This window comes from Schistocerca gregaria, chromosome X (genome assembly GCF_023897955.1).
Source record: "Schistocerca gregaria isolate iqSchGreg1 chromosome X, iqSchGreg1.2, whole genome shotgun sequence".
Taxonomy (NCBI): domain Eukaryota; kingdom Metazoa; phylum Arthropoda; class Insecta; order Orthoptera; family Acrididae; genus Schistocerca; species Schistocerca gregaria.
Genome location: NC_064931.1, coordinates 249,294,584 through 249,366,672, shown reverse-complemented (window position 1 = coordinate 249,366,672; position 72,089 = coordinate 249,294,584). Strand labels below are relative to the sequence as shown.

The window sequence follows — 72,089 nt, the reverse complement described above, 5'->3', positions numbered from 1 at the left end:
CGGATGATGCGCGCTGGTTGGGCCAGGATGTGTGTGACCTCCTGGTCGGTCGCAAGTGTGAATGCTGGGTCTGAGGGATCCAGGTTAGGTGTGAATGACGCTGCGAGTGTGAGGGCCATCAGTTCTGCTTTTTCTTCCGCAGAATATGCTGGTCCGTCAGGCCCTTGTAGCATAGGTGTGTACAGTTTCTCCCTGGTGAAGTATTGGGCCATCTGCCACACGCCAGGTCGTGTGGTGTCCAGCCCTTCGAGTTTCTGGTCCCACTGTTGGGTTTTAAATGTTTGTATTTTGTCCCGGATTATTCTCTGTAGCCTGTTCATGTGCTGTTTGAAGTGCTGGCACCTGGTACGCTGCCAATGTCTCCTGAGGCGGTTTCTCATTGAGATAAGGCCTAGGATCTCCTGGGGTAGGGCAGCACTGTGTTGTTGTTGTGTGCGGATCGGTATGGTGTCGGTTATTGTGTCTTTGACAGCACTGGTGAGGGTTTCAACTGCCTCATCAATTTGAGCTGTCTCGTTAATCGCTTGGGTCGGCGGGATGCGACTGTCAACCATTTCCTTGAACAGCGTCCAATTCGCGCGCCTGTAGTCTAACATCCTGTGTTGTTCAATATGCTGCAGTGTTTCTTCAATGTACCGTATAACGGGTTAGTGATTTGAGGGCAGATCGTTTTCAATGGCAATGTTATGCCCTTGATGATTGCCATGTCTAACACGCCTGGCCTGTGTTCCCTCCGGTAGGGAATGTGCGTCGTTTCGGTCGGCGCTAGTGTGATGTAGTTTCGTCCTAGTGCGTGTTCGTATAGTTTTTTGCCATTGGAGTTTCATATACGTGAGTTCCAGTCAGGGTGTTTTGTGTTAAGATCTCCAGCGGCGATTACGCGCATTGATGTGTTGTGTATTGTGCTGATGTCGCGTGTTTTGACGTTTTTAGGGCTGTTGTACACTGACACCAGTGTAGTGTAGGCTCTGTTGAACATGACCCTGATGGCGGTTGCCTCTAGTTTTCCAAGTTCAGGGAGCACAATGTTTGTGTTTTCTATGTCTTTGTGTATGATGATGGCTGTTCCGCCATGACCAGAGCCATCAGGTCAGTCGGTACGATAGACGCAGTAGCCGGTGAAGTTTAGTTGGCTGTGTGGTTTGAGCTTAGTTTCGCTCAGCAGTGCGATAAGGATACCCTTACACTCCATGAGCGCGGCAAATTCCGCCCTTTTGTTTTTTGTTGTTGATCCTGTCTGCATTCCAGAACAGGATATGTGTCAGTGTCTGGTTGATTGCGATGGGGGCCGGGGGTGTTGTGTTATCCATGTAGGGGTGTGATCAGTGTGGTGAGAGCTGTTTCTATGGCGGCCCAGTGCTGCCCAGGTTGAGCAGCTATGAGCCGTGTGATGACTGTAGTGACGACCGCCGCAATCTTGCTAAAGATCTGAGCGGTCATGTGCTGGGGGAATATTGCTGCCATTAAACCCTCAAGTGTTATGTTGGTGTTGTGTGTGTCGGCCTGTGGCTCGGTTGTAGTGCTGGCGGCCGCTGGTGCGGGTGTTGGCGTTATGTGTGGGCTGGCGCTTGTGTTGCTGCTGTGTGGTGCATTTTGTAGTGCCAGTGTTTCAGTTGTAGTGAGGGGTGGTGTGTGTGTGTGTGTGTGTGTGTGTGTGTGTGTGTGTGTGTGTGTGTGTGTGTGTGTGTGTGCATGCGCTGGTATCACTGGCTTGCTGACTGTGTGCCTGCGTTTCAATGTTCTGTTGTTGCTGGGTAGTTTGTTGTGGTGTAGGTGTGTTCCCACTCCTGTTACCTCGTGGTCGCCTACACTTTCTCTGGGTTCTTGGTTCTGGGGCTCCTTGTGTAGGTGCGTCGTGCTGTGTGTGGTTTCACAGGCTGTGGTCTCAGGGGGTGGGGTCGTGTTGTTTTGGGGAACTGGTGTTGGTACCAGTGTGGTTGTGGTATTGCATGTTGGCTGAGACGGTTGTGTTGTTGTTGCAGAGGTTGTCTTAAATGTGTGTGCTGGACGCGGAGGTTCCACGGCCTGCTCTGCTCCTCCAGCGCGTGTGGCCATGGCGAACGATACTCTGTTCCTGAGTTTGGTGTGGGCCTTGGACGTGGTATGGCGCTGGGTGGCCTCAATTTTTGAGTTTTGCGCCTCTGTGCCTCTTTGTATATGTCGAAGCCCCTGTAGTTGGCCACTTGGCCTTGACCACAGTTGGCGCAACGATGTATGTTTTGATGGATAAGTGTACAGACGTTGATGCGTGTTTGCCAGTGCGCCCGCGGAACTGGGGTGCCTGGTCGCAGCGAAGGCCTGAATGATCGAATCACTGGCAGTTGTTGAATTGGTGGGGGACTTGCGGTGGTTCATATAGCTCACCCTTACGTCCATCTGCAGAAGGCTCTTTATCTGCAGAAGGCCGCGGGAGGTGGCCGTGTCAGCCATCTCGACGAGGTAGTGTGGTAGACGATTGTGGGAGTGGAAGCCCATCATCTGGGAAGCGTTTTTGCAGTCGAATACTGGGAAGTTGAGTGCCACTTGTACTGTTGTCCACTGGGGTCCACTCCCTTGACCACATACTGCTGTGTTCCTTCTTCAGCTGTTCTGTACATGTGGTGCTTGATCCCCTTTCCTTTGAGGAAGATAAGGAGATCTTTGTATTCATTGTTTGTTGATATGTACAGTGAGGCCCTATCCCCAGACTACTTTGTGTGAAGCGTACAATGTGTGTGCCTTTCCACGAATGTTGCGTTGAGGACACTAAGGTCCCCGTAGTTTTGTATTACAACTGGGGGAAACCTGTCTTTTGTTGTGTGGGTGTAGCTGTGGTTGGTGTTTCTGTGGTGATGCTGACCGCAGGTTGGGTCGTGTTGGTTGTTGTGGCAGTGTCCCTAACCAGAAGTGTGGGTTTCGGTGTATGCAGCAGCACCTTTCGGCTGCCTAGCCAGTGTGGTTTCTCGCTTGTTTGTGTAGTGTTTCTGAGTTTGCGTTGTGGGCTCTCCACCCGCCACGGCCCAGAATAGTGGTGTTCTGGGTCCACATCTGCAGCCGCTGATCCTGCCGCTGGAGTCAGCTGCCACAGTGGGACGGTTGTACAGGAGTCACCAGTTGCAGATGAATGTAGCGTAATGTGAAGAGTGGTTGTCCGCGTAGGGGAATCACTTGGGCTGCAGAGGTCGATGATTAATCGACACTGGTTGAGCAGTTCCTGCGCTTGCGCAGCGATCTGCCGATCGTTGTTGGCTAATACCTCCTCAACGGCAGCAAGCGGGACGTTGACGTCGACGGGAACAGTCGACTCAGGTGTCTCTTTCACTGCAGCCTTGCTGCAGGTTAGGGCTGGTAAAACACCGGTGGAATCTGCCAACTTGGTGTTGTAAGGAACTTTATTAGGTGTGGGTGAGGCATCTGGATACAGACGTTGAGTGGGCTGCACTGGAATGTGTACAAACCCTTGGAATATAATGTGCACCACTTGCATTTGTGGAATAGCGAGCTATTGGCTACTGTACCATGTACTGTTGGTGGGGCTCAATTGCACCATTGCAATAATGTCTTCCCTTTTCTCAACTGACTGGATGACCTCATATTCTGATGTTACATGTCCAGTGGCTAGCATTCTGGATACACATAACATTTGAAAAACCTGGGAAATAACCCGGCACAAGAGGTTCGTCCATCAGGGAAACATCTCTGGTATCACAGCCACACAGGTACTGCCATTACAGTACCCGCACACAAACAGCTTATCTGTGTATTCAATATGGCTGAATGTATACGACATGTTGGTATTTACAGACAGAATGGACTTGACAATTAAACAACACTTCAGCACAACATGCACATTACAACTGTTCACTGATCCATCCCACGCTTCAGCTGTTGCCTCGATGTGATGTCACAGTGCTGCCATCTGTTGGAAAACCTCACACACCTCTTGTACAATGGATCAGTCATCTGTCTCACCATTATTCTATCCACAACAGTGACTACACAGCATTTTGGTGAGTAATATTCACACTTTTCTTAATATTCGTTAATGGATGTGTGTAGTCTTCAACTTGCTCATCCCACAATGATCGAAAATCGGACATGTGTTCATAAACTTTTTCAGTCTAATTTTACATGTAGAATCACCTCACAAATAATGTGACATTTCTGCTGAATCACCCTGTATATATTCCTCTATATTGTAAATTTATTTTTACACTAAGTAATTCATAATGCATTGTTGGAACACCTTCTTAGTCATACTGTCCTACAGATTCTTAGGTGGACACAACCATTTGTACACATGAGTATCGGCGACCTTTTCCAACAACTGTGTGTGGTATACTTCTCAGATACTCTTTATTTCTTGACTGATACGAATAAACATCTGCATTTTTTCTGGTAATGTATTTTTTTAAAATAAATGTTTCACTTTGTTTTTATTCAGAATAGTCCTAATATTATATTTCTAGAATTAAAAATTGTGAGTGAGGGTAGTGTTCCTTGCAGTTCTAGCAATAAAATGCTGGAAACATGATTGTACCGTACTGAGTCAGATGAACTGTGTTGAGGAGGCGATTTGATAGTGAAAGGAAATTCATTTGATGTACTGTGACATCATTCTTTAAGAGCAGGTTCAATTCCTGCCTGTGTTGGGGATTTTTCTCAGACCGGGGACTGGATGTTTCTGTTGTCATCATTTCATCATCATCAATCATGACAGTGACTAGATTAGATTGTGTACAAATTGAACTGTGTAAAAACTGGGACTTCGTATGGGGGTTGATGACCGTGCAGTTGTGCGCCCCACAAACCAAACATCATCATCATTCTTTAGTGTTCACGAAGGATCCTGGGACAATCAAAGATCTTTCATATTGCTTCGAAGTTAAATAACACAAAAAGCTTTCTGTCAAGAGCTATCTCATACCATTGATTTACAAAGTGAGAGCTGAGGCTGAGAATGGGGAATCATTGCAGCAAGGTATCATGGAGCCTACTGTCAGTTCCTATGATAGTTTTCTATTGGTAGTTAAAAAGAGAGGAGATAATATTAGATTTCTGTTGCATTCAAGAAAGATAAATACAATTATTGCAGAAATTTTATGGTAGTAGATTCCTGTCTTCCACAGATTTATGGCATTTTTGTGTTATGACACTTGTTATTAATTTCAAAAGTTGCCCAATGGGCTGAATGTTAGTTCAATTGTATATATTTATTAGAGGTTTTAACAGTATCATTCCAGCTGATTTAAAAAGATTGCCTACTTATGCTGACAATGTGTTTATTACTGCGAAGTGTTGGACAAAACCTAATGAGGTATTGGACAGATTGTTGAGTGTACTCAAAGAGTGTGGTGTAACTGTTAAGTCGGAGTTTGGGAGTAGTAGTTGTGACTGCATCAGATTCAACATGATCCAAATAAGATTGGGGCCACTTGGGATTATCCTTTTCCCACAATAAGGAAGCATATTCATGCATTTCTTGGATTTAAAAAATTATGAAAGATTGATAAACTCAGACATTCATTATGCCACCACTGTGTGCACTGATGGGTAAACATACTCAGTGGAATTTGGGTGCTCAAGCACAAGCTGAGTTTGAGGGTGTGAAAGAGGCTTTTCTGGAGGCTCCTGTCTTGTCACATCCTGATCTGAGTAAAGATTATTGTTTAGAACTGGACAGTTCTAAGACTGGTCCTAGTGCTAAGGGTTTTCAAGCATTTGAGGCAGATGGAGTTATGACACATCATACTATTATTTTTGCTTGTCATGTGCTCATTAAGTGTAAACATAGCTGTTTGGTTACTGAGTTAGAGGCTTTTGGTGTTGCACTGGGAATTGTTTTGTTTCGTTGCAGTTTGTTTGATCAGGACTACAAGGTCTAAACAGATCACTTGAGTGTTGTAGTTTTTGACGAGTGCTCAAGCTGAGGAAATTATTAATGACCTCAAATGATTCAAATTCTTTACCACCAATTCTGCTTCTGAAAAATCAGCTTCCAGTGAATAAAATATAAGAAACTGCTTCCACTAGGTTGAGACATAGTGATGCCATGATGCCATGAGGTTAGCTTTGGAAAATGTCAGGAAGGCTGCTGAGGAGTGTCAAAAATTGTAAATGCGGGACGTTAGCTAAGTCATTCATGGTAGGACAGAAAGTGCTAACAAAAGTCTTGCAAGTCATCCAGCTGGCAGCATTTATTGACAAATTTTTCCGGTCTACGTGGAAGTATATAGAGAAAACGGTATTATTTAAGCATATAAAGGCTTATGCCTTGTCAGTGCAACTACTTCTCTTCATCAGTTTCCCTCAAGATTTCCAAGTTGGATTATCTTTCCATCCAGCTTGTTCTCGTCATTTTCTGCAATACTGACACTTCAGCAGCTTGAAGTCAACTCTCTTCCAATTTACCAAGAGTCCAACTTTCACTTTTGTAGAGTAGTGTACGGCATGCAAATGATTTTCTGTTACCTACATTCATGTACTTCCTGATTAACATGTATTTCTTAGTCATAAATGACTGTTCTAAAATGCTATCCTTTTCTTAACTTCCAGGCTTGCGTGCCTCAACGATACAAATAGCCGTACCGTTGGTGCAACCACAACGGAGGAGTATATGTTGAGAGGCCAGACAAATGTGTGGTTCCTGAAGAGGGACAGCAGCCTTTTCAGTAGTTGCAAGGGCAACAGTCTGGATGATTGATTGATTTGGCCTTGTAACAATAACCAAAACGGCCTTGCTGTGCTGGTGCTGCGAACGGCTGAAAGCAAGGGGAAACTATGGCCGTAATTTTTCCCGAGGGCATGCAGCTTTACTGTATGATTAAACGATGATGGCGTCCTCTTGGGTAAAATATTCCGGAGGTAAAATAGTCCCCTATTCGGATCTCCGGGCGGGGACTACTCAAGAGGATGTCGTTATCAGGAGAAAGAAAACTGGCGTTCTACGAATCAGAGCGTGGAATGTCAGATCCCTTAATCGGGCAGGTAGGTTAAAGTTAGATATATTGGGAATTAGTGAAGTTCGGTGGCAGCAGGAACAAGACTTTTGGTCAAGTGACTACAGGGTTATAAACACAAAATCAAACAGGGGTAATGCAGGAGTAGGTTTAATAATGAATAGGAAAATAGGAATGTGGGTAAGCTACTACAAACAGCATAGTGAACGCATTATTGTGGCCAAGATAGATACAAAGCCCACACCTACTACAGTAGTAAAAGTTTATATGCCAACTAGCTCTGCAGATGACGAAGAAATTGAAGAAATGTATGATGAAATAAAAGAAATTATTCAGATAGTGAAGGGTGACGAATAAAAATTTAAAAAATGCCTAGCATTCGAAACCTTTTGTTTAACCCATCCAGTGCCTCAGAGACAAAAGAGAATATAGCATTTTCAGTTGTTAAACGACTTCCAAAGCCGAACTGTACATTTGATAGCAAATTGTGTGATATAAAATCATCATTTATCCTTAGATATACAGCCGTTTCAATAACTTTAGCAAACACTGATGGCACAGAAATAGGTCTAAAATTATCCCTTTCTCCCTTTTTATAAAGGGGCTTAACTACCGAGTACTTCAATCGTTCAGGAAACTAACATGTGCAGCACAGTACTTTAATATTCTGCTAGGCACTCCATCATAATGATGAAAGTCCTTAGTCTTCAGTGATTTAATTATTGACTCAGTCTCTCCCTTGTCTGTATCACAGAGGAGTATTTCAGACATCACTCTCAGAAAGGCATTTGCCAAGGAGGTTATATGATTCCGTGTAGAAACTAACTTTTTGTTTAATTCACCAGCAATGCTCAGAAAACAATTGATAAATACTGTACATATATCTGATTTATCAGTAAGAGAAATATTTTTGCTCCAAACTGACTTTATAGTAAAAGTATTTCCTTGACAACATTACTGATTTGGAATCAGGAGAAACTTTCTTGGTTATGGATGAAAATATGAATTACTATTGTCATTGTAAATATTAAAATAACAATATAAGAATAAAAGTAAATACATAATCAACAAAATGCATCACATCCCAGCAATAACTGTGACAAAACACAAAATGCAGTGCTTCAGAAAAATTTTCTTAAATAATTATACAACACTAATAGTGAAATAGTATACACTGCTTTTAAATTCCAGTTAAGTATGTAAGGACAGTATTATGATGTATAGAGTAGTAATATTTTAATTATACCCATATTATGTGATAAACTCAAAACTGCCATCTTTCAACATATGTCACTTTCATTCCTGGTTATGTGCTATAGCTCAGTGATAGTAACATAAATGAATCATCTTTACATATTCTGTTAATCATTCAACAAAAGCTTACAAACTGCAGGAAATATTTAAGGTTCGGCCTGCTTTGAAATATGGAATAAAAATGCAAGGCTTTGATAGAAATCTCCTGTTGCGAGAAAACAAAGAGTAACTGAAAGTCTTTGCTTCACGGGGATTGCTTGTCTGAAATTTGTGTTTCTCTTTGAAACAACTGGCACTATAATATTTACAATAATTTCAAAATCTGACCGTGAAGTGGCAGTGAAGTTACAAAAGCCAGAACAGTCCTCCAAATTCATCTTACTTAGCATGTCATTCCCGCCACGTCGTCTTAGAGTATGTTTTGGCGCACTGACGATAACTACTTCATTTTCTTTGTCGAATTAATTCATCGAGTATCAGTAATGCAGCACCAAATGTCATAGCATAGCTCTTCATGCAAATAGTTGTTATGGTCTTCAGCCCAGAGACTGGTTTGATGCAGCTCTCCATGATACCCTATCCTGAGCAAGGTTCTTCATCTCTGAATAACTACTGCAACCTACATCCTTCTGAAACTGCTTAGTATATTCATCCCTTGGACTCCCTGTATGATTTTTACCCTCCACACTTCCCTCCAATACTGAATTGGTGATCCCTTGATGCCTCAGAAGGTGTCCTACCAACCGATCCCTTCTTCTAGTCAAGTTGTGCCACAAATTCCTCTTCTCCCCAGTTCTCTTCAGTACTTCCTCATTAGTTACACAATCTACCCGTCTAATCTTCAGCATTCTTCTGTAGCTCCACATTTCGAAAGCTTCTATTCTCTTGTTGTCTAAACTATTGTCCATGTTTCACTTCCATACATGGCTACACTCCATACAAATACTTTCAGAAAGGACTTCCCGACACTTAAATCTATACTCGATCTTAAAAAATTTCTATTCTTTAGAAACACTTTCCTTGCCATTGCCAGTCTACATTTTATATCCTCTCTACTTTGACCGCCATCAGTTATTTTGCTCCCCAAATAGCAAAACTCATTTACTACTTTAAGTGTCTCATTTCCTAATCTAATTCCCTCAGCATCACCTAATTTAATATGACTACATTTCATTGTCCTCGTTTTGTTTCTGTTGATGTTCATCTTATGTCCTCCTTTCAAGACACTGTATATTCTGTTCAACTGCTCTTCCAGGCCCTTTGCAGTCTGACAGAATTAAAATGTCATCTGCAAACCTCAAAGTTTTTATTTCTTCCCCATGGATTTTAATTCCTACTCCCAATTTTTCTTTTGTTTCCTTCACTGCTTGCTCAATATACAGATTGAATAACATTGGGGACAGGCTACAACGCTGTCTCATTCCCTTCCCAACCACTGCTTCCCTTTCATGCCCCGTGACGCTTACAACTACCATCTGTTTTCTGTACGAATTGTAAATAGCCTTGTGCTCCCTGTATTTGACACTTGCCACTTTCAGAATTTCAAATAGAGCATCCCAGGCAACATTGTCAAAAGCTTTCTCTAAGTCTACAAATGCTAGAAACATAGGTTTGCCTTTCCTTAATCTATCTTGTAAGATAAGTCGTAGGGTCCGTATTGCCTCGCTTGTTCCAACATTTCAACAAAATCCAAACTGATCTTCCCCAAGATTGGCTACTACAAGTTTTTCCATTCATCTCCACAGAATTCATGTTAGTATTTTGCAGCCGTGACTCATTAAACTGATAGTTTGGTGTAATTTTCACACCTGTCAACATCTGCTTTCTTCAGGACTAGAATTATTATATTCTTCTTGAAGTCTGAGAGTATTTCACCTATCTCATACATCTTGTTCACCAAATGGTAGAGTTTGGTCATGGTTGGCTCTCCCAAGACTATCATTAGTTCTAATGGAATGTTGTCTACTCCCATGGCCTTATTTCAACTTTTGTCAATTAAATTCAATATCTCTACTGTTACCTAATGATTTCTACTAGCCCTCATCTTTTTACCTACATGATCCTCTGCTGCTTTCACTATTTCATCTCTCAAAGCTACCCATTCTTCTTCTACTGTATTTCTTTCCTCCGTTCCCTAACGCTGTCTCTGAAATTCTCTACAACCTCTGGTTCTTTCAGTTTAACCACGTCCTATCTCCTTAAAGTACCATGTTTTTGTAGTTTCTTAAGTTTTAATCTACAGTTCATAACCAATAAATTGTGGCCAGAGCCCACATCTGTCTCTGGATATGTCTTAAAATTTAAAACCTGGTTCCTAAATCTCTGTCTAACCATTGTACAATCTATCTGAAATCTTCTGTCTCTCCAGGCCTCTTCCACATGTACAACCTTCTGTCATCATTCTTAAACCAAGTTTTAGCTATGATTAAGTTATGGTCTGTGCAAAATTCTACCAGGTGGCTTCCTCTTTCATTCCTTACCCCCATTCCATATTCACCTAATACTTTTCCTTCTCTTCCTTTTCCTACCATCAAATTCCAGTCCCCCATGGCTATTAAATTTTCAGTATCCTTCACTATCTGAATAATTTCTTTTATCGCATCATGGATTTCTTCAATCTCTTCGTCATCTGCGGAGCCCGTTCGCATATAAACTTGAACTACTGTGGTAGGTGTGGGCTTTGTATCTATCTTGGCTACAATAATGTGTTTGTAGTAGCTTTCCTACGCTCCTAGTTTTTATTCATTATTAAACTTACTCCTCCATTACCCCTATTTGATTTTGTATTTATAACCCTTTATTCACCTGACCAGAAGTCTTGCTCCTCCTGCCACTGAACTTCACTAATTCCCACTATATCTAGCTTTAATCTATTCATTTCCCTTTATAAATTTTCTAACCTATGTGCCCAGTTAAGGGATCTGACATTCCACACTCCAATACGTAGGATGCCAGTTTTCTTTCTCCTGATAACGACATCCTCCTGAGTACTCCCTGTCCGGACATCTGAATGGGAGACTATTTTACCTCCAGAATATTTCACCCAAAAGGGTCCCATCATCATTTAACCATACAGTAAAGCTGCTTGCCCTTGGGAAAAATTATGGCTGTAGTCTTCCCTTGCTTTCAGCCGTTCGCAGTACCAGCACAGCAAGGCCGTTTTGGTTCCTCTTAAAAAGCCCGAACAGTCAATCATCCAGACTGTTGCCCTTGCAACTAGTGAAGAGGCTGCTGCCCCTCTTCAGGAACCACAAGTTTGTGTGGCCTCTCAACAGATACCCCTCCATTGTGGTTGCACTTACGGTACAACTATCTGTATCGCTGAGGCATGCAAGCCTCCTAACCAATGGCAAGGTCCATGGTTCATGAAATGTTGCACTAGCTCACCACAGCAGATGATGTGAATACACTTGTTTGTCACTAGCGTTGAGGCAGACACAAACAATGAACAAGGTTGTCAACATTTGGTTGAACATGTTGCAAATAGAAACATGTTTTCTACTTCATTGTAAACATGCCTTAATATAACCACCATATCTGATTAGCGGGAGTAATAACAATGTGACCTTAGATATTACTCACTGTCTCTTTGCAATTTATAAAGAAACAATTGCTGCAAATTCCAGAGGTCTTCACTCATTATCTGCAGTACAGGTAAGGCACTCGAAAAGTTAACAGCCAAATACAAAGAATAAAGAAAGCATGAAGGGAAGTGAATATGTCCACAACACTGTCATACATGTCATTCAGTAGGCCCACATCTTTGCACTGTATGAGTAGTAGTTATTGAGAGTGCCAGAGATTGAGTTTACAAGCCTGGCTGGCTCGCAGCTTGTGTTGAGGAGGCTGACATGGCACTCACGTGAAACTTGGTGAGCTTGGCCAGAGCAGGGTGCTGAGTACAGAGGCAGGCTACTGCAGGTAACAGGCTGAGACATTCCTGAAAGGGTGTTGCTCATCAAGCTGGTGACAGGCACAAGGTTGGCTGACTAAGTCCAGCAACAAAGTATTACAAATACAGGATGATCCAGAAAGAAACCCCACCTCTACAGTTTAAAAAAACTTTATAACCACAGGTCTTCATGATCTCCATATGCAGACATATTTGTAAATCTTCAGAGTTACATGTGGTATACACCATTTACTCCTTAAGGGTCACATCATTCGTATGAGCAGCGCCTTATCAGAGCACTCATGTAGATGAGCTATGAAGCTGCTACACAGTGTCCTCCAGTAAAGTGTTACAAAAGGTTTACAGTAGTTCTAAGCCTCATGTAGAATATCCATACATATCATATATAAACATCATAAATAACAAGCCATGAATCCCAATACTGCCTTTGGACAGCTTTACAAGCTCTGTTTTGTTACCAAAGTGTCATATACATAAGCGTAAAAAATATACAAATACACTACCCCCCCCCCACTCTCTCTCTCTCTCTCTCTCTCTCTCTCTCTCTCTCTCTCTCTTCCCCCCCCCCCCCCCCCCCCCATCTAAACAAAGTCGAATAAATAATACTGCTTGTTTATGAATACATTTTATATGAAACAGACAGAGCATTATTACAAAATGAAATGCAAGTGTATGTATTTACACACTTCTGCATATCACAACAATTCTTCTCTCTCACAAGCCCAATCTGAAAAGTAAGTCATTCAGATAAATAATTACCTCCTTTTACATGTCCTTTCCAAAATGTTGTTGTTGTTGTGGTCTTCAGTCCTGAGACTGGCTTGATGCAGCTCTCCATACTAACCTATCCTGTGCAAGTTTCTTCATCTCCCAGAACCCACTGCAACCCACATCCTTCTGAATCTGCTTAGTGTAGTTATCTCTTGGTCTCCCTCTATGATTTTTACCCTCTACGCTGCCCTCCAATACTAAATTGGTGATCCCTTGATGCCTCAGAACATGTCCTACCAACCGATCCCTTCTTCTGGTCAAGCTGTGCCACAAACTTCTCTTCTCCCCAATCCTATTCAATACTTCCTCATTAGTTATGTGATCTACCCATCTAATCATCAGCATTCTTCTGTAGCACCACATTTCGAAAGCTTCTATTCTCTTCTTGTCCAAACTATTAATCGTCCATGTTTCACTTCCATACATGGCTACACTCCATACAAATACTTCCAGGAATGACTTCCTGACACTTAAATCTATACTCGATGTTAACAAATTTCTCTTCTTCAGAAACGCTTTCCTTGCCATTGCCAGTCTACATTTTATATCCTCTCTACTTCGACCATCATCAGTTATTTTGCTCCCCAAATAGCAAAACTCCTTTACTACTTTAAGTGTCTCATTTCCTAATCTAATTCCCTCAGCATCACCCGACTTAATTCGACTACATTCCATTATTATCGTTTTGCTTTTGTTGATGTTCATCTTATATCCTCCTTTCAAGACACTATCCATTCCATTCAACTGCTCTTCCAAGTCCTTTGCTGTCTCTGACAGAATTACGATGTCATCGGCCAACCTCAACATTTTTATTTCTTTTCCATGGATTTTAATACCTACTGCGAATTTTTTTTGTTTCCTTCACTGCTTGCTCAATATACAGATTGAATAACATCGGGGAGAGGCTACAACCCTGTTTCACTCCCTTCCCAACCACTGCTTCCCTTTCATGTCCCTTGAGTCTTATAACTGCCATCTAGTTTCTGTACAAAATGTAAATAGCCTTTTGCTCCCTGTATTTTACCCCTGCTACCTTCAGAATTTGAAAGAGAGTATTCCAATCAACATTGTCAGAAGTTTTCTCTAAGTCTACAAATGCTAGAAACGTAGGTTTGCCCTTCCTTAATCTAGCCTCTAAGGTAAGTCGTGGGGAAAGTATTGCCTCACGTGTTCCAACATTTCTACGGAATCCAAACTGATCTTCCCCGAGGTCGGCTTCTACTAGGTTTTCCACTCGTCCGTAAAGAATTCGCGTTAGTATTTTGCAGCTGTGACTTATTAAACTGATAGTTCGGTAATTTTCACATCTGTCAACACCTGCTTTCTTTGGGATTGGAATTATTATATTCTTCTTGAAGTCTGAGGGTATTTCGCCTGTCTCATACATCTTCCTCACCAGATGGTAGAGTTTTGTCAGGACTGGCTCTCCCCAGGCCGTCAGTAGTTCCAATGAAATGTTGTCTACTCCGGGGGCCTTGTTTCGACTCAGGTCTTTCAGTGCTCTGTCAAACTCTTCACGCAGTATCGTATCTCCCATTTCATCTTCGTCTACATCCTCTTCCATTTCCATAATATTGTCCTCAAGTACATCGCCCTTGTATAGACCCTCTATATACTCCTTCCACCTTTCTGCTTTCCCTTCTTTGCTTAGAACTGAGCTCTTGATGTTCATACAAGTGGTTCTCTTATCTCCAAAGGTCTTTTTAATTTTCCTGTAGGCAGTATCTACCTTACCCCTAGTGAGATAAGCCTCCACATCCTTACATTTGTCCTCTAGCCATCCCTGCTTAGCCATTTCGCACTTCCTGTCGATCTCATTTTTGAGACGTCTGTATTCCTTTTTGCCTGCTTCATTTACTGCATTTATATATTTTCTCCTTTCATCAATTAAATTTAATATTTCTTCTTTTACCCAAGGATTTCTACTAGCCCTCGTCTTTTTACCTACTTGATCCTCTGCTGCCTTCACTACTTCATCCCTAAAAGCTACCCATTCTTCTTCTACTGTATTTCTTTCCCCCATTCCTGTCAATTGCTCCCTTATGCTCTCCCTGAAACTCTGTACAACCTCTGGCTCTTTTAGTTTATCCAGGTCCCATCTCCTTAAATACCCACCTTTTTGCAGTTTCTTTAGTTTTAATCTACAGGTCATAACCAATAGATTGTGGTCAGAGTCCACATCTGCCCCTGGAAATGTCTTACAATTTAAAACCTGGTTCCTAAATCTCTGTCTTACAATCATATAATCTATCTGAAACCTGTCAGTATCTCCAGGCTTCCATGTATACAGCCTTCTTTTATGATTCTAGAACCAAGTGTTAGCTATGATTAAGTTGTGCTCTGTGCAAAATTCTACCAGGCAGCTTCCTCTTTCATTTCTTTGCCCCAGTCCATATTCACCTACCACGTTTTCTTCTCTCCCTTTTCCTACTACCGAATTCCAGGCACCCATGAGACTCACATTCCCAACTGTCCACAATTCTACATATGTAATGTACCTTATAGACATTTGCCCATTTACTCATAACTCATGCACGCTTTGGCGATTCCCATAAGCGTGCAAGGGATAAGTCCCTGCAGTCACGCTATTCATCTGTGTCCTCGGTGGCTCAGATGGATACAGCGTCTACCATGTAAGCAGGAGATCCCGGGTTCAAGTCCCGATCAGGGCACACATTTTCAGCTGTCCACATTGAGGTATATCAACAACACCTGTCGGCAGCTGAGGGTTTCAGTCAGTCATCATTTATTCTAGGGAAAAGCTGCACAGTCATCAACAGTATTCTGTTCTTTCGAGAACAGTTACTGTCTTCATATATCTTGTTGTATTGTTGATTGCATTTAGTTAAACTTATGGATTGACTTTTTTCGGGTTCATAAACGTTTTATTTTTATTTGTAATTACTTTTATGTTGTAATTTCATGTACTGACATGTTCCATGACCTTGGAGATTTGCTCCTCAATTTGGTCCGATGGAACTTGATGAGTAAGTAAAGAAATAAAATTAATGTGACATGTGAATCTTAAGTTGAAAGTGATGCTGATGATCCCTTTGCCATATCCTTGTTTACTGTTGCACATTGCTGTCTCCACAGTGCATTCAGTTCTTCCTCTTAATTATCACCATTCATGCATTTTGTGGCCACCGCCCTTTCATGACGCAGAAGCACTTTCAGTTTACTATTTTTTAGAACATAATCAAGAATGAGTAGTGTGTATATGCTAACAATTAAAATGGCTAACTGTTGCCTGCTTTTGACTAAAAGTATAACCAGTGAATTATACTTACAATCAAAGGAAAATCTTTTGGTTACTGCCTTGACAACACTGTTTGTTTAGCATTCCCTTAAAGTTTCATGCAGAGCCTCAGTTTTATAAGTTATCCTACCCTGTCTACCATTCATTCAGCCAAGGTAGCAGAGTCTGCAAAAAATATTGGGATGCTATACCTAAAGAGCCATTGTTGTCTGTTTGTTTCCACTTTCTGCATTAACTATTCATGTTTGTAAATTTATTCGTGAGTCGGATATGATTATGAAATGTACATAGTACTAAATTTCCCCTTTCACAAAAATGCACACAAATTTCTCAACATGAAAGCTGCACTAGGCAATATGTACCATATCAACAGTGGTTTATCCTAGAGCACTAGGGTACTAGCAAATGTGACAGCCATACTTTGATGGTGTGGCTACTGTTGGCGATATTGGTTTAGTATGATTTATTTGTATACCCCTGACATTTCTGATTAAAAGCAACCATACTGCCAAAAGTAAGTACATTATCTGGTAACAATGTTATACTGTGTCGCACATGTGTGGCTGCTCCATAAAGGGGCTTACACATGCTAAGTATTTATTGAAAATACTGGTTTGCCAAACCTTCACTATATCAAAGTGATACACACTATCAGTGATACTGTCACTCTGACATCTTAACCTTGTAAAATTGCATTGCAAACACCCAAACGATAGCTTGTGGTGCAACTATATTAGCTATAGCTGGTGAAATTAAAAGCAAGGGTGGTAACATTAAGAGTGCAATGTGAACAGTGTTAAATACAGAGGAGAAAGCAGATAGGTTGAAGAAGCACACTGAAGGCCTCTATGAAGGGGAGGACTTGCGTAAGACAGGATAGAAGAAGAAGAAACGAGAATCAACAGGGAAGACACTGGGATCTAGTACTAAAACCAGAATTTAAAAGAGCTTTGGAAAACGTAAGATCAAATAAGGCAGGAGGTATAGATAACATTCCAATGGAATTTCTAAAATTATTCAGGGAGGTGGCAACAAAACAACAATTCATACAGACATGCAGAATGCCCGAGATGAGCAATATACCGTCAGACTTACGGAAAAATTATCCACACAATTCCAAAGATTGCAAGAGGCGACAAGTGAGAGAGTTATCACACAATGAGCTTAACAGCGCATATGTCCAAGTTGCTGACAATAATATACAGAAGACTGGAAAAGGAAATTGACGATCTGTTAAATGTTGACCTGTTTGCCTTTAGGAACGGTTAAGGCACCAGAGAGGCAGTTCTGACGTTGCAGTCGATAATGGAAGCAAGACCGAAGAAAAATCTAGACATGTTCATAGGCTTTGTTGACATGGAGAAAGCACTGGATGATGTAAAATGGTGCAAGATCTTCAAAATTCTGAGAAAAACTGGGGTAAGTTATAGGGAAACACACACAGAACTAGAGGGAAAAATAAGAGTGGAAGACCGAGAATGAAGTGCTTGGATTCAAAAGGGTGTAAGACAGGGACTTCAGGGACTTAGCCTCTCACCCCGTACACACATTGAAGAAGCCATAACTGGAATATAAAATAAATGTTCAAGAGTGAGAGTAAAATTCAAGGGGAAGGGATATCAATGACGACATTCACTGATGCCGTTGCCAGCCTCTGTGAAAGTGAAGAAGAATTACAGCATCTGTTGAATGGAATGAACTTTGTAATGAGTACACAATATGGGTTGAGTGCAAATAAAAGGAAGATTATAGTTGAATCCATGAATGATGGTGGACCGTCCAAGTTCGCGTAGTGTAGAGGTGCAAATGGGGACTGCAGCATTGCCAGTTGCAAAAAACAGCTCGGGTATGCGCACAGAGCTGCAGATGCCAAACAGCTTTTAAACTTGTGTTTACAGGGTAGCGGACAGCAGAGAAAGTTATTTGGTGATTTTTTATTCAGTTTGTTGTGATTTGTCTGAGACTTAAGCTCCCACTACCTCATGACTACCACTATGTGATAGTCGGATCAAAAGGAATGAGACATGAAATGTCGTCTGGCACAGCAAGTTGAGATGCTTCCTCCCGAGCATTTATGCACAGGGAAGTACGAATGCTTATGTCCAATGACAAAATTCAAATTTACATATAGTTATTTTCATAAACCACCAAAAAATTGCTGTTGTGCAGTGCTTAACTACTTCCAACATGGGCACAGTCTATCACACACTTCATGTTATGTAACATCCTGAATGAAATAATACACATTTTGCTTTTTTAAAGCAGCTCCACTAAAACAGTTGATAAAGTATACGAAGTCAGTTGTGGACTCATAAAAACATAGAGACTAAAATTTAGTGTGTTAGTGAAGTTCAATGTGCCAAAAAATGAGCTTAATTGAATGTGTGTGTCATACACAAACAGCAATTATTTGCTAAAACAGATTTGTCAAGACAAATGTTAAATATGATTTTACAACTGCTGTGATGTACAAAACTATGACATGTAATCAAGTGGCAGTATCGGAGCCAAAAATCTGTCCACTGAAGATGCTACAAAACAAAGCCAAATGCAGCTGGTATAAAGAAGACTGATTACAATTGCACAACAAGAACATACCTCAATATTACTGGCAAAACTGCAACTCACCTTTGGTTGCTTTTAGTCACTGCAGTCCATGTCAGTGTCAGACTCATCTCACCTTAGAGTGATGACAATGGGGTCAATCAGATTATCAATTAAAATTTCAGTGTCCATGTCCTACTCCTGTAGCCGTTCTGCATGCCAAACACATTTGGCCCATGCTGAAGGTGTTATGCTGTCTAGTGCTTCATGCAAAAGCCTCTCTGCGTCAGCAGTTTTAAATGTTGTGTTTCATGCTGTGACATACCCTTTCACTTGGGCCCCATGAGCTGTATCAGATTGTATTGGCAATGATGTGGTGGCAAGTGCAAAACTGTATGCCAATTTTCCTGTGCAATACAATTGATTTCATACACTGTCACAGAAGAATTATGAAGCTCTACAAGATTTAACAGTTCAGTCCAAGTCTGACAGGCAGTGTGCAAAATCATCTTACTTTCAAGCCACAGCATATCGGCTTTTTTTGTACTCTAACAAGCCTTGTCAACAACAACTGAGTGACAACTTGCGTTGTCCATAACAATCACTGAGTTTCCAGGCAAGTAAGGGAGAAACTGTTTCCTAAACCATAATGTACACGTCTCCGACTTCATTTCAGAATGATTTTCACTTGGGTTGCCCTTTTTTGCCTGGGACACTAAATTTCTTTCTGTAATGAATCCGGAAGCCGAACCAGTGTGAAGCACAACTATTCATCAACAACTAGCACTTAAAAACCACCCAAACCATCACTCAGTTTCCAACACACTTCCTTGTAGGATTCTGGTTTACCCATGTTTTGTTCAAGTAAAAAAGTTCTGATTGCCATATTTTCTATTTCAAGAATGCTTATCAAAAACTGTGCCCTTTAAGCAGTGATATCACAATGTTCCATGAAAAATTTTCTTCTGTCATCTGTATTTACATATTTGAACCCAATCTCTCTTGGTATTCTTTGCTCTGAGGTAACACTACCTTTGAAATTTATAGTTTCATGAATTTGCAACGTAATTCTTTTAACAGTAGGAAATTCGCTTGTCATGTACATATTTAGCACAACTCGTCTAATATCATCTTTGTCCATATCATCAAAATTCGTGACAGGCTTCTCACGACTGATGTTTCCCTGGTGACCTGAAAACTAGGCTTCCACTCTTCTGGACAGATAAATTACTTTCACTGGCAATCCACTGAACAGTTCTCAAGCTGACACGACTCATTTCTACTGTGCATTCCTGATATCTGGGAACATCTGTGGCAGGTCCATTGTTTGATGCTTCGTGCTTGAAGAAATTATGTCTCTTGCAAGCAAGCAAGAGAATTTGTCGCTTACCACCACCAAATCCCAACAAACTGAATAAAAGGTCACTGAATAACTGCCACAACCATGTTTAACACTTGCACTGGCCAAGACATTCACAGCAGTGCACTGAGAAAACTGCTGAATGTTCATTGGCTGTTGGAGGATGACTAGAACAGTGAGAAATTTATCATAATTGGTGATCATAAGTTGAAGTGAAGCAATTATGTTACCTATGTAATAAAAATTTTATTTTCCACTTAATGTTGTTATTTGCTGGTTATCATTATCTTTGTGCTAGCTAGTTAGGCTATGTATTTTATTTCCATATTCAACTTTTTTAAAGATCTTCATAAGAAGATAGTCAACACGTCCTTTAATGCAACTACATTGTCCTCCGTAAATGATGGGGCATTTACAAAAAGAAATATTCTCATATTTGTGGATTACCATTTTATTCATCTTATCATTGATGAGGTTACCATTTTATTGGTTAACACCACTTTTTTCATAATACACTATCCATACAAAAATATTTTTTTAATAGAATGAAGAGGATCACAACATAACTGACCCTAGGAATAAAGACGTCACAATGAAAACATCAATATAAAGAAAAAAGCTAGTAACAAACAACAACAGAACAAACTTGCAAGTAGTAGTGGACTTGAATATATTACAAAAGAATGTACAGTGATCCAGGTGAGAAATTTAGTTGGGGCTTCTTGTAAATGTTCTAAAAAGTGTTTTGAATACATTGGGGAGAAGCTTATACAGAGTATGAACAAGTCATTCTGAAGTCCCCAAAGGGCTTCAATAGACAAAATGCTTATTGTTTGGTTCCATGCAGCTAAAACCAACGCCACCTAGAGAGAAGGCCTGTGCGCTGAACAGCTTGCCTGCCAAGAGTAGTCATACAAGTTCCGTCCATCCAAGAGCAGCTTCTACTGGCAGGCGCTTCTTGAAATGCTTTTCTCTGGCTACACCTATTTCCAGTGTTGTACATCACTATTTCAGCAAAATTTCTCTAATATCAATTATTTCACACACTAATACATTGAAACTTACCTGTTTTTACACTGTAAGTCCAAAACTTGTAACGGGATTGATGGCTTCATTAGGCCAATACACATGTTCTTCACTACACACAAATTAGCAGTTTTCATTATTCAAACATCAATATCTTTCCATGTGAACTCCATCAATACAAAATATAATTTAACATAGATGATTCGGAATTTTGAAATTTCATTTTATTCTATCAAAATAATGAAAAATCCAAAACTGAATATTTTTTGTGCTTTTTATTTTAGAGTTCTTAATTTTTAAAATGACCAAAATTGTGCCATTTTTGTCTTGCTTTCAAACCTTAAAAAGGCCACAACCCCAAAACCATTTGACTTACAGGCCACTTTGAACCAATTTATTCAGTTTCTTCTGAGGTATAAGGACTTTACTAGAGTCACAAAAATGCTGAATTCTTCCAAACCCATTTTTTTAATCCTTAAAATTTTAAAATTAGAGTTTCTTTAAAACTGTTACTTACACACTATTTTTAATATGTGCGCTAAATCCCATGATGGTATGCCAGTGGGAACACATTGAAATAAATTTTATTTTACTGCAATTTGCTTTGCCAACTGTATTACAACTTTTGCAGACTGGTTCATGGGAGTTACATTAAAATGAAATAAACAAATTACTTGTGGTAGCAGTTTTGCAGAGGCTGTATATAAATTGCAGTAGTTTAAAAGAAAAAAGGCCTTTTGCAAGTTGCACATTAAGTGTTTTTTATTTAACTTGTGCACACAGACCCATTTTGCCTTATTTACAAGATGCCTTCAGTGGGTGTCAGATCAGCTTCTAAAGCTGTTTGGCTTAAAAATTGGAACTAACACAACAGAAAATAAATACTATAGAATAAATAATAATAAAACAAAACCATTCAATTTTATTGACACAATAATGAGCTTCAGGAGAAATCAATTCTTGAAAGAAAATTAACAAAGGTCTAGAGGGAGAAAGGGGAGCAGATTGCACCAATGCAACACATGTAATGCACGAGTCAAGAATACATACAGCAGCCTCTTAAAAACAGTTGTAGTGGCATTTTTCACAGAATGCAATAAGATTCAGTACATTATGAAGACTCCAGCACCAAACTTCACTGGCAGGCATTACTGTGTTTGAATAATGGTTATTTAGAAAGTGTTGCTTTAAACTAATGAATTTTAAATTTTCCTATCTCTTATCTGTTTCATCTTTTGGATAACTGTGATTTATCCTTTTATGATTTCTTAAGAAGACAAACTGTGGATAAAAAGTGGTCAAAATTTTGTTGTAATCCTTTAGAAACAAACTTACACTGCATAAGTAAATGTTGTGGAAATGTAACTCATGGACAATTAATCTGAACTTGCGTATTTAAGAAAGACTTCATGTAGAGTGAAATAATCTAATGAAAGAAACCTGAACTACTGATAATTGAAGGCACAAAATCTTATGGAATGGTGCAACTGAGTTGAAGCATGTCTAATAGTCCTGAGTTTGTGGGTGCTGAAGAAGGCTTGTATTTGTTGAAAGTGTCTGCCTTCATTACAGAAATCGTCAGTAATAAAGAAATGTATCATCTCAAAAAATAATATAAAGATAAAGCTGACAAAATAACATTGAAATTAAGTGAAACCTTCTTTCAGGAAGAAACTGGTGAAAACCAGGAAATACTTGGCTGTGATGGTACACAAACAGAAATGATTGACAAGTTTAAACACAACCAGTAAAAGTGAAAAATTTTCAGTGTTGACTTTCCTACCTAACTTATACAGAAAAAGTCTGGAGTAAGCAACTGCAGGGTATGAAAAAAAATAGTGGAAGAAAAGGGCCAACTCTTTACTTTTGACACTAAAACTGGACATTCTTTGTCTGCTAAAACTTTTCTGTTAGTGAAAAACTTTCATTGTAATGATAATACTAGGAGGTAAATGCCTGACCTACATGATTACATTTCTATGGGAAAAGATGGTGATATCAAGACTATGTATGTTCAAAACAGATTAATTTAAGGAAACTTATGAGAAGTATACAATCTTTTCAGATCAAATTGCATTCTCAAAATTTGCTGTATTAAGGCCAAAAAATTGTATTATAGCTGGAGCTAGTGGGATAATCACTGTTTGCATTTGTTTCAAATCATCAAAATGGAAATTAATGATAACTGGAGCAAATTTGAACACTATGTACAAAAAATTTATGAAAATCTAAGGTTTAAAGAACCAGACCAATGGTTGATTCACATGCACAGACCAATTAATCAGTCTTCTTTTTTAAGTAATAGCTTTATTAATCACAATAGTTCAGAGAAATACAGGGTAGTAATGAATAAAAATATTCTTACAACTTGTGTGTACAATATGTATTCAAACTGCATAAATTCAGCATGCTGTTTACAATTAAAGTTCAATTCAGCCTTCACTTACTTCTGTTGAATATGTTTTTCTTTCTAGGGACAGCATCCCTCACAATGCTTTGATTTTTCTTTCTGGTGAAATTATTAAGAAATACACTGGTTGAAATCCATATTACTTTTTTTGCAAGTATCTTGAGCACTATGACTATCACATTCTCTTTCCCAGAGCAATTCATTCATTAAAACTGAATTCCAAGCCAGGTAGGAAACTAGTTCTCTTTGGTTTGGAGCTTTAAGGAACTCTGCTTCAAATTTATGACAATTTCATAAGTCGGGTAAGTAGTGACAACCACACTGATAATTTGAGAGCAAGGAATGAGTAGTTTTCGTCTACTTACATTCAGTATTAGGGAATACATTTCTTGATCATCTAAAATGTTATCTAACACCAGAATATCTTTACAAAACTCACATTTTGTAATTTTTCAAAACAGCTGCAACAATACCCTGCTATACATGTAAGAACAGGCAAATCTTCACTGGAATTTTCAGTAAGTTCTGATGGATTGACTACTTTTTCATCATATATGGAAGGAATCTCAATGTCAGTATTTGGGCCATCTGAGAAAATCTCCTGTATGGACTGTATACTTATTTCTCCAAAAACAGCTGATTTAAAATTTAGCCTAATTATAGACTGCAAGTGAAACTTCTTACATTGTACTGACCTCCACATAACTGCCTATACTTTCCAAATCTCTCTTCGAGCAAATCAGTTTGAAATTTTCCAGGTACAAAGTAGGAAAACTGCAACTCATTAACACAATATTATAAAGGCCTGTGTTGTCTAAATTAATGCTGAACATGTTTCTTTTGTTAGTGAGCCCTCAGGATATCGGATGTTTATTTTTCCCCATCTGCTTAGCCATTCTAACATTCCTGTAAGACACACATACTTGGGGGTCATCTATTGTACATTGTTTTAAAGGGCTCATGAATTCATTGTTTAACCTGTTACCTTTAAATGGTGTTTTCACATTAGCTATTTTCCACCATTTGATAAACTAATGTAATTTGCTGTTTCCGCACAGTGATCTAAGGAGTGTTTTGGACCCAGTGTTTGAAGGGCATTAGCTGTGACATCACTGAAAATTTGCAGAGCTAGTTTAGCATTTTGTTTTTCAAAATCAGACCATAATAATATTTTGCCAGTTTTTCATGTTCAAGGTCACATAGCCGCAGTAAGGTATCAATACAGGCATAATGTATGCAAGAATCATTTTTTTCAGATGTGGGATAAATCACACAGGAATTTTTTTTTTTTTTTTTTTTTTTTTTTTTTTTTTTTTTTTTTTTTTTTTTTTTTTTTTGCTTTAACCAGTTATGCCAAATGCACTTAATAATGAATACAGAGTCAATTACAAAAAACAGTGGTCTCACATGATCTTTAGGATGGTTATACACGTAAGAGACTGAAGAGGGATTTGAAAATGATGACATTGCCCGTCTATTAATAGAATTATTATCTAAAATTACAGACAGTACTTTGAATCCTGTATCTTCAAGACCCAATATAATTCTTTTGCTCCATTGATGCAAATTATCACCTGTTAATTTATTGACTGATAAAATATGAACAACATCTTTAAAGTTAATCAGTATACTGATGATCATGAAAACATATGCTGACTTTGCTGTCAAACCTTCACCATTAACCATACCAACAACACTTCCTCCTTTACAGTCAAAATAATCTTTTAGATGTATCTCATCTATTAAAAGGTTGACATGATATTCACGTGGTTCAAGAAATGTAAATTTACCTCTTGTATATGATAAAAAATTATTTTCACATTGCTCTTTCTGGGGGCCTTTGTTAATACTAGAACACACACTTTGAATTGTTGATGGATGAGGGCCTACAAAAAACAATAATCTCTATTAAACCTATAAAGCACATGGGGAAATACTGTAAGATAAACAAGAAAATATCATGAATGATGAAGTGGATGAAATTTTCTTTGATGATTGTAATTTCAACTGTTCAATTATAAAGTGTATGTTTTTGCTCTTTTCATACTCAGATAAATTAAGTGTCTGCATAATGTCACACACACAACTCAAAATTTGTTCAATAATATTTGGAACATTAATTTGCATGTCAGCTGCTTCCACACAGTCTAACAGATAACCTAATTTAAGAATGCTTGAAACCCTTGTTAAAACCTTCTTCCCTTTTAGTCCTATTTTGTTTCTTTGCTTGTTCAGGACAAATACTGATACATCAAGGCCTTCACTAACAAGAACAGAATATTTTATCACAGAGAAGGAACTGTCTGAATGTTTGCACACAATACAGATGTAGGTTTTGTAATGATACTCCAGAAATCAGACAGCTTTAACATTGACAGTTTTGCCTTTAACTCACACAGTGATGTAATGGACTGAGCTTTTAAACATTTTTCCCTTTCCTTCAGGCTATCCTGAACAGCTGCCTGAATATTTTGCTCTTCAAGTTTCTGTCTCTTTACCTCAGGGCCAATTCTGTAGCTTGGAGGTTTGCGCAAATAGTGAGGGCAGTTCGGAAAAACAGAAGGAACTGCTGTTGAAAGCAAACTTGGTCTTGCAAGGGTGCGAGGAACGTCTCCATTTCTTCTGACATCTTGAGATGATGATATAATTTCATGAGGGTGAAAATGCTGTTCACACACCTACAACCAATAATTCACATGACAATGCAGGACCAATTACAATGATCTTAGTAAAGGAACTAATATTACTGAGGGTATAAATTAAAAAGAAACTTTCAAATTTGCAAATGCTGAATATTACATTTTATAACTACGAGTATTTCTGGCAGATATTTAGGAACTATTAGTTGAGTTATCTTTGACCTCAGTGTCTGACCATTCATATAAGGCTACCAGTTCTTTCCCGAGTCATGTTATTTAAAAAAAACTGGTTGAAATTCTCATTACTTTTTGCAAATATCTTGAGCACTGTGAGTACCACATTCTCTTTCTAGATCAATTCATTCATTAAAACTAACTCAAAAAATATTTAACATAGGAAATAATAAATTGACCTGCCCTAGCAAGTCGTACCACATGTCTTAACCATCAGAACCTGATCAGAGAAATGTATAAGCCTGACAAAGCCAGAGATATATTTGTCTTGGCAATGACAAAGAGCATCAGAATATAGTACAAAAGACACACTAAAATTTAATTAAAAAAACTAGGCCCAGTTCCTTGTTGTAGCAAAAATGAGCTAATTTTGTTACATGTAAATGTACAATCCTTAAGTAGTATAGTTACTTAATTCCAGTACTGGCTGGATGAAATTAAGTGCAGCAATTTCTGAGTGATTGAACATTGGATTAAAAGTACAGAAATAAACTTGTTTGTACCATTTACTTATTCAGTGCCAACAAGTTATGTTTTTGAAGCATTTGCTGTGGAATTTCACACTCTCAAACTTTTTATTGCATCTATTTACCAAATGCCAGCTACTGATGAAGAAACATTCACAAGAAGGTTCTCCACTTTAATTCTAATGACTGAAAAATATAATCATTACAAAATTTTTGTGACTGGAGATATTAACCTAGAAATAAAAAGTAAAGAGAAACAATGTTATTTGCTGAACGTGGTAAGCTCAATGAATTTATGTTGATGAAATAAAAAACCAACCAGGATGGAAGCATGGCTTGACAATTAGCAATGAGCAGAAATAAGTAGAATGTGATACCATCAAATTAGGAATATGACATGATGGCATATGGCTTGAAGATGGAAAACTGTCTACTGATAATTTCAAGGAATTCTCAATGAAGAGAACACAAAGAATGAGAAATGACTTCAAACTAATTGAATGGTCCATTATACTGACCAGCTTCTTTACATTCATTTCCATAATAATCACTAACCACACACTAAAAAAATGGAGCACACCACAACTCAGTAAAATGAGGATATTTTACTGCTGCTGAAGAACATAACAGCTGACAGTTGTAAGAACTAGAACAACTCTAAGCTTGAGAGAAGTGCACATATTTTAAATTAAAGCAGCGAAAATCAAAGCTAATGAGTACATTTTAAATTGTAAAAAGAAATGTAAAGCATCCTGCAATGTGATAGAAAGTGAAGCAAACATAGGAAGGGAAAAAATCACTATCCCAATTAACTTCAATGAATATTTTGAGAACTCTAAAAGTTTCCTTGTATCACAAAGTGATGATACATCTTATGTGGGGGCTTTCCTTTTGCAATCACTTTGAGAAAAATTACTGCTACAGATCTTCCCAACTCAGAAAACAAGCTGAACAGCTCCAGAACAGAGGACTACCATGGGCACAGCAACTATGTTCTAAAACGTATACTCATGGAAATTAGAAAGCCAATGCTCCATTTAATAAATAAAATTATTTACAATAATACTTTCCCTGAATGTCTTAAAATTATAGTTACACTTTCAATACACAAAAACGGTGACAGACATACAAGGTAACTGTAGACCAATATCAGTTGTCCCTATAATAGCTTATTTAAAATCACAGAGAGCTGCATACATGTATAACTTCAATTGATGAAGCTATGATAAACATGCTGAAAAGCTAACAGCCCTAACCATCTAAACCTGATAAACACAGTGCCTTGTTAGACTTATAAGAGCAGGTCTGCTGACATAGTAATAAAACTCCTCAAATGCAGTTCTCTAAGTCAATAACAAAACAACATTACGTGGAAAATGCCGAAGCACATAATGATTTGTGCTTGTTCCATATTAGTCTTCACTTTCATGGAAAACAAACAACTAAAATTGGATAGGAAATAAAAGCAAGTAGGTAAATATTAGTGTTACGCTCATAACCCAACAGAAATTGGTGTTTAGTGTCCTGTAACTTCTAAGAATTCAGCGACAACATAGAAAATCAAAATTGCAATGAACATGCTTTATGAATGGTGTTTAGCTTTAACTTCCTCTTACAGAATTTAAGGTACATTAGTGGCGGTAATAACAATAATAGCCGGCCACGGTGGTCTCGCGGTTCTAGGCGCGCAGTCCGGAACCGTGCGACTGCTACGGTCGCAGGTTCGAATCCTGCCTCGGTCATGGATGTGTGTGATGTCCTTAGGTTAGTTAGGTTTAAGTAGTTCTAAGTTCTAGGGGACTAATGACCACAGCAGTTGAGTCCCATAGGGCTCAGAGCCATTTTAACAATAATAATACAATACTCTCAAAAGATTAACACAGTAAGTGGCAGGGGATGAGTAAATTTATGGTTATGGCTCACATTGTTTTCTTTATACTGCAGCAAACTCGTAAATGAACTTAAATGACTTACACTTGTTTTGCTGATTGTTAAATTTTCCCTTGGGATAGCCCGTTTCCATTTTTCTAATAATTTTTCTACCTTTGGCAATGTAAAAACTTGCACTTTCGGCCCTGTCGAGTAATTTCCTTTGACCTGGTCACACAACATCTGTAAGGCATTTTGTCTGTTACTAACACAAATTCGAACTGTGCATCACATAAATAACGTTAAAAACAGTTATGTTGTGCTGCAGTCCCGTACTCCCATGCTCAGCACAACGTTATAAGACACTTGTCGCTTTATATAACATCTCTGTTATTGAAAGTCTCCAATCCAGAAACACCTTTAACGGTACCACCATCATACTGTACAATAACAACAGTTACCCAGCCATTACCATGCTGTGCAGCTGTACTTTTGGTAACAGTAAAGTTCAAAACACCTCCACAAAACGTAGAAGGGCCCTGAAGGATCACTTGACCTCCAAGACCTGAAGTTGTAGTAATTTCAACATCATCTATTGCCTTATATACAGGAAGGCGCAAACGCCTAAATCTCCTCTCTGTGTAGTCTTCGATGCTGCTGCATGCACGGCTGCAAGATGACTGACGCCGTCTTACTGATAACACCACTTATATAGCAGCATGACAGGAAGTCTTTATCACTTCTGCTCTGTTTGAATTTAGTGCTCGCAGTGACCTTTTTCCTTTGAAAAAAACACTGATCTTGCCAAAAGCTGAGAAGCGATTCTTCTTGGTGTTGTAGCACTCAGGGGCACTCTGGGGTGCTCTCTGCGTGAGGCACCTCTGGGTAACTCTGTGGGCTACTGCTAGATGGTACCAGCATACTGCGCATGCGCAGTATGTGGCGCTAGTCTCTCTCTGCCGTGAGGCGTCTGGTGGGGCGCGCAGCGACTCTAGTTTTAACAACGCCAAAGAGTATGATGTGTATTAAAGTTACCGAGAAGCAAAAATGGGGGAGGCAGCTGCCCAATAAGTTGAAGGAAGTCTGCCTTGGTGACAGCGAATGATGGAGGGACATATATAGTACAAAGGGAAAAAGTCAGGTGGGGAACGGGCAAGCGAACTGCTACAGCTTGAAGATAGGTAGTCAGGGAGATGGGTTGACTATGAATGTCATCCTGCATGAGCAGCATGATGCCCCCATGACAGTGCGTGCTGACCTCAGGGGGAAGGTCAAAACATATCGGTAAGAAATGTGAAAGCTCAAAGCAGTCCTGAGGGAGCAATTTCATTTCCTGACAGCAGAGTACAAGGGGTCGCTGCAACACTAGAAGCAGCCGTAAATCCTCTTTGTGGGAGCAAAGGCCACGGACGTTCCATTGGAGGAGAGTCATGATGAAGAGACGTGGGGGTGTCACTTTGGCGGCTGCCGAGTGACAGCTGGGGGAAGAGGCGCTATTACAGGGAACAGAAGCACGAGGATCCTGCTCCATGGGGTCCACAGAAGTGTCAACTTGCTCATGCGGTCAGTCTATGGAGTCCACTGCTGCAAAATGGTTGTTGGTGTGAACCCGTGATCACAGGCTGGCTGGGCAAAGATATCACATGCCGACAACATCGAAGAGGTGCAAGGAACTGGATAAGGTACATTTTCCTTTACCTGGATCTCTTGAACAGCCCGCCCATCAAGGTACACTGGACACTCCTGAGAGGAGGTGGCATGGCCTCCATTGCAGTTGATACAGTGGGGAGGAGAAGGTGGACAATCGCCCTCGTACGCATCCCTACCACCTGTAACACATTTGGTTGGGTGTCGACAAGGCATTCTAATGTGGTTAAAACGATGACACTGGTAGCAGCGCGCTGGGTTCAGAATGTATGGCCAGACAGTGGTAATTTCATAGCCCGCTTTGAACTTGGATGGAAGCACCACTCTATCAAAGGTGGGAAAGAGAGTGTATGCAGCACTCAGGAGGAATTAACCTTTTTCATTACACAATGAACGGCAATGACACCCTCTCATCACAGAGGTAAATTTGTATTTTGGCATCAGTTAGACCGTTGAGCAGCCTGGTGTAAATTACACCACGGGAAGAATACAAAGTTCTGTGGACCTTGACATGAACAGGGAAACTGTGGAGAAGTGAGGCAGCAAGCAGTTGCGCTTGAGAATCAGAAGTGGTCTCCAGAGACAAAGTGCCATTCCTTAAATGAGAACAGGATTCCACAGGGCCAGCAATTGCATCTAAACCTTTCTGAATAATAAATGGATTTACTGTGGTGAAGGACTGACCATATTCAGTATGCGAGACCACGAGGAACCGTAGTGCAGCGGGAAGGATCTCTGAATCATTAGCCTTGTTGCATTTATATTTTGTAGAAGTTGAGTGGGAAGATGATTGGCAATCATGGGGGATTTCCTCGCAATGAGTCAGAGTCTCCAATGGCGTGCTCCTTCCAACTGGGGGGGCCCCTTCACAAGGGGGTGCGCCCGCCTTAGGTGATTATTCACACCTCCCGAACACCTGACTCAGGGACCAACTGGCAATTTGGAAAGGTTACAGCTCAGGCAATGACCCCTCCCTGGACCTGACCTGTACCAGGGGGTGAGTGAAAACCCTACCAGTCGACCCGGGGGCTGGCAATTACGCGTTACCCAGTCACCTTTTATGCAGCAGACACGCGGGCCGGCCTTCAGGGGCGTACAGGTAGGAAGAAGAAAACAGAGGATCCTCAAACGCTGAGACGGAGGAACAACAGGAGAGGGGAAACAAAGAAAGGAAAAGGGAGTGGAAAACAAAGGAAGATAGAAGAAGCAAACACAAGAGTAGACCACATGCCTACTAGGAGGAAGACGTGTAATTAGTCAAAAAACCTAAGAAGGTATTCTAAAATACAAAAGTCACTACAGTAGAAAAGATAATGGTGAAAAATTCTGTGTGTTGATGGAATATTCCATACAAAGTTGCTACAACCATTATAAAGATGAATACTGTCCCGATATCAAAGCGAAGCCAGTATCTTTTTGATACATATCTTCGCATCTTGATTCAACATCATCAGTGACATTAGATCTGCATTTAGTCAAAAGAATATCTCAGTAGAAGAGCACACAGTGTTATTGCAAGATGCTGTATGGGTTCTCCTTGATGCAGATGACCCAGGAATCTTGTTTGTATCAAATACATTTCATGGGGAAGATTGGCAGAAAGTCAGTTTACACAAACAAGGTTGCCCTACAACCTTAAAAGGAACCAGTCTTCAAAAGAAGTATTCCGGGTCAGTTCCAACTGACTCTAAGAACAGACAAGACCTCATATCTGCACTGAACTGGATACCACCTATTATCACAAATTCTACAAAGCAATAAAAACTAAGAAGAAATCTACAAATGAGGATGAGTACATAGATGCATCTGAAGATGAAAGGTGAGAATTTTCAGCTGTCCTGTGTTTGCTCCAGGAAAACAATGGTATGCCACATAATATGTTCGCCACAGCTAGGAGAAGGTAGCTGTTTTCGTCATTATTAACTCAAAGTTTGTATTTTTTCCATTGATTTGTGTGCTTAATATGATGTACAGTGACTACAATTTGCACAAATAATAAAATATTAGTAACTTACATATGAATTTTTTTTAACTTTTCCAATTGAATACCTCTATGTGGGTTGAATATTTCTAATGTGGGTTACCATTACATTTCCCCACACCCTTCAAATAATCCATGACAGATGGAGCCAGGACGACGTAAAAAGCTGAGAAGCATTGGCAACTTGGGCATACATGGCCAAGAGAACTCTACTAGCATCAAATATAGGCTTTTATTTGAGGAAGAAATTTCTGAGAATGTGGTAGTAAAATATGGACTGTGGGCAAACTGGAAGAGAAGAGAATTGAAGCATAAGGGATGTGGTGCTACAGAATGATGAAAATTGGGTGGACTCATAAGATAAGGAATGCGGTGGTGATCTGCAGAATTGGCATGAAAAGGAATATATGGGAAACACTAACAAGAAGAAGGGACAGGATGATCCAATAATGACTGAAAAAAGAAGTAGTTTGTCGTATGTTAATTTAACGACTAAAATCTTAACCATGACCCTACAGATTTCATCAACTATTCTCAGATGAGTTCTAAAAGACTGTTCCCACAGCAAAACATGGGAGGTGATGTAGCTCACACACATTAGCACATCCAGCTGAAGGCGTTGTATCAACTTTGAAGACAAACTTTTTGGCAATGACAGAAATAACAAGGGGTCTAACAATTTCACAACCATGGTGTCTGAGCTCTAACCAAGCTACAAGCGAAAAGTCAGAAGTGGATGACCAATTTCAAAGCACTGTTTCACCTGCATGCTGGTTTAGATTTTAAACTAAGTCACATGAGCTTTGTATTCTGGCTCTGGTTTGTTGTTGGTCTGTTTGAAGCTCACAGAAAATTCAGCACACGTAGCACCACTGATAACATGGTGGACAAACAGAGTTAAGTATCTCAAGTGAGTGGATCTCTGAAATCTCAACATATTCATACAAAAAACAGCTAAATATTTGTGACAATGAAGAATATAAATGTCATTTAAGCTGTACTCTTCGGTTCTTGCCAACCTGCATCCTCAGAAACCTCAACATATTCAGAAATAAACAGCAAATATTTGTGACAAGTGAAGAATAGAGGAAAGTGTCCTGAACTGGACTCTCCTCCCTAAACTGGAGTCCCTACTTTTCCATGTTTAAAGTCTGCCTATATTAGTACACACTCTTATTCTCTTTGAATTATCTTGCTAATTCCAGGAGGATAAAAGGAGCACTAATCAAAGAAAGTGGAGTCTGTCTACACTGACTAAAGCTATTGATGCAGTTCAAAAAGAGGTCAGTTGGAAAAAGGCCAGTAAACAGTTTAACGTCTCAAAACAAGCTCTTATAAAGGCATCAAACATTAAGTACAGTTCACGTGAGCAAGCAGCAAAAACAAAAAGAAGCATACTTACAATTTTGGTAAAGATTTTGAAGAGGAGCTGGTTTAATACTGTCTTGCTATGGAAGCTTCTTTCTTCATGTTTACTGGTAATAACTTGTGAAGAATGGCTCTACAACTGGCACTGTCAGAAAAATCTACAGGAACATCCAACAGCAAGGCTCTTGGGTTCTGCAAAGAAAACAGAGAGAAATTCTATAACTTTCTGGAATATGTTAGTGTATATTATACCTATTTTGAAACAAGATTATGTTTTCTCTGATTTATTACCCCTTTCTAATCTTGTTTAGTGTTATTTTGATTATTTTCAGAAGGGGTCAAATTTTGGCAGCTATTTTTCAAACTTGCTATGTGTGAAGTTCTTTTTGATTTTTTCATAGCTTTGCAGTGTGTTTTCTATTACAAAAACATTAATGGGGCTTAGTATTATAAAGTTAATATTTCAAGCACCTGAAACAGAATTTTTACCATGAAAAAATAAAGAAATAAAATAAAAAACAAAATGTAGATCCCTTTTAGTACTTTCCTCTTTAAATGTCACTGCTGCTCATTCACTCACAGCAATGTGATCTGCACTCTTAGGTTCCTGCCTAACCACACCCAAGGAAACTGTGACATTGCCAGAAAAAATGGTTAAATATTTCAGAGAAGTTAGAACACAAATATCACTGATGGTCTCAGAATTTGTCAGGAATGCAAGGATGAAGGAAAAAATTAGCATATTAAAAGCATGCACCTATTTCCTTTGACGTGGCAGAGTTGCCACAAGGTCCCCCGACCAAAATTCCCTCATATTTCTCTGATTTCCAGACAAGTTTTAGCATTTTTCCCTGAAAATTTTTGAGATTTGGGGTAACTAAAGACGTAAGTTGATAAAAAAATGTGTGAGCAAAAATCTTAAGTACTAACATCGACATCTTTTGTAATGAACTGTTTTAAGATGGAGAAAGCAAGTGAAATGTTATAATTACTTCATTAAGACCAATGAAGTCATTTTATTTCAATAACACACATTTGGTGACAAAAATCCACATTTCATTGGAGCCACAAGACAGATTTAAAATACTTTGATGATTCCAGAAATAACCCCAGGAAACAGTAGGCCTCTTGAAAGAAGTGTGTAAGGCAGGGAAGAGTTGTGTAAACCAACACTATAGGTGACTGCCGATAAAATGTTGGTTCTACTATGCTCGTTATTGTAGATTATTAACCACTGTATTATGTCTATTATTTTACAGGTATTGTGTGGTTTTTCTTTCAAGAAATACATTAGTATATAGTATCCAAACTCTTCTTCTTATCGTCCATAATTTCTAATATAGAAACTACTTTTGAAGTGCCAGAATGTACTAGAATACATAGAATGTCTATAAAGTGCCACACTGTACAATGTAATAGCTGTGAGACAGTCACAATTCCTGAAATCCATCGCTCATGGCCTCCAGCCTGTCCGGGAGCACCACAGTCCTGTGTCCATGCATAAAGCACGAAAATGCGCTTCATTATACCACACACAGATAGGCCTGGACTGCGGGCAGATCAGTGAGACTAGATCCAACAGGCACGGACTGCACATTATTGGGAACAGAATGGCTTCAGATTGGCGGGCCCAATCCGCTAAAAGATACCTGCAGAAATGACCTGCGGTTTTGGCCTGTCATGGAAGTCTACTCATGTGGCCAGCTATTCACATATCGCAGACACCATGTTGATGAAATGAGACCTTGGTGATCAATCCATGCAACAGGTAAGTTGTACAAATACTCTGAGAATCAGTATGAATGAGAATAGGTGGCTACTCACCGTAAATATGATCACTAGCTGCAGACAGCCACATGGGAAAGACAATCATACTCTCACAACTAAATTTATGGCCATAGCTTTTGTCAGAAAATGAGAGCACATACACATTCATACAATCACTCAGACACAATACCTGCACACATGACAGCCGTCTCAGATTCAAACAAACCACTCTTCATGCCTCCTTGCCTCTCATCAGCAGCTACTAGGCTAGCGGCAAGAAGTGGTGGCAGCACTAACTACAAGCTTTGGGGGTGGTGGTGGTAAGTATGGTAGAAAGGGGAGAAACAATAAGAATGAGGGAGTAGGGAAGTGGTGCATGTACTAAGCTGCACCCACCCAGTGAAGATGCCTGACATCTCAATAAACAAACCATTACATTCACCGAGACAAAAAGGAGATTTTTTCCAGTGTTTTTTTCATATTTCCCTGCTTTTATCGACACGTTATAAATTCCCCGACTTCCAGAACTTGTGGCAACCCTGCATGGTAATACAATGTCTCCAACCACACAGTCACATTAAACACAGTGGATTTGTAAAAAAGTTATTGTTCAGGTTGGGATGTCTTGATAACTTGTACTGTTCATTTGTCATTACCTGATGCTAAGAAATCCTTCAAAGGGTGATAAGTTTGTGATAAATCTTCACTGTGTCAAACAACTTAAGTAAGAAAACTAATATAAAACTGCCAATAGGTGAAACAATGCACTTTTTGACTGGCCTTCCAGTTCCGTCTTTTCCTTGGTCACTTGGTTAGAGTTATATATAGCCAATATACATACAGCCTATATAAGCCTATAGGTAAAATCTGAAAGATACAATCATCCCAACAACTGTAACCAATATCGTGATGTGCACATTCAAGCTGAAAGTGCAGTTGTGTATTGAGGAATGTTATAAACTGTAGATTTATTTACTTAGTCCTAGTAAAATGATTATACTGGACTTAAGGATACAGGGTACTTTTCCGGCTCAATATTATGTAAAAATCAACATCTATTTCTTTCAGGCACTGTTCATAATGTATATGTTCTACAGATTTTTTGTTGATATCAGATAATGCAGCACACTTGCAAAAAAATTAGAAGTATTTTGAATATTTTTGAACCTGCTCAGGGTTATTAAAAAAGTTACAAAGAAATTGATTTTTTTTTTTTCAAAATGCTTCCTGAAATTGAGCTACCACTTAATCCTATGTTAAAAATTTGAAGGAGACCAAATGTTTACCAAATATGCCTGACATGATGGCTGAGTTACAAGACCTACTTAATTCCACCTATTAGGTATATTGTAATGATAAAAACTTATCACATTTTATATTTTAATTTTTAAAATTTTTTTCCTAATAAAAATGTTATTTTTTTCTATAGTTTAGTTGATTCTGCAATAAAGGTTAGGTCTACTACATAAGTATGGACTACTGCAAGTCACAGAAAAAAAAATTAGAGCAATGCTTTATAAACTTTAGGAAATATTTTTATCTGAATTCTGGAAAATACAACTTGCGGGAAATTGCAAATGCAGATATGAGTCCAATTAAACTGTCTCTCAGAACATTTCTGAAGCATAGTCTTCATCCTGCAGCATTTCTTCAGCTTCAAGCTTCCTCTTGGCATTCCTTTTAGCACTTCTTGCTTCTTTGGTAACTTGAAGAATGAATCTCTCAGCTTGTGCACCCGTTATCTGCCACACGCAAGCGATATTAGAGCCACATTAAATTTCGCAGGACTTACAACCTTGCTATCACTCCAGCATTGAAACGTATCACTCCATCTAGTACACCAACTTTTAATGTATTTAGTCCTACAAAAACTTTATTGGGTAATCTTTCCCATATGCAATGGTTGAAACTTTCATTTGTATTGCAAGTGCCCCCATGAAGACATTTACTGAGCAAAACAGGGTCACTCAGGTCTCTAAAAATTGGTTTATTTCATTCATAATAGACTCAGGGTGAGAGTGGTTATTATGGTACATTTGATCACTTTTTTTGCTTTTTGGTAACCACACCAAGAATCTGCTCCTTTAGTGCAAAGATCGTGAACAGGGTGGACATCTGTCGCCAACTTTTGAAAGCAGGTGGCCAGTACAGCTTTTCTCATTACTATATCATCATATAGAGGTGCAGTTCGTCTAATGGCCAGTCCATAATAACTCTGAAGGAAGTATATTTCAGTTTCTGTCAATCTGCCTCAGCCAGACAGAGATTTTCCATCATATACCAACTTTCCTTTCATTTCTCTTCGTAACTTCCTCAATCTAGCACCCACCCACTTTTGCACACGTCCACAACACACCAGTTTTGTTACCAAGGTATCACCATAAACAATGAACTTACCAATTTTATTGAAAGCTTTAGAGTCCCCACTTCATGTTTCTAACATTATAAACAGGCACCAACTGCTGAAATATTTTTAGAGCTCCATCACACTCCATACCTTCATTGAAATATCAAAATTCTTAGAACTCTGATGTTCAATATGTCATTCAGTGTTCCCACGGCAGGTGTGGCAGTACATAGATATGCACGCAACATCAACAGCTTTTCCATTCTCCAGAAAAGTAGCACTTACACCACCATTCAAGGAATGATGTCCTGGATGTTGCCATGTTGCATCAAGTGCAACAGCAATGTCCTTGGTTCCACTAATATTTCCAGTTTCTTCTACAGCATGTTTCATAGATGGTTTAGACACAACCGTCATGGCACCTAAAAGTATTTTTATGTACTTTCTGAAACTGCTGGGAGAAGGAGGAAGGTCCATCAAGCCACAAAATGTTTAAGCAGCCTTTTTTACTTTTCATATTGCACGCATTGCATACACTAACTTCAAATTCACACAGTATGAATTATGCACAATGTTTGAAATCATTTTTGGTAGATTTATTGCAGGACCTACAAATAGCAACTAATTTTTACACTCAAAACTTCCTGATACTTTGTTGTTGAGTTATTTCCAGACAACCTACACCATCACAATGTTTACATTTTGCCACTTTCTTTGTCAAAGAAGGTAAGATGCCCCCATCAACAACAATAAATCCACTACAAAAAACATCATTACAAACACAAAAATTTGAATCACCAGGAGGCGTGCCACGTGGGAGTTTCTACCCTGAATAACTGATACATTGGTTACTTTCAACAGTGTGGCTTGCTATGTTTGTGAACTGGTTATCACATAATTTCCTTTCATTGAATTTCTTGATGTGTGGCATACTTCATATTTATTGCACACTAAAGGATATGTACTTCCACAAATATATGTAGCACTTGAGCAACAAACATTCAGTAACACCTAAACAAACTGCTTCAGCAAAACAAAAGTAAATACTAGCAAAGACAATCATTTACAGACACTAGAAACCTGCACTGTTACCAACATATACAATGTACCATGTGCATAATTGCTGGAAACAGAAAGTTTACAGTTCTTTTCGAAATAATAATGGTTTCTGTAGCAGAAATAGAGGAGGAGTGGCAGCATACACAACCGCAACTTTAAAATTTGGTATATATAGGTAATTTTTCACTTGAAACCCTATAATGTACATATCAATGTAAGTTTCCTATAATCCACATCTATGGTCACAAGCTTTTTGTTAACAGATTACCAGTTTTGGTCTTTAATGCCGAAACCAGTAATCTGTTAACAAAAAGTTTGTGACCATAGATAAATTAAAGGAAACTTATTACATGCACGGGTCACTGTTTTTTTGTGACTGTGTTACAGCTTGTGAAACTAGTACCACATCAATGTAATCAAGAAAGACTACAGAATTTAATAAAGCTATAAAAAAATTCGATTTTTCCACCATTTATAAGTACCCTGCACCCTTAACTCTAGTCATCCTAGATAACAGGTTTCAAGATTCTATTAGTCCCATACATTATACATTACAAAAGTTACAGACCTATATATTTATTGTAGTTCAAGTATTCACTTACTGAATAGAAGCATTGGTACTGTTGACACACTCCAATGTATGTTTCAAAAGCATTAACAGTACCCTGCACCCTTAACTCTAGTCATCCTAGATAACAGGTTTCAAGATTCTATTAGTCCCATACATTATACATTACAAAAGTTACAGACCTATATATTTATTGTAGTTCAAGTATTCACTTACTGAATAGAAGCATTGGTACTGTTGACACACTCCAATGTATGTTTCAAAAGCATTAACATGAAGCATACATTTTATATCATTTGGCAACTTGTTGGATAGTTTTATTCCCATGAAAAATGTATGTTTCTGATACAAACTTATATTAGGTGGAAGTAAATGCAAGTTACCTATTAATCTAGTGTTGTGATTATGTAAGTCACAGTGTTTTCTAATGCTGTTATTTCCAATTACATCTTATAAGTATACATTGGTATGTCAAAAAGAAACATGCATGGGAGTGGTAGCACATCCAGCATTTTAAATATCAGTTTACATGGTGTAATAATCCTAATGTCTCTTTTTTGGATTCTGAAGGGACCAGAGCTGTTGGTGAATTTTCCCAGAATATAAGTCAATATTTTAGATGTGCGTTAAAATGTGTGTCACAGGCAGACATTAGAGCCTGTTCATTTAGGCATCCTCTTTGGGTCCTTAAAAGATGGCAGCTTGGCATTAATGTGTTCAATATATGTGTCCCATTTAAGATAATTCTGAATCTAAATGCCAAGAAATTGTGTTATTTCTTCATTCACAATGGGCTATTGGTTGAGACGGATATCTCGACAAGTCGAAGTGTTGGTTTGACAGTTATGGAAATTTAATGCTACTGTTCTCCTGGTTATTATAAGCTGATTCCTGCTGACCATTTACTTAACTGATTTGTAACTGTTTACTTCCTGTCGGATATCATCATTTTTGCTGCTTTTAATAAGTGTGTCATGAGCATATAGAATTTTTTTGTGAGATGCAACATGCATATCCAGATCATTGATATACACACATCAAAAAATGTTTTGCATCACCTTGGTTCTGAGAGTTCCAGAACCTGTACAGAAAATTGGAATAGAGATCTACATAAACATCATTTCTGCCCTTTTTATTGCTCATGAAAACCAGACATTGCATGTTGTACCACCATACAGTGAGACCTTCAGAGGCGGTGGTCCAGATTGCTGTTCACACCGGTGCCTCTAATACCCAGTAGCACGTCCTCTTGCCTTGATGCATGATTGTATTCATTGTGGCATACTATCCACAAGTTAATCACGGCATTGTCGGTCCAGATTGTCCCACTCCTCAAAGGCGATTCGGTGTAGATCCCTCAGGGTGGTTGGTGGGTCACATTGTCCATAAACAGCACTTTTCAATCTATCCTTGGCGTGTTTGATACGGTTCAAGTCTGGGGGACATCCTGGCCACTCTAGTCGAGTGATGTCATTAACCTGAAGGAAGTCATTCACAAGATGTGCACGATGGGGGCACGAACTGTCGTCCATGAAAACGAATGTCTCTCCAATATGCTGCCGATATGGTTGCACTCCCTCTCATAGGATGTCATTCACAATCTGTACAGCTGCTATGGCGCCTTCCATGACCAACAGCAGCATACGTTGGCACCACATAATGCCACCCCAGGGAATCTCCACCTTGCTGCACTCGCTGGACAGTGTGTCTAAGGCATTCAGCCTGACCAGGTTGCCTCCAAACATCTCCGACAATTGGTTGAAGGCATTTGTGACACTCATCAGTGAAGAGAACGTGATGCCAATCCTGAGCAATCCATTCGGCATGTTGTTGGGCCCATCTGTACTGGGCTGCATGGGGTAGTGGTTTTAAAGATGGACCTCACTGTGGACATCCGGAGTGAAGTTGTGCATCATGCAGCCTATTGTGCAGTTTGGAGTTGCACCATGTCCTGTGGCTGCACGAAAAGCATTATTCAACATGGTGGCATTGCTGTCAGGGCTCCTCCGAGCCATAATCCATAGGTAGCGGTCTCATCCACTGTAGTAGTGGCCCTTGGGTGGCCTGAGCGACGCATGTCATCGACAGTTCCTGTCTCTCTGTATCTCGATGTCCGAACAACATAGCTTTGGTTCACTCTGAGATGCCTGAACACTTCCATTGTTGGGAGGCCTTCCTGGCACAAAGTAACAATGTGAATGCGATCAAACCATGGTATTGACTGTCTAGGCATGGTTGAACAACAGACAACACGAGCCGTGAACCTCATTCCTGGTGGAATGACTGGAACTGATCGGCTGTCGGACCCCCTCTGCCTAATAGGCTCTGCTCATGCATGGTTGTTTACATCTTTGGACGGATTTAGTGAAATCTCAGAACAGTCAAAGGGACTGTGTCTGAACGAACATCCACAGTCGACATCTATTTCCAAGAGTTTTGGGAACTGGGGTGATGCAAAACTTTTTTGATGGGGGTATATCAGGAAAAGAGGTCCCATTACTGACCTGTGAGGTACCCAATAGGTGACCGTGTTCTTCTGACAGGTGTTCCGAGACTATTTGTGCTTTCTCATCTACATGTCTACATTACTTACTTTGGAAACCATATCAACAACAGGCTAATTCCATTTCTGTTATAAAAATTTATTAACTTACTGTACATTATTTTTCCAATACTTCTGGAAAACAAGATGTTAATGTAATGGGGCGATAGTTTGTCAGAGTATTTTCCACCAACTGCGACTACTGGAATAACTTTGGATGTTTTTAGCTGATCACGAAAGATACTCATCTCTGATGAGCAGTTACATACAATATGTGATCAAAAGTATCCGGACACCCCAAAAACATACGTTTCTCATATTAGGTGCATTGTGCTACCACCTACTTCCAAGTACTCCATATCAGTGACCTCAGTGGTCATTAGACATCATGAGAGAGAAGAATGGGGTGTTCCGCAGAACCCATGGACTTCAAACATGGTCAGGTGACTGGATGTCACTTGTGTCATATGTCTGTATGTGAGATTTCCACACTCACAAACATCCCTAGGTCCACTGTTTTTGATGTGATAGTAAAGTGGAAATGTCAAAAGGCACTTACAACACAAAAGCGTACAGGACAACCGCGTCTGTTGATTGACAGAGACTGCCGACATTTTTAGAGGGTCATAATGTGTAGTAGGCAGACATCTATCCAGACCATCACACAGGAATTCCGAACTGCATCAGGATCCACTGCAAGTACTATGACAGTTAGGCAGCAGGTGATAAAACTTGGATTTCATGGTCGAGCGGGTGCTCATAAGCCAAACATCATGCCAGTAAATGCCAAACATTGGTGCCTCGCTTGGTGTAAGGAGTGTAAACATAGGACGATTGAACAGTGGAAAAACTTTGCGTGGAGTGAAGATTCACGGTACACAATGTGGCAATCCGATGGCAGGGTGCGGGTATGCTGAATGCCCAGTGAATCTCATCTGCCAGCGTGTGTAGTGCCAACAGTAAAATTCGGAGGTGGTGGTGTCATGTTGTGCTCATGTTTTTCATGGAGGGGGCTTGCACCCCTTGTTGTTTTCTGTGACACTATTACAACACAGGCCTACATTGATGTTTTAAGCACCTTCTTGTTTCCCACTGTTTAAGAGTAGTTCAGGGATGGTGACTGCATCTTTCAACATGATCAAGCACCTGTTCATAATGCCCGGCCTGTGGCAGAGTGGTTTCATGACAATAACATCCCTGTAATGGACTGGCCTCCACAGAGTCCATACCTGAATCCTACAGAACACCTTTGGGATGTTTTGGAATGCCGACTTCATGCCAGGCCTCACCGACTGAGATCAATACCTCTCCTCAGTGCAGCACTCCATGAAGAATGTGCTGCCATTCCCCAAGAAACCTTCCAGCACCTGACTGAACATGTGCCTGCGAGAGTGGAAGCTATCAAGGCTAAGAGTGGGCCAACACCATATTGGATTCCAGCATTAACAATGGAGGGTGCCACAAACTTTTAAGTTATTTTCAGCCAGCTGTCCAGACACTTTTGATCACATTGTGTATATGAGTGACGGGGTTAATAATATTTTGGAGGGTGAGCTGTAAGACTCTGCTGTATACGCTCTCAATTTCTGCTGAGTAGGTTAATTTTAGATCTGCAATATCCTTGAATTTCCTTCCTGCTTGCATGATCCAAAAACACTGATAATCTGCAGCTGTTGATGTTGTTTCCTGCTAGCTGCTGATTTGCAACAAAATTAGTTTTTGTAAATTTTCATTTATTCCAGTGATGTAGCTGTGAATATATTTGCTATTTCACATGGCTCTCAAATCTTTGTACTGTTATGTAACAACACTATATTCTCATTGGTTTTCTTATTTTTGCCTGTTTCCTTTTTTTATACAGTCCCACATAGCTTTTACTTGTACAATTTTTTATGTACCTATAATTGTGCACATTTTCTGTGACTTTTCCTTGCAGATTTGGTGCAGTTCCCTTTTTTCTGGCAAGAAGTTCTAACTCATTTAGTAATCTAGCCATCATTTCTGACATTTATAATTTTTAGAGAGAATGCTGTATCAAAATGCTGTATCAGTTTTTCCAGAAATATTTAGAATTTTATACACAAACTCTGCACTTCAAACATAGCACACCAGTCTTCATTGCCCAGTAATGAATTGAAGCAGTTTATGCTTTCCTGGTGGAAGATCTTATGTTTGATCTGATTGATTGATATGTTTATTAATCCGTATAACAAAACTAATTGTATGGATGCCATCAATTGTGTCTTATGAACTAAAACATACATGGGTTCTTACAATGTTTACAATTCAATTCTTACAATATTTATAATTATACCACATGCTGTCACTTTATATAGGCCTATGTGGTATTTGTGTCTACTAAATAACTATCTGTAATTATTCTAAATACTCATTTACCTTGTAATAACCTTTGCTTGATAAATATGTTTTAGCTTTTGGCTGAAGATATGAAGTTAACTTACATTTTTTTTTTTTTTTTTTTTTTTTTTTTTTTTAATGTGGCGATCTGTTGTACAGCTTTATGCCATTATGTAGCACACTATTCTGTTTTTTGGAGTTATTTGTCCTGTTTAGGTATAAGTAGTGGCTGGATTTAGTTTCATGGTCATATATTGAGCTGCTTGTAGCATACAGATGAATATTTTTCTTTACTTACGTTACAGTCAGGAAAATGTATTCACATGGGACAGTCAGAATTTCTAGTTTTTTTGGATAATTCAGTACAATGGGCCCTATTGCTGCTATTTGTGATTATCCGTACAGCTCTTTTCTGTACCTTGAAGACAGGCCAAATATTCCCTTCACTTGTTCCCCAAAACATGATTCCATAATTGATGATTGAGTGTATGTATCCAAAACATGTCACTTTGAGGCATGAAATATTGGACACTGATGCAAGTATTCATATAGCATAACATGCTGTGGATACTCTCTTTGTTAAAGCTTTTACATATTCTGTCCATTTGAACTGATGATATACCTTCAACCCCAAAAAATTTGGTACCTATTACACATTCTATTACATCATTGTTAACTGTTAATTTATCATCACTGTCTTCTATTCAACTGGAAGTACACACTATTAGTTTTCTTTACATTTGAAGTGACATTTTTCTGTGACCACTTGTGAACATCTTTGAGGGCTGCATTAGCCTCTTCTGTCAATGTGTTGAAATTCTGGCTGTGATCACTATGTTGCTGTCATCAGCAATTAATATTTTTCCCACACATCTGATACTCTGTGGAAAATAATTAATGTAAATAACAAAAAGAATTGCATGCTGCATCTGGTTTTCTAAGTAGGACTTAAACCACTTCTTAACCACACTTCTTATTCCTCATAACTCTAATTTATTTAATAAAATTATGTGGTCCATTGAATCAACTGCCTTTGACAAGTTCAAGAAAATTCCATTCATATGGTCAGCTATGTCCAGTGCCTCAAGAATGACTATTGTAAGCTGTGCAATAGCTGATTCTGTACCTCTTTTTGGCATGAACCATGTTGTTCTTTGCAAAGAAGGTTAAACTTATTTAGGTACTGCATTAACCTATTTTCCATTACTTTTAGAAATGGAGGACAGAAGGGAGATTGGTCAGTAGTTTTCTATGTTTTCCGCATCATCATTTTTAAGTATGGGTATTACTTTCGCTTATTCTATGTTCTCTAGAAAACAGCCAGATTTGAATGATTCATTGATTATTTTTGTTAATGGAGCTTTTATGGAATTTGAGCATTCTTTAAGGACACAAGCTGGGACTTCATCTACACCAGTTGATTTTTTATTTTCTAATTGATGTATAACTTGTGCGACATCTTTATCAATTGCCGGATAAAGTGCCATTGAGTTTGGCAGATGGTGCTGGTTGCTTAAGACATACGTGCCTGCAAAGTTCTGTTGTAATTTCTTAGCACTGCTGTTGAACTACACATTTACAAAGTTAACCATTTCTTTTGGGTGGTTCATTTGTCTATTTTTGTTCTTAATTTGTGAATTCAAAGTTTTTGCCCTGTGTTTGCTGTTTCCTCATTTGATAATATTCCAGGCTGCTTTGCTCTTGTTTTCTGCCTGGAATAGTATTTTATAGTTTGCGAGATTTTTAGCAGCTGGTAGTACCTTTCTGTAGATTCTCTTTTTTTTGTAAAATTGCAGAAAGTCTGGGTCTGTCTATTTTTGATTGAAGTGAGATACCTAAGAGTTTCAGAGAATTGTTTGATACCTCTAGTTATCCATATATTTTTCTGAAGTTGCAATGGTATGAAAAGTTTTGGGGAATGCTTCCTCAAATAGTAGTTTTAAAAATGGACATGATACTATTACATTTTGTTCAGATTTGTTTCTGCACAGACTTTCTCCCACCCTTCATATTTTATCTGGGATGAAAATTCATGCAGGTTTGATTTTGGGAACAGCCTTTTGTATACTTTTAATTCAGAGGACTTCTCTACACAAAAATTTACTTTTAATATCTGAAAAAATGATCAGGTAAGCCTAGATTTTGAACATTATATAGCATTTGTTCCTGTCTATATCTGTTGCTACATGGTGTATTAAAATAGAGGATTGTTTGGTTACTCTCTTGGGACAGCTTACAAATGAAGTCATGCCATAACTGTACAAAACATTTTAAATAGACATGGCTGACATCATCTGACTTCATTGTATTGATATTGAGGTCCCCACAGACGATTACGCTTTTTTTGAGCAAGATACCTTAGCTACTGTGATTTAGTTTCGAGAAAAAAATATCCTCAGCACCACTCAGTGATTGGTACACACAAATTACCATTAATTTTTTTGACATGTTGTGTTCTGTTACTTCAATAGCAGAAAATTCAAAGTGTTTATCAACACTTAATGCAATAAGGTCATCTGTGTCTTTAAATGAAATACCTCTCTTCACGTATATACAAGAACCCCCATCTTTCATGGAGAGTCTATTGTAGAAACAAACAAGTTCATATGAGGCTAAGGCTAAATATGAGATTTCATTCCCTTTGCACCAGTGTTCCGTAAGACGCACAACTGAACTGTCTAATGTTTGCAGATTTACTTGTAGTAGCTAAAATTTGTTCTCACGTCACTGACAGCCTTGCTTATGCAAGATACTTTGCAGATCTCTTTTGCTGTTGGCAATGCAACTGTGTCATATTTATCACTTCTATAAAAAACACTTGTCACCAACATTTTGATCCTCTGACTGATGATTTGCCCCACTTATTTAGGTGCATTCTGTGTCTCGTAAAGTGCTTTCTTTCCAGGTCATTTAGGGTGAGAAAAACAGCATTTAAAGTGGATTGACATATCTTTTTGTAAGCTTTGTGGATATCTCTGTTTACACATGACGATTCAGTAAGGTCGTGCCTATGTGGTATGCCTAGCACAATTATTTACTGATGCCCAAATGTACAAAGTGTCTCTCTTAATACTCTTGTTGCTACTTTCAGTTCATTTCTATATACATCATTTGCACTGCCTACTATCACAATACACCAGTTTTGCGATACACAATTACTGTTTTTATGGTCCTTCGGTATTTCCTGTAATCCTGCTCCAAGTTTCACCACACTTGTCACATTGAGGTCTTCTAGGTAACAAAGAATTTCTGCTATTCCTCTGCCATGGCTGTCAGAAAGCAACACTATACTAAAACTTTTTGGTAGCCCTTTGTTTACATTGTTGCACTGCTTGTTTACCTTCATTTCGTGACAGTTGGTTTCTCAAGCTGTGTTTCGACATAATGAATGCACTGTGTGTTTCCTTGCTGCCACTACAGATCGAAATGATTTACCTGGATTTTTCGTTTCCAGTTCAGTGTCTAAGGGTAGATACTGAAAACTGTTTCTTAAGGGTAACTGGAATCCGTTTGAATTAAGTTTGGGTTTTGAATATTCTTTTGGTTTGTTGTAGGTTTGGGATTTTCCAAGTTCTTTTTGTGATGGTGTAGATAGGTACTTCACTGTATTTTCCAGCAGCTTAACATGTTCTTTTGTGTCTCTCAAGTCTTTCTGCAATGCTTCTAGCACTTTTAGTTCATGGTTAGAAAAGCACATTTCAATTGCATTCATGTGACCATTACACATTGTTCCACATGCACATGATGCGTTTTCTTGATTCACTTTTGAGAAACAAAGTGAATGATACCATTTATGCATCACTGAGCATATTCTAACACCATTTAGCATGATTTTATTGCGTAATATGCAGTTTATGGATACTAAATACTTGTGATTTACAAAATGATATTCTATTATGTCTACACAGTCACATTCTTAAAAGTATTTTTTTGTGTACATGGCTCCCTCCAATGGTGGTGTTCATTATTAGGGTCACTGAATCCTGTACTGGATACTTTCAATTGAATCACTTCTTGCACAAACCCTAATCCATGCGTACTGATTTTGAGAAAAACTGAAACAAGACTTTGTTTATCGGAGTATTCCTTTTCCTTTCTCAGTTCAATTTTACTTTGTAAGTTTGTTTCTGGCGATATTCCGACACCATTTTCAAAGATGTTATGATTAGATTACATAATGGTTTTAATATTTAAAGTGGGTTAAAATGTGTTGTTCCTAAAATCGGTTGCTTTCCACAAATGCAATTCTGTGCTACTCATCAGTTTATTTTAAAATTCATTGATTTTAATACCAAAACTGTTATTGTAAGGCTACATAACAGGTTCGGAATATTAACTTTATTGTTCCTGAATACCAAAACTTATTTTAAGTTTACATAACAGATTATGAACACCAACTTTTAACTATCAAACACAGTCAAAGCAAGATTGGTGAAATATTGCTTGTGCCCATATTTCTTATTCATTGTCATACTATTTCCAGTTTACTGAAGGTCAGTTGTAAAATGTTCTATAAAAAGAACATGTGCTCTTCATGGGTATATGACTCCAAATTCTTGAAGCCAGCTATTTTCTTGTCAATGGAACATAGTTTTCATATGCTGCGGCTGTTGGCAGAGTTACTGTTGTGTACAAAATAAATAAGTAAATGATAAGGGTGCCTCACTATATGAACAATGTTGCTATAGAATTCCCTCTACTTACATTTGTATTCATATTCCATGAATTCTCACTCAGTGAAAGACTGTTTCTTATTTTTGAGGATTACTCTGCTGTTCGTTGTTTCTGAAGACAATGCATTATGTTTGTAATATTTTGGTCATAATTTTGTAGGCTGTGATAGAGTTTGAAAAAAATAGTAGTATTTTTGTAAGATACTTGCTGCAGCTGCAAGTTCTACAAACTGCATGATGGTATAAATCCCACTAACAGCCCGAATTTTCTTCTAAATCACTGCGAAGTTCCATTCAGAACAGGAACAAATGGCCTTGGACCATGGAAATAATGACTGTGAAAAATACTCAGACACTACATTTAATATAAGGAACCTTACCATAGTATTATTCTTATTCTGCTATGGGTAGCCATCTGAAAATCGATGAAGGTATTTTATGTTTGGTGGCAAATCATTTCATAAGCAATCCAGCAGAGAAGTACAGATTTCATCAGGACTTTTTAGTGACACCTTCATGATAAATATGCAATGTTGCATGACCCCATTTTGATGCAATGGGTTTTTAACACACTAACATTAATTTGCAAAAGTAAAACACTTCTTGAGCTGGTATGGTAGGAATGGACAGATTCTACATACAGTCGGTGATAACACCTGCAACACCATGCTCTTTTGGACATACTTCTTTCACTTCACAAATATGAGTTAACATTTTGAAGCCCAATCTTCATGAACCATCAGTTCTGCAGCAGTACCCATCTTGGCTTTTTCACCCAGTGTCTTTGTTTATAACTTATTTTTATGCCCTTCACAAGTTCCACATGTGTCAACTGTAGGATGACCACATGAAATTGAAAACCATTATTCAAATATTTTCAGGAAAAATTCATTTTTGATATTACTAGCTTGGTGGTGCCATATTTTGAATTGCTCAAGCATGATTTCGACATTCATTTGACTATTTAAACCACACTGTTCTCTTGTGTCAAAGAGTAATTTTTTGGGGATATGAATTTTATCCATAGGGGACTTTCCACAAGCAAGTAGATTGCTTATCCTCCCATCTCTGTTTTTTGACTCTGATCGTCCAGAGCTGTAAGCAAAGAGATACTGAAAGTTGTTGAATCTTGGTTTGCTGTTACCTCCTTCTGGTACTCTTCCTCTTCCTCTAGAATTATTATCTACAGAAGTAAATATTTGAAGATATGAATCCTGTGCATTCTCTGATGTCATGCCATAAAAAATTTCATTTCTTTCCTCGTCCAGAGCAGTTTATACGACGTCTAGAAAACTATACAATAAATCATTAGTTTACTATTTTAATTATGCATAATCTTCCATTACCATAACATTACTTACTCAGCCACATTTGCACTTAGAATATTTTGCAAATATTGGGGAGAGATAAGTCAGCAAGTTGGCATTTTGCATATTTTCATTCAATAATGCTGCATGGAATAATTTTCTGCGCAACTCATCTTTAGGAAAGAAAGCTTTCATTGCAAAAAAAAACGTAATGTAAGAATAGTATGTTGTGTTCACCCACAATCTTTAAGACATCTGTTTAAGGAGTTGGGCACTCTGCCTATTGCTTCATAGTGTATTTATTCCCTCATGAAGTTTGTTGTAAATAATCTACTACAGTTCAAGAGGAACAATGAGATACATATTACAATACCAGAAGGAAAGTGACATTCATTACTCCACATTAAGATTGTCTTTAGCAAAAAAAGGGCTGCACAATGCTGCAGCAAGAATTTTTATCACTTATCCAGTGATATAAAATGACACAGTAAAATAAAATTCGTTAAACTGCGAAAGTTCCTCCTCGATGACTTATATTCCATAGAAGTATTTCTATTACTATAATGTGTAGAAGGTGGTGGATAGGAATTACTTACATCTTTATATCGTTTCTTTTTGTAAAAAAAGAAGTTAATTTGTGACATGAATGTAAAATGAGTCATTCCATATCATTATGATCTATCGTGCAAAATGGTCCATGGAACTTGCAGTCTTTTTCTTTGGAACTAACTTTATACTGTAGTTTTTGTGAACCAAACCTTTAATTTACAATCTTTTTATGATTTCACATTCCTGCATTGGTGGGGCTTACTTCAAAAAAAGGTCTTTCTGTTTTGATCATATGGCTGTGGATCTACTTCAAACACTCTTTTCCTCTGTGGCTGCACATTTTACTAAGGACTTATATATTTGTTTCATTAATAAATCTATACTCTATGGCAGTAAAATTTCATATAACTATAAACACTGTTTCTTGTAATTAGATAGATAGATAGCTAGATAGATAGATAAATAAATAAATAAGTACTTTCATCAAACTGTTGATACTGGAGGAATTCCATACAATGTTCTCAAGAGACAACTATTTTTATCACCGTATACCTACAGAACATGTTGTCAAATTTGTATAGTAAAAATGCGGTTTTTCAGGAAAAAGTAGGCAGCAAAACAAACATTTTTACCAGTATTTGGAATTTTTGTGCAAGTCGTTTTGTATTCTACTGTTATTTGAAATAATGATCTAAACTTAAAAAAAGTTTAAAGTTAAGTTAGGACTGAATGGAGTATACTAGTTATTGGAAATAGTAGCCTGTTGCTAGATTAATTCTCATTACAATGTATTTAATTTGTGGCTAAATTTGTGACGTGTCAATTGTACCCTTTAACCAGGGCATGAGCGGATGCCCTCAAGAGCACGAGAAATAGCCGCCAGCTCTGCAGATGAACTGCCGAGGATGGGAAAAGGAGAAGGTAATTCGGATGCTCAGGATAACTATGAATGTGTGCAACGTAACTGGCGAGCAGTTGTGGACACCTAACCTTCAATGCACAGTGATGCACTGGGTTGAGGAAACCCAATTCTAAGGCCATAAACCAGACTCTCACAGTCAAGGCAGGATTGAACAAGGAGTCTGTAGAGCTGCAGCAGCGTAGAGGGATCTGCACCCCAGTTGGTGTTGCTAAGGCAATGGAGGGCATTGCGGTGCTGCCAGCACTTTTGCTTCAGCTGACAAAGGTGAGGAAGCCACATCAATCGGGTGTTGAAAACCAGTCCCAAGAATTGAAAGTGTCCACTACAGTCAGTGATTTGTCTGGATGAATGGTACGACACCAACAGAAGTGCATGACACATGACTTCGTGGCTGGAACCTGGAAGCCGTGGACTAGAGCCCATGACTGCACCTTGTGGATGGCTCCTTGTAGGCGCCGTTCATCAACACCAGTACTGGAGGAGCAGTACGAAATACAGAAGGCGTCTGCATACAGAGAAGGTGAGACCATTGGCCTGACAGCTGCTGCCAGACCATTAATGGCCACTAAAAATAGAGATACACTCAATACAGAGCCCTGTGGGGCACCATTCTCCTGGATGGGTTGAGAACTATGGGAGGCACCAACTTGGACATGGAAAGTATTGAGCGATAGGAAATTTTAAATAAAAACTGGAAACAGGCCCTGGAGACCATTATACTCATATAATGTGGCAAGGATATGCTGTCGCCAGGTAATTTCGTAAACTTTTCGTAAATAAAAAAAGATGGCAACCAGGTGTTGGCGTCTGGTAAAGGCTGTTCGGTTGGCAGGCTCGAGGGAAACTAGATTATCAATTGTAGAACAGCCCTAGCAGAAACTGTCCTGGCATGGAGCTAGTAGGCCACATGACTCCGGGACCCAACACAACCACCGACTTACCATACATACCAGCTACTAAGAATGTTGGTGAGGCTGATGGGCCGATAGCTATCAACATCAAGCGGCTTTTTACCATGTGTGAGCTCTGGAATGATGGTTAGTTGGTTCGCTTAAAGGCGGGAGACGGGACCAAACTATGAGGTCAGCGGTCCCTTGTTCCTAATAAAACCAATGCCAAAAGTGAGAGAATAAAACGGATGAAACGTGTAACACAAAATGGAAAGAAAGGAAAAGCCACAAGAATGAAGGGAAGGCAACGAACACTAAAAGTAAAGAAAAAGAGGCTAAGAAAACAACAGAGACACTAGAAAAGGAAGAGAGTAAAACATTAAAGCAGATTACAGTGGCTGGCCAACCACGAGGATACAAAGGAAAAGCCAGCCACTCTGCAACACATTAAAACCTCCACCCTTAAAGCAATAGGGTGGAGGACACAGAGTGACAAAGAACATGCGCTGAAACCTACATAGAAGTATAAAACCCACTCCCATGGATAAAACGTAAAACTAAAGCTGCTGTGGGGGCATTGTCACCCAATACTGAAGGCAGGGTGCTGGGAAAGTTAAAAGTCTGTCACAGAGCGGCTAAAAGTGGGGAGTCCAGCAAGAGGTGAACGACTGTAATTTGAGACCCACAGCGATACTGAGGTGGGTCCTCGCGACGGAGGGTGGCCAGGGTAGCAGTGGTCGATAGTTTGTGGGCTGCTCAATGAGTCAGTACACAGAAGAAATGACTCGCCAGGGCATGAGTGGATGTACTCAAGAGCACGAGATATATCTGCCAGCTCTGCAGTGAAAACACTGCAGCCAACTGACAATGAGTGCTGCTCAATATGTCCTCCATGAACATATGCAAAGTCTACGTGACAATCAGCCATTGAGCTGCCGGTGTAAACCACTTCAGAACCCCAAAACATGTCAAGAATCAAGAGGAAGTGACAGCGGACAGCGGCGGGGGTTAACGGAGTCCTTATGGCCATGCTAAAGGTCCAGACAAAGCTGTGGCCGAGACTTACACCATAGAGGCGTACTTGAACGGACCGTAAGTAGAGGTGATAAAGGGAAGTACTCCAATTCAGCGAGAAGGGACCGCACAATAACCTCAATTGTTAGCCCTGATCTGGGCCGCCAATGCAGGTGATGGACTGCCGCAGGCAGGAAAAGTAGATCGTAATTCGGATGCTCAGGGGAACTACAAATGTGTGCTGCGTAACTGGCGAGCAGTTGTACACGTCTGATCTGCAATGGAGGGAACCAGCCTCCACCAGTATGCTAGTCACTGGATTCGTCCTACAAGCTCCTGTCACTAATTGAACCCTACAGTGGTGCACAGTGTTGAGTAAATTCAATGCTGAAGGCACTGCCGAAACATAAACCCCACTCCCAAAGTCAAGACGTACAGGATGCAGGCGTTCAAATTTTCTCTTAGCACAGTGTAGGTCAATCGGTTCAGGGTCTTTTACTCCATGATTTTCCTTTCTTTCTGGAGAATCATGCAGTCAGGTGAGCAAGGTGAATGGTTCTCTCCACAACTGACACAGATAGGAGGTGGGACACATGGAGTATTGGGATGTGATGGGCGTCCGCAATCTCGGCATGTGACGCTGGAAGTACAGTGGGGAGACATATGGCCAAACTTCCAGCACTTACAGCACCGAATCAGGGGAGGGATATAGGGCTTTACATCACACCAGTAGCCCTTCACCTTGACCTTCTCGGGCACTGTAGCACCCTCGAAGGCCAAGATGAAGGCACCGGTGGCAACCTGATTATCCTTTGAACCATGGTGGACACACTGGAAGAAATGTACACCTCGCCACTCTAAATTGGCGCACAGCTCATTGTCGGACTGCAAAAGAAGGTATCTGTAAAATATTATACCCTGGACCATATTTAATCACTTATGGGGTGTGATGGTTACAGAAACATCCCCCAGCTTGTCACAGGCGAGTAACTCCTGTAACTGGGCAGCGGATGCTGTTTTGATCAAGAATGACCCAGATCTCATTTTGGACAAGCCCTCCACCTCCCTGAACTTGTCCTCTAAAAAAAGAAACATTACATATATCAAATAATAACGAGAAAATTCAAATTTTGACCTTAGTTCCCCAAAGCTGGTCTATCAAAAAGACTATGGAAAAATTTTGTGTTTCAGAAAGAATGGTAAGGAAGGCTAGAAAGTTAAAAGCTGAACAGGGAATATTGGCACAGCCCAAAGGTAAATGTGGGAAAAAGCTTTCTGAGAATGTGAAGGTAAGAGTCCTAGAACATTTTTATGATGAAGAGTTTAGTCGAATTTATCAAGGAAAGAAAAGGACTGAATTACTGTTTGGATAGATGGAGAAAAGGTTAAAAAACAGAAATACTTATTACTGAGCAACTTAAAAGAAATTTTTGTTGCGTACCGCAATAAAAATGGACCGGAAATTGGATTTTCCAAATTTTGTGAATGAAGGCCAAAGTGGTGTGTGACGGTGGGCACAGCTGGTTCACATTCAGTTTGTGTCTGCACAATACATCAAAATGCGAAACTAATGTTGGCACATAGCCCAATAAAAGAAAATTACAAAATTTTACTGAGCAAAATTGTCTGTAATTTGGGAACAAAGGATTGCATGCTTCATTGCTGTGAAGTATGTCCAGGAACAGAAGCTCTAAAGGAATATTTGGAAAGTGCTTTTGCAGATAGTGATCCTGAGGATACAATTCAGTTCAAACAATGGACTCACACTGATAAAGATACACTTGAAACCAGAGAAATGACAGTTGAAGAATTCATTGAACTATTAGTTACAAAACTGTTGGCCCTTTCTTCTCGCCACTACATTGCAAAGCATCACAGCAAGCATTTGCAGTTTACTAAAGAAGGTCTCATACCAGGAGAATTGATTATATTAATGGATTTTGCACAAAATTACTCCTTTATTGTCCAAGACGCAGTACAGGGATTCCGTTGGGAAAATAGTCAAGCTACAATACATCCATTTGTCATTTACTACAAAGGTAATGAAGACCTGAAGAGTGTCAGCTACTGCATAATCAGTGATTGCCCCCAACATGACACAGTTGCAGTGCACGTGTTGTTAATGTACTTGATCAAATCCCTTAAGTGCATTTTTAAAGAAATTAAGCATATTCATTATTTTAGTGACTGTTCTGCAGCACAGTACAAAAATTTTAAGAACTTCTTAAATCTTTGCCATCATCAAAAAGATTTTAGCATTACTGCAGAATGGAATTTTTTTGGAACAAGCCATGGGAAATCACCATATGATGGAATTGGGGGCACAGTTAAGCATTTAGCAGCAAGAGCTATACTTCAATGCCCAATTGACAACCAAATCTTAACACCAACTGATCTGATTGAATATTTTTAAAAAATCAAAAGAATCATGGTATTGAATTTATTTATATTAAAAAAGAAATTATTGAAGAGGCACAAATTGATCAAGAGAAACGATTTGAGGATGGATGTACGGTGTCTGGTACAAGAGACCATCACCATTTTGTGCCAATTGATGAAAAACAATTTAAGATTCACAGAGTATCAAGCGATACAATGTCCTTTCTAGCACATGTTAACCGACATGATAAAGTTGCTACTAAACATGAACTACAGCCTGTCCAGTATGTTGCTTGTGTTTATGTTGGAAAATGGTGGATAGGAAATATCTGTGAAGTTTAATGTGAAGAAAGAGATGCCTTGATTAATTTCATGCATCCTCATGGAGGTGCTCAATCATTTCATTGGCTTACCAGAAGAGACATATGCTGGATCCCAGAACAACAGGTAATTGCAGTCATACCAGTCCCAGCTGCTTCAATGATGGGATCGCAATACAGTTTGCCGGAAGCAATAGTTTTGGATATCATCAAAAAATTTAACACATTTAACAATGGAAGAATTCTGTATTACGGCTTGGGAACAACAGAGAGACCCAAAAAAGGTTTGGGAACCTGCTAGATACTCACATTCCGTCTTGGGAACCTGCTAGACATCCACTTTCAGGCATCGGAACCTGCAGTAAAGAAACCCACCCATGCCTGACCTTTCATGGCTAACAGGTGGGGCCCCTTGGTGATGGGGTTACCAGTCTTGAGATTGGCAGTGGCATAGCCACCATGGATCAACACAAGGATTTTCCAAATTACCAAAAACGTCAATAGTTTAGGCAAATTTTTTGCACCTTACCCATAGAGACACCAAAATGAAAATAGGTTTTCCTATAGAATGAAATGTGCTCTGTTGAATGGTGTTAATGAATGTAATGTGGTAGGTGTCCATTTTGAGATACATGACTCTGAACATGGGTATATTTTGATACATTCATGTTTTTTAGCAAATTTACAGGATGGTAGTACAGTAATTACTAGCCAGGCCAAAATTTGTGATATACTAAACACCCGGACAGACACTAGTTTAGCAAAACACCAGGTCCATAGCGCACTTTCTCCACTACTTATACCTCATTAAACTATGGGGGCAAATTTTTCGCGACATGATTTGTTGCCCTCTTTAAACTGAGATTATGCGAAATGCATTGCTTTCTGAACTCTACTTGCAAAATTTGCGTGTAGAGCACACAAAGTTGTACCACTATACCCAGAAGCAAGTGTCTAGATCTTTTACATTAGAAACAGTGGAATGCCAAACTTGATGATTTCTTCACAACTTTTCGGTCTCTGTAAAAGTAAAGTGGTCTTTACAAAAATGGCTCTAGCACATCAATCAAGTTACAGGTGAGCCTGAAACTTTGCATAAGTTCATGTAGGGCCCTCAGGTACATCCTGTACAAATTTCATCAAAGCTGAAGATGGTCGAGCTGGGATCGTCTTCTAAATTTGGATACTTGATATGGAATGACCGTTCTGATGAATTTTAAGCAACGCAACCAAAACATATCCTTGACTTATAATCATCAGTGGGTGGGCCAAAAAGCTCTTTACTTAAGAATATTGCTTGACTGAGAACCAATTATTTGCTTTATGTTAGCTTGTCGAATACCTTCACACCATAGCATATAATTTTGCTGTAATACCTAGACAATGAAGTTCAGTTTACACATCAATAATATTTGTATTTTTTATTGAGATAATAACCAACACAGTTCAGCTTCAACTGATTTTTCCTGACCACACTACACTCTGACTAAAATAACTGTCACTGATGTTTTGGTTTGTCTAGTGGCAGGGGCTAAGCTGACTGCTGTTCTTTCTTGGCACCCACATGCCCATTATATTGACAGATTTTTAGGCAGCACCCAAATTTTCCAGGTACAGTAAAATGTACGGGAAGGGGAGAGCCAACTGCCACCCCCACTAATTTATTACCCACTGCCACTTATGATAACAACAACCTGGAAGTATGTTTTTACCCATTTGCAGAACATGTGCAGCTATTGCTTGCCTTAGTACAAGGAATGTTTTATACAACCAACAACCCTGTTGGTACCATAGTTGTTTGTCAGTCACAAAGTTATTTTAATCAAAATGTAGAAGAAAACATAATAATGCAATAATTTACCGCTAAATCTGCCAATTGCTCAGGAAAGCATTCAACAATAGCTACAAAAACTTGCTATTGTTTGTCCACTAATATAAAGTAACTGACAGTTAACCCAATTTTAAATCTGAAATAAAATTGTGTCTTCTAAACAACTGCTGCTTGGTAGGTAGGTATTTAATCAAAACTTGTAGCACAGAAGATTAAAATAAATACTTCTCTTATTAAGATGGAGATGTAAATATTGCTTAACAGTAACATGAGCAACGACAGACTATATTCACATGCTATTATTACTTTTAAGCCATTGAGGTAGTTGGTAATTGGTAAATGGCTAGCATATACCCATAAAGATAAGGAAGACACAAACTTAAAGAGTATACAACCAATGCAATGTACACAATTTTGATAGAAACAGGCCATCAGTACTTGAAACATGGTGTTATTTTTAACTAATCACACAAAATATACATCACAAGAATAAAATCAGAGTATATAAGGGATCTACTGCTCAAATTTTTCCAAAAGGTATGCCGGCAAAACCGGAAGTTTATTTCCCCCAAAAGCTTCGATTAATGATGTCATCAAGGTGGTGTAAACACCTGTTTCAAGCATATACAATATTGCTATCATGACATCACCCATGACATCCACAAAAATAAACACTGATAACCTGTGAAATAATTAATTGCAACAACATAAGTAAACTAACGAGGCAACCACAGGAAGAAGGGGGCTTAGGGCAGGGAACAAACTAAATATACAACAGTAAGAATAACAATACCATTCCAAAACAATCTAAATATACAATAGTAAGAATAACGACACCATTCCAAAACAATCAAACACACACAATTCTTAAAATTTAAAAAATTGGAATTGTAAATTTTGTTTGACCTATACAGCTCAAACGAAGACCACAATACCAGTAAACCAACAACTCAAAAACACAGTACCACAAATTTCGTTTTACCTAATTAGCTCAAACAAAGCCTTCAATACCAGGAACCCACATACGAGTCAAACCTGGTATTGCAAATTTCCACTTGACCTAACGAGCTAAAATTACAACCAAGATACCATGAACTCCCCCAGAATTTCAAACGCAATACCACACTTTCACTTGACCTATATAGCAGCGAAAACAAAGCCCGAAGTAAAAACACTAATTCTCAAATAAATTATCCAAATTTTCACTTACCTAAAATGAAGTTCATAGCATTAAAAATGACACCTCACCTCACTCATGTAACTAATATAAAAGATGTAATCTAATCAACAATGGTAAACCTATACCCATAATAGCTACCAATCACAATTCAACACAGTTACCAAACATTAATGAGCAAAACAGCAATATTCATGAAAACCTGCACCATCACAGATTCTGATCAACTATAAATTCACAGACAATAAGTACAAAAAAACATATGCACATAAAATACTTTACCCCCTCCCCACAATCTCACAAAAAAACTAGGAAGAGAAAACTGCCATCAATTCAAAGAACTGTAGGAATTTTAGTGTAGACAACTTATCTCCAACCATTGCAACAAGGAATAGCCCACTCAAATTACTATACCATACCCATGAATGAAAATATAGAAAAATAATATTAAATTTCCAACCATAAAAAAACACTGCACTAATAATTTCAAACAGAAAAATGAATCCACGAGCCAGAATATGCCAAATCAAAGTAACAGACTTGCAAACTGCCACAAATTCTTCCAATAACAACCTGAAACACTCAATTCTCAGTATCAAACGAATAACTAACAAACATAGATCCAGCCCACAAGAGTGTCACCAAATACTACAATACACCATCTACAAACACAAACCGAATTAAAACCACCACGCCCCGTCACCACACACCAGAGCACAGTTACATTGTTGATCAAAACAGATGGATCGAATTGCAAATTTCACTCAACCTAGTGTGTACACCTCATTCATACCCACACTAACAATCTCCAAAGAAAATGTTTCAACTGCATTGACACTGTTCCACACAATAGCAGAAACTCTATGCACAGCCTCATCAGAAGTTAATCTATAGGCATAAACTTACACTAGGCCGGACCCAGTAAATAGTTGTAAGAGGAACACTGTACTGCCATAGTTATTAGAATAGCACACTGCTGTAATATTCTAGAATGAGTCTAACAGGTGCCAGAGTCTCTGGTCATACTATCTGGTGAAATATAGTCTTGCTTGAATAGAGACTACTTACTGCTGTGGAATATAGCAGTTGAGGTACAATCACTGTCTGATGAGTGACCCAAAACAGAAACACTACCACCCTCAGCGGCATTAATACATAAGACTGTGGGCATAACCATATAGTAGCCCCCAGGCAGTAAATAAAACTGAGATGATGATAGCCAAATGGCAAGAACACGTCAATCAATTTTCTAGAAAGCTTAATTGCTGTTAAAACCTTTGTTCTCTCATAGAGAGAGAGAGAGAGAGAGAGAGAGAGAGAGAGAGAGAGAGAGAGAGAGAGAGAGAACAAACTTAAAAATGTCAGTATTGCCTGATTTGCCTATGATGTCACTACCTGCACACGGCAACGGACACGAAAATACGTACAAATAAGACAATAACATCTCCCTCCAAAAATACAATCAAACTAACGAGGCAGCCGCGGGAAATTGGGGGTTTTACGGAGGGGACAAGCTAAATATAACAATAAAAAAAGACACCACGATCCCAAAAACACAAAAATGACGGGAAAAAAATTACGAATCAGATACTTTCCTTGGTATAAAATTGATAACTGAACGATTTGGTGACGCCTCTTCAGGGACAATGGTATACGTGTTCTTACACTTACGTCACAATACATTTTCTCCCCAATGGTACTCACGGCTAATACTAAAGAGCGAGAATTTAATAGACACAGATTTTTGTCTATGAATTTTCTTAATGTCAACAGTGACACTCATCTAAACTTTTACCTTCTATTTCAGCTCCTTGTTTTGCAATTGCAAATTTCCCCTGCATATCATGTTCTGCATTCAACAAATTTTAACATTACCTACTTCACTGGCTGTAAAAGTTGAACTGCATTGCTTACAACCCAAAACGCTTAAATGACGAAGCCTTCCAATGACCACTACAATACTGTTCACAGAACAGCCGTATCCACCCTCTCATGTCACTATTACAAGGCAAAGTAACCACTAACTTGCACACAACTTTGAAACTAAATCTGCAGATTATGATATGCAGCTATTCAACATTGCAATTGCGGCTCCAATAAATACGCCAAAATAAGTTATATACACTTATGTTCTAGAGAAATTCTATATTTTATCAGCAATCACATTAACCATGAACTTACTTAGCTCACAGATATTTAAATATATAGCGCGTTTCCCACTTACTACTACATGTCGGTGTAGTATGCTGGCTCTTGACGAAAACAATAATAAACCACAAACCTTCCTAACACCCAAAAATTTCGTCTGTAAAGTTAATACTCACAACGCCTTCAACTGGATGTGCATCGTCCGTGAAGTATATCCCTTCCAATGTTTTGCTGCTGGAACACTGTTGTACGAGATTTGCACCTTTAATGTTGATATGACATGAAATAGAGAAACAAAATATATTAGTGATAGATGCACTCATAAAGGGGCTTGAAAACGTTCAATATTTAGTGGCAATATTAAGTTGACGTACCTTCAATATATTGAAGCAACTAGCACACGATCGATAACGTCTTCCGCTGGCAGCGCGAATTTGCGTGAACTTACGACCGAGAATGGACAGTTGGAATATGCATGCTGCCATCTCGTGTAGACGTTGAGAAACACTAGCTACTAGCTACGTAGCTGAGATACATTATGCAATTAGATAATTAAACAATTAAGCCCAATTAAAAGGTCAATATTCTGTGTTTTAAATCTATAAAGAAAAAATTGTGACGCAAATGCTGTAGTTGAAGAGCTTCTAGGGTTATAATGATACAAAGTCAATAAATTTCATTGTATTGGTTTCACTCTCGTTAGATGTATGTAATATTGCTACTTATAAATACCGAATCCATAGCAAGTTAATTTCCTCGGAAGTGCGTATTTAATGTTCATCGCTGACAGATTCATCTAAGCACAGACGAGGGAGGATAGAGTTACAGGAGTTCTGTTAGATGATTCTGGATGGCGCAGGAGTGCGAAACTGCCCGGGCAGCACGTAACTGCACACGAGGCCGTTGCAAATCCAATAAAAGAAAATGAAGCTTGTGGAGACGTACAGATATCGAATATCTAAGCACAGACAAAGATATGCACACAGGAAACCTCCGTGAGGGCCTGTTGACACGAACAGGGATGCTGGACGGGGTTACAGGAGTTCTGTTAGATAACGCTGGGGTACGAAACTGTCCGGGCAACAGGTACCAGCACACGAGGCCGTTGCAAATCCAATAAAGGAAAAAACGGCACTTACAGACGTACAGATATCGAATATCAAATCACAGACAAACATTTACAGATAGGAAAGTTTTGAAACGGCATTTTAACGCTAACAGTGTTGAGGGATGGGGCTACAGTAATTCTGTTAGTTGAAGCAGGATGGCTTTGAGTACGAAAATGTCAGGCCAACAGGTAAATGCACACGAGGCAGTGGAAATGCAATAAAGGGGAAAAAAAGCACGTGGGGACGAAAGGAAATGGAATATCTAAGCACAGACAAACATATACAGACAGGAAAACTAAGAAAGCTCCTGGTGACCCGAACACGGATGCGGGACGTGGCACCAGTAGTTCTGTTACCTGAAGCTAGATGGCGCTGGGGTGGGAAACTGTCCGGCCAGTAGGTAACTGCAGACGAGGCCGTTGCAAAGCCAAGAAAAGAAAAAAAAGCTCGTGGAGACGTTTAGAATTCAAATATCTAAGCATAGACCAACATATACAAACAGGAAACCTCCGAAAGCGCCTGTTGACGCGAACAGTGATGCTGGACGGGGTTTAAGCAGTTCTGTTATCTAACGCTGCATGGCGCTGGAGTGCAAAACTGTCCCGGCAGGTGGTAACTCCACAGGAGGCCGTTTCAAATCAAATAAAGGAAAAAACAGCTCGTGGAGACTTACAGAAATCGAATGTCTGAGCACAGACAAACATATACAGACAGGAAACCTCCGAAAGGGCCTGTTGACGCGAACAGGGATGTGGGATGGGGCTACAGTAGTTCTACTACATGATGCAGGATGGCGTTGGGTGCGAAACTGTCAGGACAGCAAGTAACTGGACTCGAATCAGTGGAAATGCAATTAAGGAAAAAAAAGCACGTCGAGATGGAAATGGGATATCTAAGCACAGAATAAGACATACAGACAGGTAACCTCCGTGAGGGCTTGTTGACGCGAACAGGGATGCTGGACGGATTTACAGCAGTTCTGTTAGATAGCGCTGGAGTACGAAACTGTCCCGGCATTAGGTAACTGCACAGGAGGCTGTTGCAAATCCAACAAAGGAAAAAAAGCTCGTGGAGACGTAGAGAAATCGAATATCTAAGGACAGACAAACATATATAGACAGGAAACCTAAGAAAGTGCCTGGTGACGCGAACAGTGATGCGGGACGTGGCCACAATAGTTCTGTTACATGACGCTGGATGGCACTGGGGTGCGTAACTGTCCGGCCAGCAGGTAACTGCACAGGAGGCCGTTGCAAAGCCAATAAAGGAAAAACAAGCTCGTGGTGACGTACAAAAATCGAATATCTAAGCATAGACAAACATATACAGACAGGAAACCTCCGAAAGGGCCTGTTGACGCGAACAGGGATGAGGGATGGGGCTACAGTAGTTCTGTTAGATGACGCTGGATGGCGCTGGAGTACGAAATTTTCCGGGTATTAGGTAACTGCAGACGAGGCAGTTACAAATCCAATAAATGAAAAAAAAGCTGGTGGAGACGTACAGAAATCGAATATCTAACCACAGACAAACATATACTGACAGGAAACCTAAGAAAGCATCTGGTGACGCGAACAGGGATGCGGGACATGGCCACAGTAGTTCTGTTACATGACGGTAGATGGCGCTGGGGTGCGAAACTGTGCGGCCAGCAGGTAACTGCACACGAGGCTATTGCAAAGCCAATAAAGGAAAAATAAGCTCGTGGAGAGGTTCATAAATCGAATATCTAAGCATAGACCAACATATACAGACAGGAAACCTCCGAAAGCGCCTGTAGACGCGAACAGTGATGCTGGACGCGGTTAAAGCAGTTCTCTTATCTGACGCTGGACGGCGCTGGAGTACCAAACTGCCAAGGCAGGTGGGAACTGCACAGGAGGCCGTTGCAAATCAAATAACGGAGAAAACAGCTCGTGGAGACTTACAGAAATCGAATATCTAAACACAGACAAACATATAGAGACAGGAAACCTCAGAAAGGGCCTGTTGACGCGAACAGGCATGCGGGATGCGGCTACAGCATTTCTGTTAAATGACGCTTGATGGCGCTGGAGTGTGAAACTGCCCGGGCAACAGGTAACTGCACACGAGGCCGTTGCAAATCCAATAAAGGAAAAAAAAATCTAGTGAAGACGTACAGAAATCAAATAACTAAGCACAGACAAACATATACACACAGGAAACCTCCGAAAGCACCTGTGGACGCGAACAGTGATGCGAGACGGGGCTACAATAGTTCTGTTAGATGACGCTGGATGGCGCTGGGGTGCGAAACTGTCAGGGCAGCAGGTAAGTTCACACAAGGCCGTTGCAAATCCAATAAAGGAAAAAGAAGCTCGTGGAGACATACAGAAATCTAATATTTAAGCACAGACAAACATATACAGACAGGAAACCTCCGAAAGGGCCTGCTGACACGAACAGGAATGCTAGACAGTGTTACAGCATTTCTGTTAAATGATGTTGGATGGCGCTGGGGTGCTTAACTGTTCGGGCTGCAGGTAACTGCACAGGAGGAAGTGGGAATCCAATAAAGGAAATAAAAAAAAGCACGTGGAGACGTAAGAAAATGGAATATCTAAACACAGACAAATATATAAAGACAGGAAACCTCCATGAGGGACTGTTGACGCGAACAGGGATGCTGGACGGGGTTAAAGGAGTTCTCTTATCTGACGCTGGATGGCGCTGGAGTTCCAAACTGCCCCGGCAGGTTTTAACTTGACTTGAAAGGTGATGCGGGCTAGGGTTTCAGTAGTTCTGTTACATGACGCTGGATGGCGCTGGGGTGTGAAACTGCCCGGCCAGCACGCAACTGCACACGAGGCAGTGGAAATGCAATAAAGGAAAAAAAAAGCACGTAGAGACGTAAAGAAATGGAATATCTAAGTACAGACAAAGATTTACAGACAGGAAATCTCTGCGAGGGCCTGTTGACGAGTACAATGATGCTGGACAGTGTTTCAGCGGTTCAGTTAGATGACACTGGATGGCGCTGGAGTGCCAAACTGCCCGGGCAACAGGTAACTGCACACAAGGCCGTTGCAAATCCAATAAAGGGAAAAAAGCTCATGAAGACGTACAGAAATCGAATATCTAAGTACAGACAGGAAACCTCCGAAAGGGCCTTCTAAAATGCGAGCCCAGATGAACATATACAGACAGGAAACCTCCGAAAGGGAGTGTTGACGCAGACAGGGATGCGAGACGAGGCTACAGTAGTTTTGATACATGACGCTGGATTTAGCTATGGTGCGAAACTGTCCGGACAACAGGTAACTACACATGAGGCAGTGTAAATCCCATAAAGGAAAAAAAAGCACGTGGAGACGTAAGGAAATGGAATATCTAGGCACATACAAACTAATACAGACAGGAAACCTCAGAAAGGGCCTGTTGACTTGAACGGTGATGCGGGCTAGGGCTACAGTAGTTCTGTTACATGTCGCTGGATGGGGCTGGGGTGCGAATTTGCCGGGCAGCAATTAACTGCACACGAGACAGTGGAAAAAAAAGCAAGTGGAGACGTAGGGAAATGGAATATAAAAAGCATAGACAAAGATATACAGACAGGAAACCTCTGTGAGGGCCTGTTGACGCGAACAGGCTTGCTGGACCGGGTTACAAATAGTTCTGTTAGATGATCGTGGATGGCACTGGAGTGTGAAGCTGCCCGGGCAGCAGGTATCTGCGCATGAGGCCTTTGCAAATCCAATAAAGGAAAAAAAGAACCTAGTTGAGACGTACAGAAATCGAATATTTAAGCACAGTCATACATATACAGACATCTTCATGAGGGCCTGTTGACGCGAACAGGGATGCTGGACGAGGTTACAGTAGTTCTGTTACATGACGCTGGATGGCGCTGGAGTGCGAAATTACCCGGGCAGCAGGTAACTGCACGCGAGTCCGTGGCAAACCCAATAAAGGAAAGAAAAGCATGTGGAGACGTAATGAATTGTAATATCTAACCGCAGACAAAGATATACAGACAGGAAACCTCCGTGAGGGCCTGTTGACGCGAATAGCGATGCTGGATGGAGTTACAGCAGTTCTGTTAGGTGACGATAGCTGGTGCTGGAGTGCGAAAGTGCTGGGCAGCAAGTACCTGCACACGAGGCAGTGAAAATCCCATAATGGAAAAAAAAGCACATGGAGGCTTAAGGAAATGATTTATCTAAGTACAGACAAAGATATACCGACAGGAAACCTCCGTGAAGGCCTGTTGACGTAAACAGGGATGCTGGACGGGGCTACAGCAGTTCTGTTAGATTACGCTGGATGTTGCTGGAGTGCGAAACTGTTCAGGCAGCAGGTAACTGCATGCGAGGCAATGGCAAATCCAACAAAGCAAAAACAAGCACATGGAGCCGTAAGGAAATGGATTATCTAAGCACAGACAAAGATATACAGACAGGAAACCTCCGTGACGGCCTGTCTACGCGAACAGGGATGCTGAATGGGGTTACAGCAGTTCTGTTAGATGACACTGGATGGCACTGGAGTGCAAAACTGCCCACGCAGCAGGTAACTGCACACGAGGCAGTTGCAAAGCCGATAATGGAAAAAAACTCGTGGAGACGTACAGAATTCGAATATCTAAGAGCAGACCAACCTATACAGACAGGAAACCCCGATGAGGGCCTGTTTACGCGAACACGGATGCTGGACGGGGTTACAGCAGTTCTGTTAGATGACAATGGATGGCGCTGGAGTGCGTAACTAGCCGGGCAGAAGGTAACTGCATGCGAGGCCGTGGCAATTGCAGTAAAGGAAAAAAGTATGTGGAGACGTAAGAAAATGGAATATCTAAGCGCAGACAAACATGTACAGACAGGAAACCTCAATGATTGCCTGTTGACGCGAACACGGATGCTGGACGGGGTTAAAGCAGTTCATTTAGATGATAATGGATGGCAATTGAGTGCGAAACTGCCCGGGCAGCAGGCAACTGCATGCGAGGCCGTTGCAAATCCAATAATGGAAAAAGAAGCACGTAGAGATGTAAGAAAGTGGAATATGTAAGCTCAGACAAAGATACCAAGACAGAAAACCTCCTTGAGGGCCTGTTGACACGAACAGGAATGTTAGACGGGGTTACATCAGTTCTCTTAGATGATGCTGGATGGCCCTGAAGTGCGAAACAGCTCGAGCAGGAGGTAACTGCTCACGAGTCCGTTGCAAATCCAATAAAGGAAAAAACACCTCGTGGAGACGTTCGGAAATCGAATATCTAAGCACAGACAAACATATACAGACAAAAAACCACCGTGAGGGCCTGTTGACGTGAACAGGGATACTGGACGGGGTTACAGCACTTCTGTAAGATGACGCTGGATGGCGCTGGAGTGCGAAACTGCCCGGGGAGCAGGTAACGGCACGTGAGGTCGTGGCAAATCCAATAAAGGAAAAAAAGCAAGTGTAGATGTAGGGAAATGGAATATCTAAGCACAGACAAACATATACATACAGAAAACCACCGTGAGGGCCTGTTGACGCGAACAGGGATACTGGACGGGGTTACAGCACTTCTGTTCGATGATTCTGGATGGCGCTTGAGTGCGAAACTGCCCGGGCCGCTGTTAACTGCACGCGAGGCCATGGCAAATTTTATAAAGGAAAAAAAAAGCTCTTGGAGACGTAAGGAAATGGAATATTTTAGCACAGACAAAGATATACAAACAGGAAACCTCCGTGAGGGCCTGTTGACGCAAACAGGGATGCTGGACAGGGTTACAGCAGTATTGTTAGATGACGCTGGATGGCGCAGAGTGTGATCTACCCTGATAGCAGGTAACTCAACACGAGGCCGTTGCAATACCAATAAAGGAAAGATCAGCTTGTGAAGACGTACAGAAGTCGAATATCTAAGCACAGACAAACATATACAGAAAGGAAACCTCAGAAAGGGTCTGTGGCCGCGGAGAGGGATGAGAGACGCGAGATTTCGCTGGGGGTGTGAAACTGCCCAGGCAAAAGGTAACTGCACACGAGGCAGTGCAAATCCCATAATGGAAAATAAAAGCATGTGAAGACGTAAGGAAATGAATTATCTAAGCGCAGAAAAATATAAACAGACAGGAAACCTTCGTGAGGGTCTGTTGACGTGAACAGGGATGCTGGACACGGTTACAACAGTTCTGTTATATGACGCTGGATGGCACTGGAGTGCGAAACTGCCCGGGCAGCATTTCACTGTGCACGAGACCGTGGCAAATCCAATAAAGTAAAAAAAGGCAAGTGAAGACGTAGGGATACGGAATATCTAAGCACAGAGAAACATAAAAAGACAAGAAACCTCTGAAAGTATCTGTTGACGCGAAAAGAGATGCGCGATGAGGCTACAGTAGTTCTGTTACATGACGATGGATGGCGCTGGGGTGCGAAACTGCCCGGGCAGCAGGTAACTGCACACGAGGCATTAAAAATTCAATAAAGGAAATAAAAGCACGTGGAGACGTAAGGAAATTGAATATCTAAACACACAAAGATATAGAGACTGGAAACCTTTGTGAGAGCCTGTCGACGCGAACAGGGATGCTGGACAGAAATACAGCAGTTCTGTTAGATGACACTGGATGGGAGTGGAGAGGGATAGTGCCTGCGCAGCAGGAAATGGCACTCGAGGACGTTGCAAATCCAATAAAGGAAAAAACATCTTGTGGAGACGTACAGAAATCGCATATGTAAGCAGAGACAAACATCTACAGACAGGAAACATCCGGAAGGGCCTATTGATGCAAACAGGGATGCTGGATGGGTTTAAAGCAATTCTGTTACAAGACGCTGGATGGCACTTTGGTGCGAAACTGTCTGGGCTGCAGGTAACTGCACGCGAGGCCGGGCAAATCCATAAAGGAAAAAAAAGCAAGTGGAGACGTAGGGAAATGGAAAATCTAATCACAGCTGAAGATATACAGACAGGAAATATCCGAAAGGGCCTGTTGATGCGAACAGGAGTGGTGGACGGGTTTACCGCAGTTCTGTTACATGACGTTGGATGGTGCTGAGGTGCGAAACTGTTTGGACTGCAGGTAACTGCATGGGTGGCCATTGCAAATCCAATAAAGGAAAAAAACAACTAGTGGAGACGTAGGGAAATGGAATATCTAAGCACAGCAAAAGTTATACAGGCAGGAAACCTCCGTGAGGGCCTGTTGACGCGAACAGGGATGCTGGACAGGGTTACAGCCATTCTGTTAGATGATGCTGGATGCAGCTGGAATGCGAAACAGCCCGGGCAGCAGGTAACTGCAAACGAGGCCGTCGCAAATCGAATAAGGGAAAAAAAAGCTTGTGGAGATGTACAGACATAGAATATCTAAGCACAGAGAAACATGTACAGACAGGAAACCTCAGAAAGAGCCTGTTGACTGGAACAGGAATGCAGGACTGGGCTACAGTATTTCTGTTACGTGGCGCTGGATGGAGCTGGGATGGGAAACTGCCCGGGCAGCAGGTAACTGCATGCGAGGCCATGGCAAATCCAATAAAGGAAAAAAACAGCAAGTGGAGACGTAGGCAAATTGAATATCGAAGCCCAGCTATAGATATACAGACAGGAAACCTCCGTGAGGGCCTGTTCACGCAAACGGGGATGCGGGACGGCGTTACAGCAGTTCTGTTAGATTACGCTCGATGGCGCTGGAGTGCGGAAGTGCCCCGGCAGCAGGTAACTGCACGTGAGGCTGTGGCCAATCCAATAAAGGATAAAAAACCTTATGGAGATGTACTGAAATAGAATATCTAAGCACAGAGAAACATATACAGACAGGAAACCTCCGAAAGTGCCTGTTGACTCGAATAGGGATGCGGGACGAAGCTACAGTAGTTCCGTTACATAACGCTGGATGGCACTGGGGTGCGAAACTATCCGGGCAGCAGGTAACTGCACACGAGGCATTAAAAATCAAATAAAGAAAATAAAAGCACGTGGAGACGTTACGAAATGAATATCTAAACACACACAAAGATACAAAGCCAGGAAACCTCCGTGAGGGCCTGCTCACGCCAACTGGGATGCTGGACGGCGTTACAGCAGTTCTGTTAGATGACGCTGGATGGCGCTGGAGTGCGAAACAGCCCGGCAGCAGGTAACTGCACGCGAGGCTGTGGCAAATCCAATAAAGGAAAAAAAAGTGGAGATGGAAGGAAATTGAATATCTGAGCACAGACAAAGATAAGTTGAGAGGAAGCCTCCGTGAGGGCCTGTTGACGAGAACATTGATACTGGAAGGGGTAACAGCATTTCTGTTACATGACGTTGGATGACACTCGGTTGGCAAACTGTCCGGGCAGCACGTAACTGGACACAAGGCAGTGGAAATCCAATAATGGAAAAATAGCACGTGGAGACGTAAGGAAATGGAATATCTAAGCACAGACAATGATATAGAGACATGAAACCTCCGTGAGGGCCTGTCGACATGAACAGAGGTGCAGGACGGGGTTACAGCAGTTCTGTTAGATGACGCTGGATGGGACTATAGTGGGAAACTGCCTGCACAGCAATAAACGGCACACGAGGACGTTGCAAATCCAATAAAGGAAAAAAAATCTCGTGGAGACATACAGAAATCGCATATCTAAACACAGACAAACATATACAGACAGGAAACATCCGAAAGGGCCTGCTGATGCGAACAGGGATGCTGGACGGGTTTACAGCAGCTCTGTTTCATGACGCTGGATGGCGCTGGGGTGCAAAACTGTCTGGGCTGCAGGTAACTGTACGCGAGGCGGTGGCAAATCCATAAAGCAAAAAAAAGTAAGTGAAGACGTAGGGAAATGGAATATGTAAGCACAGCTAAAGCCATACACACAGGAAACCTCCATGAGGGCCCGTTCTTGTGAACAGTTATGCTGGACGGCGTTACAGCAGTTCTGTTAGAGGCTGCTGGAAGGCGCTGGAGTGCGAAAATGCCCGGACAGCAGGTAACTACACGTGAGGCCGTGGCATATCTTATAAAGGAAAAAAAAAGAACTTGGAGATGTAAGGAAATGCAATATTTAAGCACAGACAAAGATTTAAAGACAGGAAACCTCCGTGAGGGCCTGTTGACGCGAACAGGGATGCTGGACAGGTTGACAGCAGTTCTGTTAGTTGATGCTGGGTGCCGCTGGAATGCAAAACAGCCCAGGCAGCAGGTAACTGCAAACGAGGCTGTCGTAAATCCAATAAATGAAAAAAATATTGTGGAGATGTACAGAAATAGAATATCTAAGCACAGAGAAACGTATACAGACATGAAACCTCAGAAAGACCCTGTTGACCAGAACAGGAATGCAGGACTGGGCTACAGTAGTTCTGTTACATGACGCTGAATGGAGCTGGGTTTGCGAAACTGCCCGGGCAGCAAGTAACTGCACACTAGGCCGTTGCAAATCCAATAAAGGAAAAAAAAGCAAGTGCAGACATAAGGTAACGGAGTATCTAAGCACAGACA

The 72,089-nt window shown here is 40.0% G+C and overlaps 1 long non-coding RNA gene across 1 annotated transcript; it reads right to left on the bottom strand.

The window, feature by feature from the left end:
* Positions 1-22,717: 22,717 nt before the first annotated feature.
* LOC126299087 (uncharacterized) lies at positions 22,718-62,421 on the bottom strand. Its single transcript, XR_007552720.1, has 4 exons — positions 61,906-62,421; positions 61,708-61,793; positions 33,715-33,872; positions 22,718-26,153 (listed from the first exon to the last, which is right to left on the bottom strand). It is a non-coding gene; the product is annotated as an uncharacterized LOC126299087 (long non-coding RNA).
* Positions 62,422-72,089: the final 9,668 nt, after the last annotated feature.